The sequence below is a fragment of the Helianthus annuus genome, chromosome 17, assembly GCF_002127325.2.
Source record: "Helianthus annuus cultivar XRQ/B chromosome 17, HanXRQr2.0-SUNRISE, whole genome shotgun sequence".
NCBI classification, from domain to species: Eukaryota; Viridiplantae; Streptophyta; class Magnoliopsida; order Asterales; family Asteraceae; genus Helianthus; species Helianthus annuus.
This window is the reverse complement of record NC_035449.2, coordinates 79,445,220-79,517,308: the sequence shown is the minus strand read 5'-3', so window position 1 is coordinate 79,517,308 and position 72,089 is coordinate 79,445,220. Positions and strand designations below refer to the sequence as shown.

The 72,089-nt window shown below is 37.3% G+C and overlaps 2 long non-coding RNA genes and 9 other non-coding genes across 13 annotated transcripts; 1 reads left to right on the top strand and 10 right to left on the bottom strand.

Moving 5' to 3' along the window:
* Positions 1-23,044: 23,044 nt before the first annotated feature.
* On the bottom strand, positions 23,045-23,168 carry LOC118489627. The gene has a single exon (XR_004887644.1). It is a non-coding gene; the product is annotated as a small nucleolar RNA snoR80 (small nucleolar RNA).
* Positions 23,169-23,266: 98 nt separating this feature from the next.
* LOC118489617 lies at positions 23,267-23,379 on the bottom strand. Its single transcript, XR_004887634.1, has one exon. It is a non-coding gene; the product is annotated as a small nucleolar RNA Z152/R70/R12 (small nucleolar RNA).
* A 47-nt stretch (positions 23,380-23,426) lies between these two features.
* LOC118489610 lies at positions 23,427-23,515 on the bottom strand. Its single transcript, XR_004887627.1, has one exon. It is a non-coding gene; the product is annotated as a small nucleolar RNA R11/Z151 (small nucleolar RNA).
* Positions 23,516-23,575: 60 nt separating this feature from the next.
* LOC118489606 lies at positions 23,576-23,678 on the bottom strand. The gene has a single exon (XR_004887623.1). It is a non-coding gene; the product is annotated as a small nucleolar RNA Z157/R69/R10 (small nucleolar RNA).
* Positions 23,679-38,584: 14,906 nt separating this feature from the next.
* On the bottom strand, positions 38,585-38,670 carry LOC118489614. Its single transcript, XR_004887631.1, has one exon. It is a non-coding gene; the product is annotated as a small nucleolar RNA R11/Z151 (small nucleolar RNA).
* Positions 38,671-39,478: 808 nt separating this feature from the next.
* Positions 39,479-39,602, bottom strand: LOC118489626. Its single transcript, XR_004887643.1, has one exon. It is a non-coding gene; the product is annotated as a small nucleolar RNA snoR80 (small nucleolar RNA).
* Positions 39,603-39,699: 97 nt separating this feature from the next.
* On the bottom strand, positions 39,700-39,812 carry LOC118489616. The gene has a single exon (XR_004887633.1). It is a non-coding gene; the product is annotated as a small nucleolar RNA Z152/R70/R12 (small nucleolar RNA).
* Positions 39,813-39,856: 44 nt separating this feature from the next.
* On the bottom strand, positions 39,857-39,949 carry LOC118489611. Its single transcript, XR_004887628.1, has one exon. It is a non-coding gene; the product is annotated as a small nucleolar RNA R11/Z151 (small nucleolar RNA).
* Positions 39,950-40,036: 87 nt separating this feature from the next.
* Positions 40,037-40,139, bottom strand: LOC118489605. The gene has a single exon (XR_004887622.1). It is a non-coding gene; the product is annotated as a small nucleolar RNA Z157/R69/R10 (small nucleolar RNA).
* A 1,892-nt stretch (positions 40,140-42,031) lies between these two features.
* On the top strand, positions 42,032-44,215 carry LOC110923547. 3 transcript variants are annotated; one of them, XR_004885389.1, is made up of 5 exons: positions 42,032-42,237; positions 43,078-43,397; positions 43,774-43,831; positions 43,899-43,974; positions 44,061-44,215. It is a non-coding gene; the product is annotated as an uncharacterized LOC110923547 (long non-coding RNA). The 3 variants fall into 3 exon arrangements; XR_004885388.1 differs by having other exon boundaries at positions 43,774-43,974; XR_002584151.2 differs by having other exon boundaries at positions 43,774-44,215.
* A 2,071-nt stretch (positions 44,216-46,286) lies between these two features.
* LOC118489036 lies at positions 46,287-48,871 on the bottom strand. The gene is made up of 2 exons (XR_004885848.1): positions 48,753-48,871; positions 46,287-46,504 (listed from the first exon to the last, which is right to left on the bottom strand). It is a non-coding gene; the product is annotated as an uncharacterized LOC118489036 (long non-coding RNA).
* Between the last annotated feature and the right edge of the window lie 23,218 nt (positions 48,872-72,089).

The window sequence follows — 72,089 nt, the reverse complement described above, 5'->3', positions numbered from 1 at the left end:
CGTCCTGAGCAGCTTCCAGCCTATTACGTACTTGTACCTGTCACTTAGACTTTTGAAAATACGTCAGTTTTCACTGTTAAATACACTCAACTGGCTCATTTGAAAAGAGTTTAGGAAAAATTGATTTAGATGCACCATGCACAAATTATTTTGACACTTTGATTAAAATGCACAGAGGCAAAATTAATCTTTTATAACTTGAGACAATTATATTTATAATCTTGTATACAGATTTACATGTTCGTTGTACGTTCAGGGCCCGATGTAGAAACCGAGTCAAGATTAACAGACACGCCACAAGTATAGGCCCACAAGAGTGTGAGATACCGTTATTACTTAAACAACTGTCAGGTGTATGCATCCACCCCGTGCTTAAGACGTGGCCATTTTATAATACAATGATATCAAGGATATCCGGGACATGGTCATTAACCCCTAAAGGCTTTTATTTCAAACAATACAGATCAAACCGGGTTACCTCAATAATTTAATCACAATCCGATTAAATGTTCAATACCCGACCAAGCGGCATCATTATACCGTATCCCAAGCCCGTATAGGGAAAATAAGTTAAGAGTATTTACCTGAGCTAGCTCCTGTCTTAAATAGCAAGAATAATAACTCAGCCGTATTCACTTAAGTAAGCGTAGGTACAATTTACCGGAAGGCTCTAGTCTGGAACGATGGTATAAATAACCGATTAGAATGCTAACGGGTCTTTAATTAAGCCTAAGCTTAGACCGGTTAGTCTTAAAGAATTATACGGTTTAGACGCACTATTAGGCGAAGACCGGATAGAATGTGATTTAAACTTGACAAGTTAAGAGACTCGTTTACTATGGGTATTCCATACACATTCTGGTATTTGGAGACAAAACCATTAAGGTTTGACCCGTTTCGGCTAATTTATGTAAACTTGTTACACAAACCGAACCGTACGCGTAATAAGCGTGACGGGTATTCATGAGAGCCATATACAGGTTTCCTAAGTTAATTATGCCTCAAATATGTTGTAACATTAGTGAGATGTCTTTCATTATGCCCGAAATGAATTTAAACACAAACTATGCCCCGTAGGGGTATTTTGGTAATTTCACATAAGCAGAAAAGCTCAAAACTGAAGTCTGAGTTTATCGACTTTTGCTTACTGTTAAAATATTATAATTTGCCTCAAATATCAGTAGGTATCAACCCTTGTATGTTTAAAATGGTTTTAGTACATACTATGCGTTAAAAACGCTTAATAAGGCGATTAGAAGCCATTCCCGGGTTCGATACTTAAAGCTGATATTTTTATTATTCCAGAAGGCTTAAAATAATTTATTTATCATGTGTGATCAGTAGCAAAAGGTTTGGAGTTGTTTAGATATGTAAAACTCATTTTATGGCCCGTAAGGGCAAAACCAACAAGTGCCTGATTAAGCCTACGACTATGAGTTATGCTCAGCCTAAAATTAATTAAAAATCTTTAAAATTCCCAAAATAATATATTACATCAGTGGGTAGAGATTTGATATCAAAAAGTATGTTTAAGTAGGCTATACGCTAATTACGCCATTTTATTAACATAAAGCATTCATTTTGCGATGATGAGCATAACTCTTAATCTACAATTCAAACTGATGTCAAACTTTGCGTACATGTTTATATATCAGTAATTAAAGTTTCTACTCTTTTACATTTCCAAAAATCACGTTTTAAGGCAATAAGGGTATAATGGTCAACATATGGGCAATTAACGGAAACATGTATGTTAATTGGATAACTAATGCACCAAGGTGTATAATCACAGAGGGTAGTACTAACATGTAACCTAGTCCAATTAAAGCTCTGAGGCATTTCCAAAACATGCCTAAATGGGTCAGAACTGAAAGTCAAATGTAAGTCAAACTATGTGACTTTCCGTTCCGAACCGGGTCTAAACAGGAAATCGTCGGGTTGAACATGTTTAGACATGTTCTTACGCTTAATACCAAGTTATAACAATGATCCAACAGGTTGTATATGATCTATAATGTTAATTATGCATAAATGGCATTTTAGGTTTCCTGTTGACTTTTTAAATATAAGTTTGACCCGACTTTTGACCTAGTTAGAGTGGTGATCAGGGGGAACCCTCTTAAGGGTTTATTACCCACATAAATACCAACTTATAACTACTTTCGATTTGACTAATCACTGGACCAATAGTGATTAATCATTAAGTCAACCGTTAATTACGACGGTTTGACTTCTAGGCTATAACTAAGCGAAAACTTAACTAAGGAAGGATTAGCAAACTTACTGAAGTCCTATGCTTGATTAGGAAGGTCTTGTGTCTGCTCTTAAGCTCCCAAAAGCTCCAGAATTGCACAATAAGTGAATGATCAAATGGTTTCAACTTCATGGCCTTTTATAGTGAATTAATCACCACAAAATGTTGCCACACAAGTCTACCACTGACCATAACTTACTAACAAGTGTCCCTAAGTGTCTAGGGGATGTTTAGGCAACTCTTGGGTGCGTTTAAGGGCCATAAATGTCGTTTAGAAGCTCAAACAGGCTGCTGTCACACTTTTCTGCATCTGGGCCCTTCAGGCGGCCCGCGTGAAAGTCTACCTGGGCTCACGCGGCCCGCTTGGATCTTCTGTTCAGAACCAAATCTTTTCAATTAATGCAGGTTGGCCCTTGGTTCTTCAAGAGGTCAGTTTAACTTTGTTTCTTGCAATATGAACCCTCTAATTTGTCATATAAGGGCTTCAAGATATTTACCCCTTTCGTTAAGTCCTCGGTTAACTTTATTGTTACCCGAAAAGTCCTAACTTTCAAAGTTGACGCTTTTAACCCCTTATGTACGAATTTGATCATAACTTTCTCATACGATAACGAAACTTTATGAAATTTTAATCACTTATTCTAGTGAGCATAATTTACCGTTACAAAGCTTCGGGTTTGCTAGAAGGTCACTCAGAGGTATAACTTAAACATGTTGACACATTTAACCCCTGTAGTTTGTAACTTCTCACTTTCTTTCATAATTAGCTCCGTATGATCCATGAATCATTCGTTTAAGGGTATTAGAATCATGTAGGGTTAATGTACAATGTATTTATTCATTGTTGACATTTAGAACTCGTATATTCACGTACTCTTCATGATTGTCAGCTTTAGTCCTTTCAGAACATTCTTTCACACGTTCATACATATGACACGTGTCAGCACGTTATAGTATGCGAATTTTCGAGGTGTTACATCCTCACCCCCTTAAAATAAATCTCGACCTCGAGATTTGTTAAAGTAAAGGAAGAAATTCTACCTTATATTGGGCTTAATCTTCCCCAGTACCTTTGAATCTCTAAAGCACTACAATTAATCTTTATAATAGGCACATGTATCTTTTTGGAGCTTCTAATCCTGTCGATCCTTAATCAAAACAGGTTGCTCATACCATCATAGTCCTGCATATCATTATGTGATAGCGCTTTTCGATTTATTGGTGACACGTCGCTAAATCATTAGTGTGGATCACATTGCGCGTTCTACCAAGCCCCTTAATTAGGTCTTAGCTCGTAAGCTATTTGATTTTGATACATTCGATTCCCTTCGAATTATACTCGGAGCTTAACTAGCCCGATAACTTAACAATTTAGCACACCCTTTCTGTGTGATATCTCTTGTTGAACCTGATTCCTTAACAGGAATTAATTCTAAATTTTCTGCCGGACACTGGCATCTCACAGATGATTATGAATTTGCGTGATCTTATTGGTCGTTTCTAATACAACTTTCAGATCCTGATGATCGGATTTATTGATCTATTGTCCTATCAATGGATGTTTAACATTTCATCTATACAAGGTCTTCAAAGGGGCAGCCTTGATGCTTATATATCAATAGAAAGTTTATCTTAAGGTGAGAAGGTTATTCCAACCATTTCTTAGAACTATTCTTAAGGGATAGCTAATCCTTATAGCTAGTTGGATAACTCGATGATCCTGAGTAGCTGATGGGAATTCTAAATCATTGCCTGATTAGGGTTGCGGTAAAATGCATAAGCAAAATGAACCGTCTTTCATAATTAACTGTATCGAATTCACCGAATATTGAGTTAGGCTATATGAATCCCTTATCTTAAAATTTACTCAATCAGGTCTTTGGTTATTCCATAATTAGCGTGGAGTCCTTACCATACTCTAACCCTAGGCGAGGTGTTAATCTTAACTCTACTTGCCTCTCGGGAGGTGAACAGGGTAGTCTTTAGGAGAAGATAATCAAGATACAAGGAGGTTACAGAGATTTTTCCGAATCCCAGGCTCTAGTTCATCCATCCTTTCTTGTGTCAAATGAGTGACTCATGTACGAGTCCACAAATTTAATCTAAGACACTTACTTGAAAAGAAAATTTTCCACTTTCTAGATATCCTCTTTGAATACTACTGGTTGACTTTGGTACCATGTGCTTATCTGAATATCCTTGTGGTCCCATGCATTAAACCCCCATACTGATCAGGCATGGAAGCAATCTATGGAACATATTAAGATACACAAATCCTCATATGGCGCTTTCGTCATACCATTTGGTATTCGAAATCAATGGAGACAAAAGGGATGTGAATTTTTTAGGATGTTGTACCTTATCCGGAGAGAGGGTACATTAGGGCATTATGATTGAAGATTTCCGACAGGAATAGAAGGAATGGTTCCTGTTAATTTTCTACCCGTAGGTTTTACCTTATGCTTAATATATAGGGTTTTATGAAACGTTTTTAAAAGCTTGCTATACCTATCGTTTATGAGGGATTTATTGGTATCCAATCCAAAATATAACTCTTAGCATTTAAATTTCTGATATAAAGTTAGGGAAAGTACCTGAGGCCATTATTTATGAACTAGCTTAGGTATTTAGGCGCTTTCATTCTTAGGCCTTTCTTCTTTAGCCGCATTTCCTTTAACATATTTAGGGCACGTGGTCTTGATGTGGCCCTTCTCATTACAGCCGAAGCAGACTGCATTCTCCATGTCCTCGCAGTCCAACGTTTTATGTTCCCCTGATTTGCAGATCCCACAAGCCCTTGGTTGTGATTGGGATTTTGATGCGAACCTGCACTTCCCATAATGGCACTTCCTGCAGGTCTTGCATACTGGTTTCTGGTTGGACTTCTGTTTGTTCTCCTTCATTGAGTTCTGGGAGTTATTTTCCTCCCTTTTCCTTTTTAGCTTACCTTTTGCATTTGAGGTATGAACAAGGTCCTCCTTATTAGTAAGGAAATGTGGTCCTAGATAAAATTTGGAGTGAGTAGCATGGGGTTCCTTGAACTTTTTCACAGCCTCCTTCACAGCCTTCCCAACAGCTGCGTTTATCATTGTTTGAAGAACATCTTCGGAAATTCTAAGGCTCATAATCGTAGCATCATCGGCATGTGTCACATCATTCATAACACGATCGACGGCTGTCTCACCTGAGTTTGCCATTTTCGATATTGGTCCTAACACCAATAAAATAACTTCTTAGCTGCAATCCAACAACTGCTATTCTTTATCCTGATGGCCTTAACATATACTAACCATGGTATTTAGACCATATAGGCTAATATAGTACTAACATTCTCAATGAATGTTATTTAATATATATTCATTATGTTTAGCCTAGGTCACGAAAGACCATCAATGGCATTTAAGGTTTGGGCCTAATTCATCATCTTTTTGACAGGGGATCAAAATGTCACATCTGTCTTTATTATATTGATAAATTTTGGATAGCTTGAAAGCTTGCCATAAGGATATCAGAAAAGAGTGATTCCTAATAGATACAAACATCAATATAGGATTTGTTGGAGCGTTTTCTTAAGTATCAACGATAAATTTCCATCTCGTATTAAATGATCGGAGTCCTAAACAGGCGAAGACAACAGTTCTCAACAATTATGATTCATTATGGAATTATATGTGCCAGTAGTAACTAATTTCTGCATAACTGCTTGATAAGGAAGGTACCTGCTATTTATTTATCATACTGCACCATCTCCTGGGCGTTCATCCTGAAGACTCATGCGTTTGTTCTCTTGGCTTCTTCGGGCTTCTTCTGATTCCTAGGGCAGTTGGTCTTGATATGCCCCTTCTCGTTATAACCATAACAGGTTGCATCTTTTAGCTTCTTGCAATCCAGGGTTTTATGTTCCTGAGACTTGCAAATTCCACACGGTAGAGGTTGAGATTCAAATCTGCATTTCCCGGTGTGGTATTTCCTACAGGTTTCGCACTTGGTTTTCTCAACCGACTGTTGGCTGTCTCTTTTAAACCCGGAACTCTTCTTATCGGAGCGATAAGAATTCTCATACTCCCTTTTTTCTCTTTCCATCTTTAGAGGCCTTGGCAGCCTTGTCTCTAACCACATCGAGTGTGAGAGATAGCGACAGATCTGCCATTGACCTGAATGTAGTAGGTCTCGAAGCCTTAACACTGGCTTTGATTTCTGGGGCTAAACCCCCAATGAAGCGAGCAATCCTCTTGGGTTCTGGCGTTACTAGGTAAGGAACCAGTCTGGACAGGGTATTGAAATTGGTGAGGTAAGCTTGACAATCTAAGTTTGTGATAACCAATGATAAGAAATCTGACTCGATCCTCTCAACCTCGTGTTACGGGCAGTAGTTCTCCATAATGAGAGCAACAAACTGTTCCCATGACATGCTGTAAAGTGGGATCTTCCCAGCGGCTTGAATGAGAGCTTTCCACCATGCTAGTGCCTCTCCTTTGAACGATTGGGATACATACTTCACTACATCCCTTTCAGCACAACCGCTGATGTCAACCACCGTGTCCATTTCGTCCAACCAGACCATACAATCTACTGCTCCTTTCTCCCCAGTGAAGTCCCGAGGTTTGCAGGAAACAAAGTATTTATAGGTACAGGACTTGGTACGTGGTTCATTATTGAACACTTGCTTCTCGGATGGAACACTGTGTCCATTTGATGAATGACGATCGTCATCCTTCTTTGGTCCTTCATTCTTAGAGGGCGGCTTGTCACGGGGCTCTGAATGAGTTTTAGGGACTGATTTAGAGTGGGGTACAGAGGAGGCTCGACTATGTGTCTCACTATACTCCCTAAATCGCTCCTTTACAGCCTTAGATACTGCTGAATCAATCAATGTACGAAGCTCTCCTCTGGTTATATTAATCCTTTCATCATCGCGGTTCTCCAGAGGGTGACTGTTCTCTTCCTTTGACCTAGCCATGTAGCCTTATATGCTACATAAAATCAAACAAGGGCAAGGTTTATACGGAAGCTCTTACAGTTTTATCGTCTTAAACGATTTATTAACCATGGTAATATAAACCATTTTGGTTAATTTGTTAGTTATATTTAATTATCATTTTCATTATAATTTATCCTAGTTATAAAACATCAAGGATATTAAGGTGGCGCAGAGGGCCTAGTCACAGGGACAAGTTTAATTTACAAGCCATGATTTCGGAGAATCGAGGCATTAAGGTTCGAATCAAAGTTCAATACCTTTTCTTGACAGGGAGTCATAAGCTACCACTGTCTTTAGTCTCGGAGGACGTTAGTCATAGCCCGTGGGCACTTCATCCATAAGGGATGATTATGTAGATAAGGGGATTTAGAATAACCCTTTTAAAAATGACTTATGTGATTTTTATCGTGTCACACTTTGTCAAGCATGTTAATATGCTTTCTGATTTTTAACAAAATTTTGAATCTCTTAGATAGGTTTTACCATCTTGGCCATGTCTATAATGACATTCAGGCTAGGTTTTACTCTTTAGATTCTTTTTAATAATTAACGTAGAACAATCCTTAATTGGAATGTTAACGAGGATCTGAATCTAATTATGGAACTACCATCTTGGCTCTGCCTTAAAATGACACATGAGCTAGGTCTTGTCCTTTTTAGATTTTGCCATCTTATTATAATGGTAGATCTTGTATAGAATAGGAATGATATTTTAAACATAATCGTTCCCTTAAAAATTCCAAACAAGTATATGGTTGCCCTAAACGGGACTTCTTAAAAAAAGAATATGACTTGCCCATGCAAGGGCTAATCAGAAAAATAACAAGGAAGTAACGAAACGAATTGGAATTCATCCTATGTTCTTGTCTAGACTCAAGAATGTGCAATTGCGTAACTGAGATTAAACACAAAGGCTAGTGTTTAATTCACTCAGTGTTGGATCTGATACCAACCTGTCACACCCCGAATTTCCACGTGTATCACCGGTGGGCCCGGTGGGGGATTATCGTGACGTAGTTGGCAACAGTATAGTCAACCACACAATATTTAAATGCAAAGCGGAAGCAAAAGATATATATATATATATATTACAATCCGAAATAAAAGTAATATCCAAGTATTACAACGGAAAGTAAGGGATCCACAGGCGGATCTATAACATTGTTCTACAGACGTTAAACGCCTAGAACTTGCAAGATTCCTTATTAACGTCCTGAGCAGCTTCCAGCCTATTACGTACTTATACCTGTCACTTAGACTTTTGAAAATACGTCAGTTTTCACTGGTAAATACACTCAACTGACTCATTTGAAAAGAGTTTAGGAAAAATTGATTTAGATGCACCAGGCACAAATTATTTTGACACTTTGATTAAAATGCACAGAGGCAAAATTAATCTTTTATAACTTGAGACAATTATATTTATAATCTTGTATACAGATTTACATGTTCGTTGTACGTTCAGGGCCCGATGTAGAAACCGAGTCAAGATTAACAGACACGCCACAAGTATAGGCCCACAAGAGTGTGAGATACCGTTATTACTTAAACAACTGTCAGGTGTATGCCTACACCCCGTGCTTAAGACGTGGCCATTTTATAATACAATGATATCAAGGATATCCGGGACATGGTCATTAACCCCTAAAGGCTTTTATTTCAAACAATACAGATCAAACCGGGTTACCTCAATAATTTAATCACAATCCGATTAAATATTCAATACCCGACCAAGCGGTATCATTATACCGTATCCCAAGCCCTTATAGGGAAAATAAGTTAAGAGTATTTACCTGAGCTAGCTCCTGTCTTAAATAGCAAGAATAATAACTCAGCCGTATTCACTTAAGTAAGCGTAGGTACAATTTACCGGAAGGCTCTAGTCTGGAACGATGGTATAAATAACCGATTAGAATGCTAACGGGTCCTTAAGTAAGCCTAAGCTTAGACCGGTTAGTCTTAAAGAATTATACGGTTCAGACGCACTATTAGGCGAAGACCGGATAGAATGTGATTTAAACTTGACAAGTTCAGAGACTCGTTTACTATGGGTATTCCATACACATTCTGGTATTTGGAGACAAAACCATTAAGGTTTGACCCGTTTCGGCTAATTTATGTAAACTTGTTACACAAACCGAACCGTACGCGTAATAAGCGTGACGGGTATTCGTGAGAGCCATATACAGGTTTCCTAAGTTAATTATGCCTCAAATATGTTGTGACATTAGTGAGATGTCTTTCATTATGCCCGAAATGAATTTAAACACAAACTATGCCCCGTAGGGGTATTTTGGTAATTTCACATAAGCCGAAAAGCTCAAAACTGAAGTCTGAGTTTATCGACTTTTGCTTACTGTTAAAATATTATAATTTGCCTCAAATATCAGTAGGTATCAACCCTTGTATGTTTAAAATGGTTTTAGTACATACTATGCGTTAAAAACGCTTAATAAGGCGATTAGAAGCCATTCCCGGGTTCGATACTTAAAGTTGATATTTTTATTATTCCAGAAGGCTTAAAATAATTTATTTATCATGTGTGATCAGTAGCAAAAGGTTTGGAGTTGTTTAGATATGTAAAACTCATTTTATGGCCCGTAAGGGCAAAACCGACAAGTACCGGATTAAGCCTACGACTATGAGTTATGCTCAGCCTAAAATTAATTAAAAATCTTTAAAATTCCCAAAATAATATATTACATCAGTGGGTAGAGATTTGATATCAAAAAGTATGTTTAAGTAGGCTATACGCTAATTACGCCATTTTATTAACATAAAGCATTCATTTTGCGATGATGAGCATAACTCTTAATCTACAATTCAAACTGATGTCAAACTTTGCGTACACGTTTATATATCAGTAATTAAAGTTTCTACTCTTTTACATTTCCAAAAATCACGTTTTAAGGCAATAAGGGTATAATGGTCAACATATGGGCAATTAACGGAAACATGTATGTTAATTGGATAACTAATGCACCAAGGTGTATAATCACAGAGGGTAGTACTAACATGTAACCTAGTCCAATTAAAGCTCTGAGACATTTCCAAAACATGCCTAAACGGGTCAGAACTGAAAGTCAAAGTGTAAGTCAAACTATGTGACTTTCGGTTCCGAACCGGGTCTAAACAGGAAATCGTCGGGTTGAACATGTTTAGACATGTTCTTACGCTTAATACCATGTTATAACAATGATCCAACAGGTTGTATATGATCTATAATGTTAATTATGCATAAATGGCATTTTAGGCTTCCTGTTGACTTTTTAAATATAAGTTTGACCCGACTTTTGACCTAGTTAGAGTGGTGATCAGGGGGAACCCTCTTAAGGGTTTATTACCCACATAAATACCAACTTATAACTACTTTCGATTTGACTAATCACTGGACCAATAGTGATTAATCATTAAGTCAACCGTTAATTACGACGATTTGACTTCTAGGCTATAACTAAGCGAAAACTTAACTAAGGAAGGATTAGCAAACTTACTGAAGTCCTATGCTTGATTAGGAAGGTCTTGTGTCTGCTCTTAAGCTCCCAAAAGCTCCAGAATTGCACAAGAAGTGAATGATCAAATGGTTGCAACTTCATGGCCTTTTATAGTGAATTAATCACCACAAAATGTTGCCACACAAGTCTACCACTGACCATAACTTACTAACAAGTGTCCCTAAGTGTCTAGGGGATGTTTAGGCAACTCTTGGGTGCGTTTAAGGGCCATAAATGTCGTTTAGAATCTCAAACAGGTTGCTGTCACACTTTTCTGCATTTGGGCCCTTCAGGCGGCCCGCGTGAAAGTCTACCTGGGCTCACGCGGCCCGCTTGGATCTTCTGTTCAGAACAAAATCTTTTCAATTAATGCAGGTTGGCCCTTGGTTCTTCGAGAGGTCAGTTTAACTTTGTTTCTTGCAATATGAACCCTCTAATTTGTCATATAAGGGCTTCTAGATATTTACCCCTTTCGTTAAGTCCTCGGTTAACTTTATTGTTACCCGAAAAGTCCTAACTTTCAAAGTTGACGCTTTTAACCCCTTATGTACGAATTTGATCATAACTTTCTCATACGATAACGAAACCTTATGAAATTTTAATCACTTATTCTAGTGAGCATAATTTACTGTTACAAAGCTTCGGGTTTGCTAGAAGGTCACTCAGAGGTATAACTTAAACATGTTGACACATTTAACCCCTGTAGTTTGTAACTTCTCACTTTCTTTCATAATTAGCTCCGTATGATCCATGAATCATTCGTTTAAGGGTATTAGCATCATGTAGGGTTAATGTACAATGTATTTATTCATTGTTGACATTTAGAACTCGTATATTCACGTACTCTTCATGATTGTCAGCTTTAGTCCTTTCAGAACATTCTTTCACACGTTCATACATATGACACGTGTCAACACGTTATAGTACGCGAAAACACCTTCGACACCATCGTTGACACCTTATCTACATCAAAGTATAAAACTTTGTTAACAGCAGACGCTCCCATCTATCTACAAACCTAGAGAGAGTTCTGGAACAATGCCACCCTTGAAAACAAGGAGACACTGTCACAGCCATCAACTCCTCGGTACAGGGTAAAAAGATTCAAATCTCTCCACAATCTATTTCTGAAGTCTTTAAACTCAATGATCTGAAAGGTAAAACTTCTTTTTCTAAAACTGAGTTGAAAAAGGATTTCATGAATAGGGGTTATGCAGAGCAACCAAAAAGGGACACCTTACAAAAAGGGTTCTTCCCTTCTGCTCCAAGGTTTTTATTTCACACTCTGTTGATGTGTGTATCTAATAAAACAACTTCTTTTAATGAAATATCATCAAAAATTCAATGCCTGGGATATGCAATTCTGAACAATGAAAATTTTAATTATTCCCAGGAGATTTTTGATGATTTAGTAAGAAATGTTGATAGCAAAGCTTTTCTGCTCTTTCCAAGGTTTTTAAGCTATTATTTTGAACAAAAATTTGAAAAGAAAGATGCAGAATTGCTCAAACAAGGTGTTCCTTTTAAAATAAACTGTTTAACGCTTGAAACATTCTCTAGAATGTTGGCACCTATAAAAACAAAAGCAGAGGTACCTGAGTAGAATTTAGCAGATGAAACTGCTCCTCAGGTATCAGCTGCTGAGCCCACTGCTCCAGGTGATCAAAGCAGCACACCCACTGTTTTGAAACCCACACCTGCCACCACCAAAAAGACCAAAAAGAAAACATCCAGAAAGCCCCCTAAACCCAAAACAAAGGCACCTCTGGAAGATGAGATCCCAGAGTCAATACCAGTGACAGCACAAAAGTCACCAATAACCACTGCTGCTACTTCCTCACAGCAAATGGAAGAAAGATCTCAACCCTTGCCTCAAACTCCTCCTGCATCCTCACAAAAGGATCAGGTTGTAAACACAGGGACCCCAAAATATGAAGCTCTGGACCCACTCGGATCCATCTTCCACAGTCCTGATCCCAAGGACATGTCTCTTTCAACTCCCTTACCTTCACCCCCCACATTACCACCATCCATATTACCTTTGTTGCATGCAGTTGATGTTACACAGACACAAACCAGTTCCTCTCAATCACCTATCACTGAGAGTATACTCCCACAGGTGACTGGGTCTGATGCTGATATCTCTGCTATCCCAGCAACAACTGAGGAGGTTACACTGCAGGAGTTACAAGTAATTCCTGTCAGTAGTTCAAGCGGAGCAGCAACTACAAATGTTGGATCAACAGATCTGCATTTGGCCAGTTGTTTCATTAGTAAGACTCCCTTGAAGGCAATTTCTTCAATAACACCTATGATAACCACCAGTGAGTATGTATTGCCCTCTGGTACCCTCAAAAGGTTATCTAGTGTTGAAGAAAGAAGTCCCCAGTACCAAGAACAAGGGGTATCAATGAATGACTTTTGGGACTCTGTTCCTAAGTCACACATTGGTACAACCACTGCTGGTGGGGATTCAGATGATCCTGTTAATTCGGGTGATGATTCAAAATATCAGGAATTGACGGGCAGGGTTGAAAACCTGGAAACCTCAGTTGCCGAAATAAAGGATATGGTGCAGCAGCTGTTAAAAGCTCAGAAAGCCCAATCCACTGCTGCTCCATCTCAAGCACCTGCACAACAGGCACCTGCTGCAAATGAGTTATGGAACATGTTCCAACCACTGCTGGAAAGACAAAAGCAGATGGCTGATCAGCAGCATGCTATACATGTTCAAAAGCTGACAAATATGGTGGAATCAAGGTTCAAAGATACTCAGGCAGATATCAGAGCTATCAACGCTCACATTCAAAGTGCCTCTGGAAAAGTTCCTTCCACTGTTCTCTTCATGAATGAACCCTTCTCAGATAATGCCAAAAAGGGGGAGAAGATCAAGTGGAAGAAAAAGGAAATTGATGATAGCATCTTTATTGAGCCAGAAAATAGCCAAACCAAAGCTGCAGTATCAACACACACCACATCACCACACACCACCACAACCACTGCTCCACCATTATCTGTGATCACATCACCAACAACAACTTCACCATCAAAAACAGCCACCCCATCATCACCTCCTGCCAAAAAGCAGAAGACAGCAGATGCTACAACATCTGCTGTAATGGCAACAGTAGTTGTAACACCAGTTGTTCCAACTACTGTTAGTCAATCACTCATCACCGTTCAAACCCCTGCTATCACAACCCCTGCTCAAAAGCAGAAGACATCTGCTGATACATCAGTAGTTGTAATGACAACAGCGGTTGAAACACCAGTTGTTTCAACAGCTGTTAATCAATCATCTACCACTGCTCTCACCATTCCTACGTCACAAGAAAAATCCATTTCATCCACAAAGCTTTACAAAAGAAAAAGAGAAACAACTCAAGCCATTGATGAAAAATATGATCCTGTTGCTGCAAAATATCCACTGGAACTAGATGCTGTAAAAAATGAGATGAAACAATTTTACACCGAGGATGATCCTTCAAAAAGAAGATTTCCTTCTCTCATAGGCTTCATAGTTCCAGAAGACATGGATGAGTATCTCGAAATGAAAGCAAGGCAAGCAAAGATTCGAGCTAAACTCAAATGCAAAGATCAAGGTGATAAAGCCATTTCTGAAAAATTGGAACTCTTACTTACAAAAGTCAAGCTGATGAAAGATTATGCACAAGTTCTGAGCAAAGAAAAGACAGATCAAAGAAAGGAGATGAGAAAAGAACTTATTGCATATATCATGAAAGAAAAATTCTATCCAGCTGAAGAAAACCAATTTGAAGAATGGCCAATAGTTGCTCTGAAGCATGAAGCAAACATGATTGAAACGATTAAAGGTGATCCAAGTAAGAAGAAGGCAGCTCCAAATTGGAACAAATATAAAAAGCTAATTGCTGATCTTACTTCCGAATATAAAAAGAAGAAACAGGAGCTGGTAGATGCTAAAGTGGACACTGCTGATGCCATAGCAAAATGGTCAAAACAGCATACTGATGAAGCTTATGAAAGGCTGAAGAAAAGAAGGATAACTGTCTCAGACACTTCAAAAAGGCCTGACTACAAAAAGCTTGAACAGCAGATTGAAAACCTTCAAAAACTATTCAAATCAGCAGATAATCCTATTCTTGTGTCAAACCAAGAAGAAGGAAAACAACTGTCTGAAGAAGAGCTAAAGAAAAGGGAAGCTGAGTACTTCAATGAAACCATCATGAAAATGGATCTAAAAGAAGAGAGCTCAACAAAGCTTCAGAACCTTTTTAAGAAGGTATTAACTAAACCTGCATCACCAAACACTTCAACAGGCATGACAAACGTTGAGAGGCAAGAGCTAATTGAAAGAGAGACTGCAGAAGACGTAGCTGCAGCAAACAATGTCATTGAAATGGCCTTCAAAAGAATGTCTGAAAGTCTGCAAGTGTTCTCAAGGCCAACATCTCCAAACTCATCAGGAAATAAATCTCTCCCAAGAAACCCATTAGGATTAAAAATACTAAAGTGGATGTATGATCAAAAGACCCACGTATTGACCTTGGTCAGGTCCAATGGCGAAATGAAGTACATATCAAGAAAAGAAGCACTAGGCCTTAGTGTTGAAGATTTGCAGGATCTCCTTGAACTTACATTGTGTAGGGATGATGATGACTTGAGTTCCAAGGAATTTGAAGCAGATATAAAAGACAAGCTAGGGAACTTCTGATGAGGAATAAAGGTCCAGAATAATGAAGGGTTTTGGCATTATCTGTTCCAGGGGGAGATTGTTAGGATTGAGCCCTACCAGAGGAACAGTTAATGAAAGCCAAAACCGGATCAAAACAGTGGACTCAAAATAAGCAGCTGTTTACACTAGGCTTTCCCCTTGACAGTGGTAATCTAACAGCTGATGGATCTTAAGTACTGCTCACTAGAACAACTGATGAACCAAACTGATGAAACTCTAAAGATTGCTGAAGACAAATACTGTTGCTCTATCTACTGCTGTTTCCTAAGTACTGCTGAAGACACAAGCACTGCCCATTCAAAAGACTGATCACCTTTGAAGAAAGCACTGATGCTCAACATCAGTGCTCAGGCTACAATAGTGGAACGTGAAGCAGTAGTTTTCTCTTGTTTTATATTGTACTTATAATCAGTTGTTAAACATCAGTAGTTTGTATAGAATAGTGTTTATAGGTTGTTAGGTTGTTAGATGTCACTATCATGGTGACGTCAGCTGAGATGCCTCAGTGGTTTGGTTTGCCTATAAATGGAGCAGTATCCTGTACTGTTACATTTGATTGACTGAGTGGATTTTTCTTCTCCAGTCCAATCCTTTCATCTTGTGCAACCAACCTTGGAGTATCAGGCTGAGGGGGAGCTTAGTATTGTAAGCATGCTTGTAATCTTTTGATTTTCATTGTAATCATTCGACTTAATGTGAAGCAATTGTTTATCATACTATTCTCTTCTTTGATTGTGTTTACAAAGTTTGTATCCAATTCCGCTGCACTTTACATCATTTCATATACTCTGAATGTAAAAATTATACAAACAAGCACAATCATGACAGCCTTCGATCCTAACAGACACCAGTGCAACAACAAATATGTCTCATGAACAAGGTGATTATCATTCCTTTTCTAATTCTTGCATGTCTAAAAATATTATTGTTGGCAATGGAGATACCATTCCGGTTATAGGTACGGGCACCAAATACCTACCCAAACCCTATCCTCCTTTTATTCTCAAAAATGTTCTTTACTCGCCCAAACTACTTAAAAACCTTATCTCCGTACGTAGATTTACTACCGATAACTCTGTGTCTGTTGAATTTGACCCGTTTGGTTTTCTTGTGAAGGATTACAAGACCAAGACCCACTCCTGCGATGCAACAGCAGCGGTGACCTCTATCCTTTGCTTTTGGGACCCAACTCCTCCTCACCTACCGCTCTTGCTGCAATTTCCTCGCAAATCTGGCATCACCGTCTTGGTCACCCAGGGCGCCCGTCTTTACATTCATTAAAAACTTCTTCTTCCATTTATTTTAATAACTTTGAGAATAATGTATGCCAGTCTTGTGTTTATGGAAAAAGTATTCGTTTACCATTTTATGCGTCTACTTCTTACACTACCCAGCCTTTTGATATTATACATAGTGACGTAGGGACGTCACCTATTGTTAGTTCAGCAGGCCACAAATATTATATACTGTTTCTTGACGATTTAACTAAGTTTTTGTGGACCTTTCCCGTTTCTAATAAATCTCATGTATTCCCTACATTCACCCACTTTGCAAAAAATATTTAAACTCAATATGAACGGGTCATTAAAACCTTCCAATGTGACAATGGAAAAGAATACGTCAACTCCGCTTTTCAAAGTTTTTTCAACACAAACGGCATTCTCCACCGCCTCTCATGCCCCTACACCTCTTCCCAAAACAGAAAGGACGAGCGCAAAATCTGTACCATAAATAACATGATGCGCACCCTTTTAGCGCATGCTTCTCTTCCCACTTATTTTTGGCACCATGCCCTTGAAACAGCCACCTACCTATTAAACATCCTTCCAAATAAAATCACAAAAAATAAAACCCCGACCGAACTTCTCTACCTTTCCACACCCACCTACGACCACCTACGCGTCTTTGGATGCTTATGTTACCCACTCACCCCATCCACCACCATCCACAAACTGGACCATCGGTCACACCCTTGTGTCTTTCTAGGCTATCCTCCCAACCATAGAGGCTATCGATGCCTAGACCTCAACACTCACCAAATCTTCATCTCTCGCCATGTGGCCTTTGATGAAACCACCTTCCCGTTCGCTCAATCTATCTCACCCACTCCTTCATACAACTTCCTTAGAGACCCGTTCCCTCCTCACCTATGGCCTCATGTTGAGCCGTCCCCAAACCCAACCAATGTGTCACCCGTGTTCACATCTTCCTTCCCTGTTCCCTCGCCCCAAGCCCAACCCAACGCTCAGCCCACTACCCCACTCCAGGCCCAAGCCCAACCCAATGATCCGCCCCTACCCCGTCCCACCAGCCCACCACCTCGTCCCAACAATCCATACCGCCTCCTGTCCACCAGTCGAGCCCACCCCAGCCCAATACTACCTTCGGCCCACATCCCTCGGATCCAGCCAGCCCTTGTCCGCCTCCACCTACAACCCGAACCATGCACACTCGTTCCATGAGTGGCATCTACAAACCTAAACAACCCTTCTCACTACACACTTCCACCGCCCCTTCCATCGTGCTCATACCCAAAGCCCCAGCCGATGCCCTATCTATTCCGGAATGGTACTCTCCAATGTCAACTGAATATCATGCATTAATTAGAAACAGGACATGGGATTTGGTCCCAAGACAGCCTCATATGAATGTTATTCGAAGCATGTGGCTGTTCAAACACAAATTCAGGTCCGATGACACTCTTGAGCGATATAAAGCCCGTCTTGTATGTGACGGCCGATTACAACAGGTTGGAGTGGATTGTGGTGAGACTTTCAGCCCGGTTGTGAAACCGGCAACGATTCGGACTGTGCTATCTATTGCCCTATCCAAGGGTTGGGATGTTCATCAATTGGACGTTACTAACGCCTTCTTGCACGGTAACCTTAATGAGACAGTCTATATGTATCAACCGATGGGGTTTCGTGACAAAGACTATCCAGACTACGTTTGCTCACTGAAAAAGTCGCTATATGGATTGAAACAGGCACCACGGGCTTGGTACCAAAGGTTTACTGATTACGTTCTTACATTGGGTTTCCATCACAGCAAATGTGATGCGTCTCTTTTCACTCTTCATCAGGGGCATGACACAGCTTTTCTACTGTTATATGTAGATGACATCCTTCTTGTCACATCTTCTTCGGCTCTCCGATTTCAGCTTATGACAAAATTAGCTAGAGAATTTGCCATGAAAGATCTCGGTTCTCTAAGTTACTTCCTTGGCATTTCGGTCACTCGCACGAAGACAAGTATGTTTCTTTCACAACATTCCTCTGCTACTGATATCATTACTCGTGCGGGTATGCAGTCATGCAACCCTGTCGCAACTCCAGTTGATACAAATACCAAGCTCGGTGCTTCGGGTGATCTATTTCATGACCCCACTCTATACCGAAGCCTAGCTGGGGCGCTACAATATCTCACGTTTACTCGACCGGACATCACATATGCCGTTCAGCAGGTGTGCATGCACATGCACTCCCCTAAGCAATCTCACTGGAATGCATTGAAGCGAATAATTCGGTATATTAAAGGCACGTCTACATTTGGCATCACCTTGGGCCACTATTCTACTCCTTCTCTAACCGCGTATACAGATGCTGACTGGGCGGGTTGCCCTGATACGAGACGGTCTACTAGCGGCTACTGCATATACTACGGTGATAATCTGATTTCCTGGTCTTCTAAGCGCCAAAGTACAGTCTCCAGATCTAGTGCGGAAGCCGAATATCGTGTTGTTGCAAATGTTGTTGCTGAAATCTGCTGGCTTCGAAACCTCCTTCTCAAACTATATGAGCCGTTATCTCGTGCCACTCTCGTCTATTGTGATAACGTCAGCGCTATTTACTTATCGGGCAATCCAGTTCAACATCAACGCACCAAACATATTGAGCTGGATATCCATTTCATGCGTGAACAAGTGCAACGCGGTCAGGTTCGGATTCTTCATGTTCCCTCTCGTTACCAGATTGCAGACATCTTTACTAAGGGGCTGTTGCGTATACTCTTCGAAGATTTTAGATCCAGTCTCAGCATTCAGTCTCCTCCCGCTTCGACTGCGGGGGTATAATAGCAAGTGAATATTTCATATATTTGTATTGATTTGTATTGATCTCTATCCTAAATTAGAGATTCTAAATGTAATTATAAATACACAAGAATGAATGAGAGAGGGCATCGAACCTATTACTTCTATCATTTTTTAATACTGAACTTTCTTTCTTGTTTTAGAATTCCATCCTTACGTTGCATCGAAAACATTTTTCACCTCTTAAACATCACTCCTGTTGAAGTCATTGACTATTAAAATCAATGATTTTACCTTTTTTTGGAACGGTAAGATTCTATGATTGATAGAACAGGGCCAACATATGTTGTAAAAACCCGAATGACAGTACAAAAAACACGGAAATTAAAACAATACAAAACAACCCCAATTACATCGGATTATCTCACTATGTCTCTTATATTGAAATCTACTCATCTCTCCCATACAATATCTTGAAGTTTTGATCTACTCTTTAGCTAGATAAAGGTATCCGACATTATTGCCTCTACTATGTTGTTCTCGGTGCGGATGTAGCCGTCGAATTCCTTTTCATTTCTTGACTTCCATATATTCCATATAGTCGTTTTGAATACCACATTTAGAACTTTCTTCCATTCCTCGGATCCTGTTAAACCTTTCACAAACTCTAAAGTCTCATTGCGCGTTCTATACCCATCGGCCCTCCCCTACTTTGAATTTCGCAATGTTGAGTTGGTGTAACATGCCGGTCCACTGAGCCCATTCATTGTTTGTATTCAGTGGCCGAGCCCACCCGATGTTCTATTGGTACTCATTCTCTGTTCACACCACACATTCCGCTATCATCACTTGTTTGTTTGTTGTGATTTTGAACAACCGCCGCCTACTTGCCTAGTCTCCCATCATCACCAGCTGCAGCAGAAACTAAATGCTAGGGATAGGCATTTAACATGGGTCATTTTTTTGAAGGGTGACTTTCTATGTACTGACCAGTAATAGGTCACTGAGAGCTTGTCGATGACAAGCTCCCATCAGCCCCGCTTACCGAATGCGATGTTCTATCGGGCCCCGGCCAGCGCGCTAGCTGACCTTCGCCCAGAAACCATACTGCTCCCACATGAGAGACTCGCTGGGGTAACAGCTGGATGAAAACCGGGTTGCCCTCAGGACCGCACCATGCCTCGGTAGGTAACGATCCATCATTGGGACGTCCCGCACCATAAGCCACAAGTTGGAGTCGAACCGGCGACCACCCAAAGGGAAGAAGCCGGCCTAACCAATTGAGCTATGGTGGGGGATACCATTGGTCATCTTAGTTTTTTTATTTAATAGCTTTGTGAATTAATATAGCTTTAAGTTATTAATTACAAACTACAAAGCATTAACACATATAAACATTCTTTATTAACAACTGTAAATGTTTTTTTTTTCAAATTTATTTTCCACGCCAAAAAAGAAATCATTTTCAAATATATAACATGTTCTTCCAATTTTATTAAATACGCATGGATCATTACATAAAAGATAAGTGGTAACCCAGCCATCTGATATTTACAAGGATCCTGAACATTAGCGTTGTGAAGTAGAATTAATTTGTTTGCGTTCACTAAGAATTCTCCATTTGAATTTTGCTTCGCAGCAAAACACACGCTTGCAAAATTACTAGTTTTATTGATTATTAGATTATACCAAATATGTTCAAAAGCTACCTCAGTTAAACCTAGAACTCTGTAAAAACTTACCAACCGACAAGTCATATGTGAATTTCATACAAACTTTGCAAGTATTTATCAGATTGTTTTAGCGAGATGGGATCAAATACAAACCTTAATTTGTGTAAAAACTATAAGAACCAACCACTATTAGACATGTGCCCTTTATTAAAAAAACTAGACAAGGGTATTTTAGACTTTATCACTCTATTTTTTTAATTTAATTAATTCCAAATTTTAATTATCCCCTATATGCACTATTTCAAATCAAAATTTGAAAATTTCCAACAACATGCACTTTGTAAATCAGCACAATCTTCACAAACCGCAACAATAGGCACTTTGTTAATCAGCACAATCACCGCCAACAACAGGCAATTTGTTAATCAGCACTTTATAACAAATTATTACAACTATATGATTGGTTTAAACTAAGATAAAAGTCAATAAAGATAAGTACCAAGAATTCAAATAAAGAAATAAACAGATAAACTAAAATAAAAACTTGAAATTAATTTTCCATTACGCAATTAGCATGTGTATTTACATAAATTTAGTTTCTTGTTGTGCTTGTTTTTTAAGTGTAGCAAAAAAACAAATTTAATTCCCTATTGTGCTTGTTTTTCAAGTGCTGCTAAAACATGTGCTACTTATTTTTTTCAGTATGTTTTTAATGTGTTGTTTACACATGTGCTGGTATGTTTCTAAAGTTCTGTTAGCACATGTGCTGATATGTCTTTAAAGTGTTGTTAGCGTGCTGGTATGTTTTTAAAGTGTTGTTAATACACGTGTTGGTTAGTTTTTAAAGTGTTGATTCAAATCACCTTCAAGCAAGATAAAATCTTATGGGAAGAATATTTAACAAATTTTATGAAATATCTCGATAGGCAATTATGTTGTAATTAACACATAATCAGCACATTATCAGCACAATTATAAAACAACTTTTGGTAACTTTTTTAAAAGTTACTTTTATAAATAAAAAAGTATAGCAATATGGTACTTATATTAAAGATAAAAAAATACTTGATTTTATGGTATATTTAAAAAAAAAATGATGTATATAAAAGTTATTATTTTAGTTTAAAAAACCTTGGTGGAATTTGTATTTAATTGAAGATGTCAAATGACTAACAATTTTACATAATTACCCCTAACTTGTTAGTACTAATTTTTAATTATAAAGGTTTTAATTATAATTAACCATAAGCCTTGATTTAAACTATCAATGGTTCAGATCTGTTCTTACATTTAACACTATTTGTACAAGATCTCAACCCTTGTTTTAGCAACATACATAAACACACAACAATCCCAACATAGAATGGTAAGTAAAAGAGAGGTCCAATACAACCCAAAAGACGTAGTACATCCTTACACTTTCCTAAACAAATCTGTTCCTAATTCACAGTGGCTTAACACTTTAATATCTTCAACAATGACGTCAACCAGTTAATAATGATGTATATAAAAGTTATTATTTTAGTTTAAAAATCCTTGGTGGAATTTGTATTTAATTGAAAATGTTAAATGACTAACAATTTTACATAATTACCCAACTTGTTAGTACTAATTTTTAATTATAAGGATTTTAATTATAATCAACCATAAGCCTTTATTTAAACTTAACCTTAATTACTAACTTTTACATAAGTTAAAACTTACTTCGGTAATGTATTTTAATCTAGGTTCGCTTAGATTACTAGTGTTGTCATCCCATTGGCATAGCGGCATTAATATATCTTAGGAGCAATCAAACTTCATTTGTCTAAAAAATAGTACAATTCAAATTTTAAGTAACATATTATCATTTAAGGTAATAGCTAGTTACAATTGATTCCATATTTAATGTAAATTTAAAATGTATGAGGTGTTTCCAGGATGCAATGGTACTGAGAAGCCATTGATCAGGATGGCCACAAATATTAATATGGCGTCCGAGCCATTACACCGTGAGGAACCAACTTATCCTCCAGAATTGGTAAAATGGACGCGTATCTAATAAAAACTTTATATATGTAAAAGAAATTAGAAAAAAAAACATGTAAATTTGTATAAAAGTTGGAATGAAAATAAATAAAAAAGCTCAGTGGAAGGAGAAGTCGTTTAAATTGGGGATCACGGCAACACAACTTCCATTGTATTGTCCACTTCCCTAAACACATCCTCATGTGTTTTGCCTCATCACTGCTATTATTATTATTATTATTTACATCCCATTTTATTAAAAAAAATTACTAAGAGCTTCAGTGTGTGTAACAATCAGATCATTGATTACAAGTAATCTCACTGAAATCCACTAAGATAATTGTATTTCTCATCATTAGCCCTCAACCTAATTTTAAAAACAATAAACTCTGAGTTGAAAAACTTATGAATAAGATGAAAGGTATAGTGCTCAGACAGCCAAGGGTTTGTCGTCAAAATAAAATGGGAAGAAGAGCCCAATATCAGAAACTCTAGTCCACAATATTGCTTCATCACTGCACTAATTAATAATTTCGAAACCATTTGAATACAGAAGAGGAAAATGAAGAAGTGATTACCAATTGGATGAAGATATGAAATCAGAGAAGATAGAAGAGTGTTGAATGACGATGCTATGGCGGTGTGGTGGATATATAGGGTTGGATGTACAAAAGGAGAATGCGATTAGGGTTAGGGTTTTAGTTGACCGGTTGGGTTTATGGGCTTGTGTAATCCAATATCGTATGGGTTTTATGGGCCTAGGCCTAAAGGTTCATTAAAGGGAATTTTTTTAAGAGTAAACTTTCGTTTTAATGGTTTTACCCAAACCTTTAAAAATAGTCAGTTTACTCCCTGATGTTTCTATTGATTCTCTAATATACTTCCCGGCCTTAACTCTGTTCATTTTTGTCGTTAAAAGTAAGGGCACTTTTGTATTTTCAGTTCAAAGTGAGGGTAATTCAGTAAATTTACATATTAATATTCTATTATTTATTTATTATATTACCTACAAAAATCCAATCCATTTCTTATTTATTTATTTATTATATCACCCTTTCTAACCCTAGCCACAACCACCACCACCACCACCAGCCCCCACCATCTCCATCCCAGCCGACCACCACCATCAACATCCCAGTCGGCCACCACCTGAAATCGGAGTCGGCCACCACCATCTTTATTTCTCTCTCTCTCTCTCTCTACCCACCCCACTATCATCATCACCTGCTTTGACTATGTAGTAAACAAAACAATCCTTCAACAGCAAACCAAAAACATCGCACATCAATTTCGCCACCACCTCCACAAACCGCCGTCACCATTAGACACCACCACCTCCACAAATCGCCGTCACCATTTCTTCTTATTTCTCTCTTTCTCTTATTCCTTTTGGAAACAACCCCTGCCATCCAATACCAGTGGGTATTGAAGGAGGTCCTAGTAAGCTTGACCCAGTTCCTTGCAGGTTCTATACACTGAACAAGGCAAGAACCTTACCAAACCATTCCCTTAACCCCCGACCAGGTAGCCAACATATCTCTATATAGACCGTATAGATATGAATGGTGTAAATCTTTTATTTTATATAGACAGTAAAATAACGCCAAGACACCACATACAAATGATAAGGAAGTTTCACCTTCAACATAAGAAACTAGTTATTAAAGTCATTAATACAAAACCAAATAAAAAGTGCAAAAAGATTAAAAATCAAAAGTATTACATTAAATGCTTGTCTTCACCAAGTGATATAAGAGACTTAGGCAAACATGGCCTTTGATTGTCAAGAACTCTTACTATCAATCTTGGATCCCGAGACTACTACACACACTCTAAGATGGATGATGGATGATGGTGGTGGATGTGGGTTGTAGTGGTGGTGGAGTGTGGGTGAAGTGGGAGAGAGGTGGTTTGCCAGGGGATGCATTTGAACTGAACCAAGCACCCCTATTTATAGCCTGCACAGAAGCCCAGACACGGCCCCGTGTTCATTGGGCACGACCCCGTGTCCATCCTCTTTCCCTTTCTTCATTAATTACAATTTATCTGCATTAGCTCCACACGCCCCCGTGTTGGCTGGGCACGGCCCCGTGTGCAGAAGCGTATCTGTACTATCAAGATTTGCAAGATTCTGCGAATCTTAGCGTTGGCCACGGCCCGTGTTGAGCTTGGCACGCCCCCGTGTTGGGAATAGAAGCTTCCATAGCTTTGTCTTTTCCGCAGGCTCCTGGCCACGCTCCCGTGTCCGCAGGGCACGGGGCCGTGGTCAGCCTTTTGTTTCTTTGTTTTTGCTTGGGAATATGTTGTCGAGGGGTCGGGCATGCCACGTTTATTTATTTTTTTCTTGCATTTATGTTAGATTTTGCTGCATATTTGTTCCTTTTGTTCAATTACGCTCATTTAGTCCTGAAAATACAAAAGGAAGACAAAAGCACATTTTTTCCAACATTAGTACTAAAAAATGGTTAGTTTTATGCCTCTTTTGATGTAATTTATATGTTGCATTTTACACACATCATATATACACCCAAGACGAAGCCTAATTAGTTAATAAGGGTAATATGGTTCATCAACAATTACCAACCAATTATTAATAGGTTATTAATATATTTTGATCTATATAATATAAATGATTATAATGCTTACAAGATTAAATATTATAACAATTATATATTTAATCTCACATTCTCCCACTTAGCCAAGTAATCATTTATCATGAGCATTAGAGGAGCCTAGTTAAGAGTTAACACTCATTTTGGCCTTAAACCAAGAACTATAGCAGAGAAATACAGCCGTTGAATCATCATTCGACTCAGGACCCCCATTAGTCATATTATAGCCTCAATTTAAAACTTAATAGTTATGATCAAAATACGCATAAGCCCTTTAGCGTCTGATTTGTATTTATATTTGTCTATATTTCATTACACCGGCAGAACATATGTTAGAGACATACAAAATCAAACTGAGGAAATTTCATTAATTAAAACATAAGCTAGTACAATATGCCATTAAATAAGGTCTTTAGTAAGTCTCATATTCGATACATGTTCTTCGAAAACTTTAGGTGGGAGACCTTTAGTCATCGGATCCGCAAGCATATCTTTAGTACTAATATACTCATTACAAAGATTATTTTCCTCAACTAGTTCATGTACGAACAAATATTTTGTATCGAGATATAAACCAGATCTAGTCGAACTGTTACTGTTCGAGAAACTAACGGCAGCTGAGTTATCACAGTAAAGCTTCAATGGTCTAGAAATAGAATTAACGATTTTGAGTCCAGTGATCAGATTTCTAAGCAACATTCCATGACAGGTTGCGTTGTAAACAGCAATATATTCTGCCATCATTGTGGAAGTTGTGGTTAACTGTTGTTTATGACTCTTCCATGAGATAGGTCCACCTGCTAACATAAAGATATAGCCCAAAGTGGATTTCTTGTCATCTTTGCATTTGGCAAAGTCAGAATCAGAATAACCTACCACTTCTAAATGATCACTTCTTCTATAAGTCAGTTTATAGTCTCGTCCCTTGCAGATATCTAAGGACCTTCTTAGCTGCTTTTCAGCAATCTAGGCCAGGATTAGTCTGATAACGGCCTAGCATTCCAGCAATATAAGCAATATCTGAGCTAGTACAGACTTGAGCATACATCAGGCTCCCGACTACTGACGCGTAAGGTATCTGGCTCATTTGCTCCTTTTCAACCTCTGTTGTCAGACACTGGAATGAACCGAAAACATCTCCCTTAACTACTGAAGCGACTGAGGGTTTGCACTGTTGCATGTTGTAACGTGTAAGGACACGATCTACGTAAGTCTTTTGAGACAATCCTAAGATCCCTTTGTGTCTATCTCGGTGAATTTCGATTCCAATGACGTAAGAAGCATCTCCGAGATCCATCATGTCGAAGTTATGCGAGAGTAACTGATGTGTGTAAAATGAAACATATAAATTACATCAAAGGAGACATAAAACTAACCTTTTTTTAGTACTAATATTGGAAAAAGTGTGTTTTTGTCTTCCTTTTGAATTTACAGGATCAAATGAGCTTAAACGAACAAAAGGAACAAATATACAGCCAAAACCAATATAAATACAAAGAAAAGGAAGAAACGTGGCATGCCCGACCCCTCGAAAGCATATCCCAAAGCAAAAACAAGAAGAAAGCTGAGCATGGGGCTATGCCCAGCTGAGCATGGGGCTGTGCCCAGCTCAACACGGGGCGTGCCCAGCTCAACACGGGCGTGCCCAGCGAATACGGGGCGTGCCCAGCTCAACACGGGGCGTGCCCAGCGAACACGGGGGCGTGGCCAGATGTCTGTAAAAAAGACAAAGCTATGGAAGCTTCTATTCCCAACACGGGGGCGTGCCCAGCTCGACACGGGGTCGTGGTCAATGCTAAGATTCGCAGAATCTTGCAAATCTTGATAGTACAGATACGCTTCTGCACACGGGGCCGTGCCCAGCGAACATGGGGGCGTGTGGAGCTAATACAGACAAATTGTAATTAATGAAGAAAGAGAAAAAGGGTGGACACAGGGCCGTGTCCAGCGTGCAGGCTATAAATAGCGGTGCTTGGTTCACTTCAAAGGCATCCCTTGGCAAACCACCTCTCTCACACTTCACCCACCCACCACTACCATCACAACCCACATCCACCACCATCATCCATCATCCATCATCCATCATAGAGTGTGTGTAGTAGTCTCGGGATCCAAGATTGATAGTAAGAGTTCTTGACAATCAAAGGCCATGTTTCCCTAAGTCTCTTACATCACTTGGTGAAGACAAACATTTAGTGAAATACTTTTTATTTTTAATCTTTTTGCACTTTTTATTTGGTTATGTGTTAGTGACTTTAATAACTAGTTTCTTATGTTGAAGGTGAAACTTCCTTATCATTTGTCCGTGGTGTCTTGGCGTTATTTTACTGTCTCTATAAAATCAAATATTTACACCATTCATATCTCCACGGTCTATATGGAGATATGTTGGTTACCTGGTCGGGGGTTAAGGGAATGGTTTGGTAAGCGTTTTGCCTTGTTCAGTGTATAGATCCTGCGAGGACCTGGGTCAAGCTTAGTAGGACCTCCTTCAATACCCACTGGTATTGGATAGCGGGGTTTCGAATTTCTTGATCCCCTCATATGTAGACTACTATTAAAACATTAACCTGGCTACTTAGGATTGTATCCCTGCTGACTCAAACTACTTAGCCGAGGGTAACATCACCTTCAAAAGAGGGGCCGACCACATTACGCATTAATAACTTAATTAATTATCTTTCAATAATCCAACCCTTTAGGATTGTATCCTTGCTGACTCAAACTACTGGGTTGAGGGTAACGTCACATTCAAAAGAGGGGCCTACTACTATAACTAAGATAATCTCTTAAAAAGTGCAAAAATGCGGAAACAATCAAAGGTTACATTAAAGACGAGTCGGATCCAAGTGATTCATCTTGTCTATCTGTTTTTATTTCTATATTTTTTATTTTCAGCATTTTTAGTTTTTATTTTCATGTTTAAACATTTTTCTAAAATTTTGATTTGATTAGACGTTGAGGATAAACCGGTACTAAAAGCTCTTGTATCCTTGGACGACCTCGGTATCTTACCAACGCTATACTATGCTCACGATGGGTGCACTTGCTCATATGTGTGTTTAGTGTTAGTAAAATATCGTGTTTTATAAATTTAAAACTTGACTAAAGTGTAAAAAGGGCTAAAAATATACATAAAAATTATATAACGCTACACACGCATCAAGTTTTTGGCGCCGTTGCCGGGGACACAAGGATTTTAAGAAAGCTTAAAATCGACGGCCTAATCAGTTTTTCAAAACCCTTTTAAAACGCGCGCACATTTTCTGCATTTTAGTTCGTTTTTGCATTTATAGTAGCCTGAACACGGGGTCGTGTTCACTGAACATGGGGCCGTGCTGCACATTTTTTTCAAAACACCCAGATACAGAGTCTGAACACGGGGTCGTGCTCACTGAACACGCCCCCGTGCTGCACAAAACCAGTCACTTTTATTAAAACACCCAGATACAGAACCTGAACACGGGCCGTGCTCACTGAACACGGAGCCGTGTCCAGCCTCTATTTCCGTTTTTATTTTTGTTTTCTGGTCTCGAGACTCTGTTGTGGTCTGCTGAGTGATTCTTATGGATCAATACTCAGGAGGATACAACTACACCTATGAGGAGGATGATTATAGGGAAGACTATTGCACCATTTGTGGTAACCCTCACTCGGTACAATATTGTGACTTATTTCAACCATCCACTTCATACACCTACTATGAGGAGCCCAGGTACGAGCCATCAACTTCATACACATCCTATGAAGACCCAAGGTATGAGCCTTCTCCCTCATACTCATATTTTGATGAACCAAGGTATGAGCTTTCATACTCATACTTTGAGGAACCAAGATATGAGCCTCCACCTTCATATGCTTACTATGAGGAACCTTGGCGTGAACAACCCACCTCATATGAGTATTATGAAGAAAAAAGTTACGACCCTTATCCCTCATATACTTACAATGAGGAACAATGGTGTGAACCATCTACTTCATATAAGTATTATGAGGAACCAAGGATCGAACTTCCGAATTCAAGTTTTGAGGATCCCGATCCTTACTCTATCACCCACATAGCTGATAAGATAATAGAACACATTAAAACTATTGAACGTTGCATAAAAGAATCCCGCGCAAGGGAAGAGGAGTCCCGCGCAAGGAAAGAATTAACTTGTAATAAAGAAGAGATAGTTGAAAATGTGAAAATGGAAGAACAAGTAAGTGAAAAGCCGACACATGAGTTAAACAACGAAAAAGGTGAGTCCGTTAACCTTAAAATTCAAGAAGAGTCTAATTTTAAAGAAATTAATCTCTTGTCACTTTCTTTTGAAAATCATTGTTTAGTACCCACTCAAGCCAGGTTTTTAAAAGAGTTAAACACTAACACTAAAATTGACGAAACGGTAAGCATTAAGTTAACAAATGATCAAACTACGCTAATAGAAGAAGACCCATTTGAAATTAACATTACACCGGTTCCATGTTTTTTTCAAAATTCCTTTATTAGTAATATCACAATTGATAAAGATCTTTGTGTTAATATAATGCCAAACTACATTTTTGAAAAATTAAGTATTGGTGATTTCTCTCCACTTCAAATACCCATTTTTCTATCCAATCGGAAAACAATAAAATCAATGGGATAGTTGATGATGTGTTAGTACAAGCAAATCAAATGGTAATCCTAACCGACTTCGTCATCCTTGATGACGCTCCACTAGTGTTGGGACGACCTTTTGTAAAAACCCACGAAGCTTTGATTAATCGGAAGAAAAATAACTCACCCATTCAGTTAGGGGCCTTCAAAAGATGTGTCGATCTTGAACGATCAATGAAATATCCAATCGGCAATGACGACCCCCTAATTGAAGATGAACCAGAACCACCCGATAAGGTGGGTCTAGCCAAGGACCCTTATAAACGTAGCGCACCACGGAGGCATTCCGCGGAACTATCCTTAGTTTAGTTTAGATTAACTTTTATGCTTTCTAGTTTAGTTTTAATTTTCAGGAATAAAACACACTCGGGATGGTGAAGGATACTAAGGGAAACTTGAACCCACACCCCATGCACAAAAACAGAAACACCTGACAATTTTTCTTCATTACAGCAAGTTCAGCACGGGGCCGTCCTCAGCCAACACGCCCCCCATGCCTGAGGTTCTGCAGAAAACGCCCAGTTCAGGTAACTGGACATGCGGCCGTGTTCGCTGAACACACCCCCATGCCCAGCCTTCTGTTTATTTTTTTGTACTGGCAGTCTGACCACGGGGCCGTGCTCAGCCCACCACACCCCATGTTCAGCTACCCAGTAACATAAAATCTTGTTTTTAACCCACTTTTACACATTTTAATCAACCGAAAAACTTATCTTTGGGACACGTTGAGGACAATGTGTAATTTAAGTGTGGGGGATGCTAAAACCTTGAATTTTGCAAGTCCTAATAACAAGCCTTACACAAAACTCTATTGGAACCGCAAATCACCCCAAATTTTTTCAAAAATTTTCAATTTTTTTACTTGTCTTGGTTTAATTCGGGAATAACAAGTTCTAAAAAGGTTATATTTTTACAAATTTACAACCGATAGCGTCGTGATAAAATGACCCAAATAAGAAGATTATGAAAAGGCATGACAAATCTAATTGAAATTTGATTATATATACTTGATCACATTATAAACCCATTCCCACAACAAGTGAGTTTTGAGCCTTTATTGAGCATACAAGCATATATCTTTAAACTAAATGCTCATTTTTCGTTTCTTGTGTGAATAGCCGTTTGGTTTCTTACGACTCTAGAACTTGCCATGACGATACATTCTCGGTTCTTACCAACTTAAACCCAAGTAAGTAAATGATGGAGGCATTAGGACTAACCTTTTTTCTTTCAACACCATTATTTTTCTTTTTTTACCACCTACCCAAAATCCCCATAGTTAACCCCTTTGAGAGTAAACCTTTTCATTTCTAAACCCACAAAACAAACACCCTTTACCCACCAAAACCCTTTTTTCATTTTAAACCCCTTATTTTAGTAAAATTGCTTCATTTAAATAAAAAGTCACAAAATAAGTCTTACGAAAACCGACGCTTTTTACGCCTTTCACCCTTTTCTACTAACCACTAACCCAACCACCTACCTTTAACCCAAGCCTAACCCTTCCCCAAAGTCCTCTTGATATTTACAAAGGTATATAGTTAAAAAGGAAGAGGATTAATCACTTGGCAAGCATATGGCAGAAGTAAGTTCCATGCCGGTCTCGAGTGTTTCACAAAAATACATCTTCGGCCAAGTGTTGAGTGATCTCCCGTGAGGTATGTGAACTTGTATATAAATGGAATTTTAAAAAGGCATGTTATGCCCAAATAAGTAATTTCTCTTACGAAACGTTCTAAATAAATCATAACGAATAGGATTGTAAATAATGTAAAAATAAAACCCAATAAAGATCTTGGATTCCCGACACTCAAGACAAGCCCAAAACTTCTCTTCTACCCATTCTATTGGGGTGTGTAAGCCACAAATTAAAGAGTTTTGCTTGAGGACAAGCAAAGATTCAAGCATGGGGGTATTTAATGTGTGTAAAATGCAACATATATATTACATCAAAGGAGGCATAAAACTAACCCCTTTTAGTACTAATGTTGGAAAAAGTGTGTTTTTGTCTTCCTTTTGAATTTACAGGATCAAGTGAGCTTAAACGAACAAAAGGAACAAATATACAGCCAAAACCAACATAAATACAAAGAAAAGGAAGAAACGTGGCATGCCCGATCCCTTGACAACATCTCCCAAAGCAAAAACAAGAAGAAAGCTGAGCATGGGGTTGTGCCCAGCTGAGCATGGGGTTGTGCCCAGCGAACACAGGGGCGTGGCTAGATGTCTATAGAAAAGACAAAGCTATGCAAGCTTCTATTCCCAACACGGGGGCGTGCCCAGCTCGATACAGGGCCGTGGTGAACGCTAAGATTCGCAGAATCTTGCAAATATTGATAGTACAGATACGCTTCTGCACACGGGGCCGTGCCCAGCGAACACGGGGGCGTGTGGAGCTAATACAGACAAATTGTAATTAATGAAGAAAGAGAAAAAGGGTAGACATGGGGCCCTGTCCAGGCTTCTGTGCAGGCTATAAATAGGGGTGCTTGGTTCATTTCAAAGGCATCCCTTGGCAAACCACCTCTCTCACACTTCACCCACCCACCACCACCATCACAACCCACATCCACCACCATCATCCATCATCCATCATCCATCATAGAGTGTGTGTAGTAGTCTCGGGATCCAAGATTGATAGTAAGATTTCTTGACAATCAAAGGCCATGTTTGCCTAAGTCTCTTACATCACTTGGTGAAGACAAGCATTTAGTGTAATACTTTTTATTTTTAATCTTTTCACACTTTTTATTTGGTTATGTATTAATGACTTTAATAACTAGTTTCTTATGTTGAAGGTGAAACTTCCTTATCATTTGTCTGTGGTGTCTTGGCGTTATTTTACTGTCTATTTAAAATAAAAGATTTACACCATTCATATCTCCACGGTCTATATGGAGATATGTTGGCTACCTGGTCGGGGGTTAAGGAAATGGTTTGATAAGCGTCTTGCCTTGTTCAGTGTATAGATCCTTCGAGGACCTAGGTCAAGCTTAGTAGGACCTCCTTCAATACCCACTGGTATTGGATGGCGGGGGTTCGAATTTCTTGATCCCCTCATATGTAAATTACTATTAAAACATTAACCCGTCTACTTAGGATTGTATCCCTGCTGACTCAAACTGCTTAGCCGAGGGTAACGTCACCTCCAAAAGAGGGGCCTACCACATTACGCATTAATAACTTAATTAATTATCTTTCAATTTAGGATTGTATCCTTGCTGACTCAAACTACTGGATTGAGGGTAACATCACCTTCAAAAGAGGGGCCTACTACTATAACTAAGATAATCTCTTGAAAAGTGCAAAAGTGCGGAAATAATCAAAGGTTACATTAAAGACGAGTCGGATCCAAGTGATTCATCTTGTCTATCTGTTTTTATTTTTATATTTTTTATTTCAGCATTTTTAGTTTTTATTTTCATGTTTAAACCTTTTTCTAAAATTTTGATTTGATTAGACGTTGAGGATAAACCGGTACTAAAAGCTCTTGTGTCCTTGGACGACCTCGGTATCTTACCAACGCTATACTACGCTCACGATGGGTGCACTTGCCCATATGTGTGTTTAATGTTAGTAAAATACCGTGTTTTATAAATTTAAAACTTGACTAAAGTGTAAAAAGGGCTAAAAATATACATAAAAATTATATAACGCTACACACGCATCAGTAACCGATTCGACTCATGCAACATGTCTAAACTATTACTTGCCAATAGAATATCATCTACGCAAAGGACAAGTATAGCAAAGTTATTCCCACTCATCTTGAGGTAGGTTCATTGATCCACTTGATTCTTCATAAAACCTTGCCTCTTCATGACTTCATCAAACTTGAGGTACCATTCACGTGATGCTTGTTTTAACTCGTAAATGGATTTCTTCAACTTACAGACTAGATGCTCCTGACCTTTAGGTTGTTTCATGTAAACATCTTCGTCTAAGTCTCCGTTAAGGAAAGCAGTTTTGACGTCCATCTGATGCAGCTCCAAATCAAAATGAGCTACTAGGGCCATAACGATCCTTAATGAATCTTTATGAGAGACAGGTGAAAACATCTCTTTGTAGCCCTTTACAACCAATCTCGCTTTGTAGCGTTAAATGTTCCCATTCGGATCCAGTTTTGTTTTGAACACCCATTTACATCCTACAGGTTTGACTCCGTCGGGTAATTCTACCAAATCCCAAACGTCATTTTTCTTCATGGATTCAAGCTCATCGATCATTGCTTTATTCCATTCAGAAGACTGATCATTGCTAATGGCTTCATTATAAGAGATAGGATCATTGAGCTTTCCAACATCCATTTCAGTCAGGTAGGTAACATAATCATCCCAATTAGTAGGCCGTCTTTGCCTAGATGACCTCCTGAGTTGATTATCGGGTTCAGCGTTGTCTTGGTTTTGAGCGTTTGATGTGCCTTCTTTATGAGGTATAATGGGTTCTGATTGTGGAGATGGAATTTGTGCAGTAACTTCAGGTGTAGTTGTTGCATTGGGTACAAGAGGAGTAAACGGAGTAATGGTAAGTGACGAGTCTCTCCCTCCGCGTCTTGTACTTCTTGCAATTCTTCGTAAGGGTTGGTACTGCTCCCACTGACCTTGAAATCCACCAGGAACGCAGCACGCTTGGTTTCAACAATACGGGTGACATGGGAATGACAATAGAAACGATAACCCTTCGAATGATCAGGATACCCGATAAAGAAACAGGTAACAGTTTTAGGGTCAAGTTTCCTTAGGAAAGGATTATAGAGTTTTGCTTCAGTAATGCGGCCCCATAATTTCGTATATTTAAGACTCGGTTTCCATCTTGTCCAAAGTTCATAAGGAGTTTTATGGACAGACTTAGAAGGAACTCTATTGAGTATATGAACAGCTGCTTTTAACGCTTCAGTCCAGAGGAATAATGGTAAATTAGTGTTGGCTAACATACTACGCACCATATTCATAAGGGTACGATTTCTTCATTCAGCGGCACCGTTCTGCTGAGGTGTACCAGGCATGGTGTATTGGTTCACAATCCCACTGCCCTTACAAAACTCATAAAATGGACCAGGAGCTTGACCCACATCAGTATGTCTTCCATAATATTCACCGCCTCTATCTGATCTCATAACTTTAATCTGACGATCTAATTGCTTTTCAACTTCAGCTTTATAATCTTTAAAGGTTGTAAGAGTGATGCGTGTGAAGTGTTATATATTTTAGGTGTATATTTTAAGCCTTTTTTACACTTTTTAGCCAAGTTTTAAATTTATAAACACGATATTTAATAACACTAAACACACATATGGGTAAGTGCACCCATCGTGGACGTAGTATAGTGTTGGTAAGATACCGAGGTCGTCCAAGGACACAAGAGCTTTTAGTACCGGTTTATCCTCAACGTCTAATCAAATAAAAATGTTAGAAAAAGGTTTTTAAACTAGAAAAATAAAACTAACTAAAATGCTGAAAATAAAATAAAAGTAAAAACAGATAGACAAGATGAATCACTTGGATCCGACTCGTGTGTAGTGTAACCTTTGATTATTTTCACACTTTTGCACTTGTTAAGAGAATATCTTAGTTATTGTAGTAGGCCCCTCTTTTGAAGGCGACGTTACCCTCAACCCAGTAGTTTGAGTCAGCAAGGATACAATCCTAAAGGGTCGGATTATTGAAAGATAATTAATTAAGTTATTAATGCATAATGTGGTAGACCCCTCTTTTGAAGGCGACGTTACCCTCGGCTAAGTAGTCTAAGTCAATAAGGATACAGTCCTAAGAAGCCGGGTTAAAGTTTTAATAGTAGTTTAACTTATGAGGGGGTCAAAGAGTTTGGACCCCCGCCATCCAATACCGTTTGGTATTGAAGGAGGTCCTACTAAATTTGACCCAGGTCCTTTGCAAAATCTATACAATGAACAATGGAAAGACTCTTACCAAACCATTCCCTTAACCCCCGACCAGGTAGCCAACATACCTCCATATAGACCGTGGAGATATGAATGGTGAAAATCTTTTATTTTATATAGACAGTAAAATAATGCCAAGACACCACGGACAAACGATAAGGAAGAATCACCTTCAACATAAGAAACTAGTAATTAAAGTCATTAATACAAAACCAATTAAAAAGTGCAAAAGATTAAAAATAAAAAGTATTACACTAAACACTTGTCTTCACCAAGTGATATAAGAGACTTAGGCAAACATGACCTTTGATTGTCAAGAACTCTTACAATCAATCTTGGATCCCGAGATGACTCACACACTCTATGATGGACAATGGATGATGGTGGTAGATGATGGTGTTGTGATGGTGGTGGGTGGTGGGTGAAGTGTGAGAGAGGTGGTGTGCCAAGGGATGAGTTGCAAGAGCTCCAAGCACTCCTATTTATAGGCTGAACAGAAGCTCGGGCACGGCCCCGTGTCCACAGGGCACGGCCCCGTGTCCATCCTCCTCTCTTTCTTCATTAAATGCAGTTTGTCTGCATTAGTTGACCACGCCCTCCGTGTCCGCTGAGCACGACCCCGTGTGCAGAAGCATATCTGTACTATCAAGATTTGTCTGGATTCCGCGAATCTTATAGTTGACCACGGCCCCGTGGTGGGCGATGGAAGCTTCTACCACTTTGTCTTTTCTGCTGACACTTGGGCACGCCCCCGTGCTCACTGAGCACGGGGCGTGTTCAGGCTTCTGTCTTCTTGTTTTGCTTGGGAAGATGCTGTCGAGAGGTCGGGCATGCCACGTTTGTTCCTTTTCTTGTATTTATGTTAGATTTAGCTGTCTTTTTGCTTCTTTTGTCTATTTGAGCTCATTTAATCCTGAAAATACAAAAGGAAGACAAAAGCACACTTCTTCCAACATTGGTACTAAAAAAGGGTTAGTTTTATGCCACAATTGATGCAATTTATATGTTGCATTTTGCTGAAATAAACACTCCGTTTTTTGCTGAAAAACCGGTCCAAAAAACCGGTAATAACCGATCCAAAAACCTACAGAAACACTGCTGCGTGCAGTGTTGAAAAACGATGCAGAACGCTACCTTTTTGGTGTTTATAACAGTTTTTCCACTATGGTTACATCTGTTGTTATTGTTCTTTTTAAGTTTGCATCTAGTTTCCCAAAATGATACATTTCAAGGGACGATGAGGGTGGCGAGTGGCAGCCAATGCAGTTGTTTGTTGTCGGCAGCAGTGGATGAGAGGCAAAAGGGGCTGTCAGCATTTCCATCTTAGATTCTTTGTATGTGAAAAGTCTTAAGTATGCAACTTAAAACTTACAAAGATAACTTGATCACACGCTTTTCTTGATGGATCATAATCAGTAAGCCAATATATGTTGAATGTTTATGATGTTTGTAACTGAATAAGCTTAAAAAGAACAAATAAAGCAAGTTATTGTCAATTCTCCAATCTTCAGTATGATAACAATATATCCCCTGGTATAGTAAAACTATGCTTATTCAATATTACACAAGGTTGCCATTTAACTACCAGGATAACTGTTTCTTCAAATGCAAGAAATTATACATATTTTATCAACCCTTCTTCAGCCTCCTTTTCCGCCTCATCAAACCTCCCCTGGCTCATATAAATCTGACTCAAAACAAAATGCGGTTCCCTACAAACAAATTCTTCACAATACTCCTTTCCAACACCTCTTCACAACCATCTAACCCTCTATAATGAGACAATATTAAGTGGTTAAGATTGTAAATGAAAGAAAGAGAAAGAAATAATTAAAAAAAGAATATAGAGATAAATATAAAGAATATGATGTGGAGGATTTTTTAAAATGAAAGGTAAATTTTAAAAAAGCAGTGATTTTTAGTTAGGGTGGAGGGTATAGTTTCGGTAAACCCATTCGGTGAATGGAGTTCACCGATCGGTTACCACCCCCACTTGTTTGAGTCACCGAAAATTTGAATGTTTTCGGTGTATATTCACCGATGCGGGAAGAGGAGGGAAGGAGGAGGGAGGTTTAATAGTGGGTCCCAATCCCTTTCAACCAGTCACAATTTTTTTTTATTTTTTAAACTACTAAAACACCCTAGAGTGATTAACCATACCCTCCACCCTTAGAATATAGGGTTAAAGTTGATGGAAATAACTTAAAAACATACTCATCCTCATGTGTTTTACCTCATCATTGCTATTATTATAAACATCACATTTAACAAAATCTAAGATCTTCAGTGTTTGTAACAATCAGATCATTGATCAAAAATCTCACTGAAATCCGCTAAGATAATTGTATTTCTCATCATTAGCCCTCAACCTAATTTTAAAAACAATAAACTCTGAGAATTAAAAAAATCAGTGGAAGAAATTATGAAAGTAGAGTGGGAAGAGCCCAATATCAGAAACTCTAGTCCACAATATTACTTCATCACTGCACTAACTAACAATTAAGTTGTGACGATGGTTGTAAAACAAGGTCTAAGACTAATTACTACCTTAGTAGCTGCAAAGACAAATGTCATTAACCGAGCCAAATTTGACTTTATCTTTATTTGACTTATATTTATATTTGCAAAAACTAATTTCTATCCCTGCCTTGTCAAAGCCAAGTACTCTTAGCTCCCTGGTCAAACAACTAGAGAGAGCCTAAGGACTTTGCAACCATAAATATTTTTTTGAACAACAAATTTGGATGATATACAAACCACTGGAGAATCATCATACCACCGGTAGAACTGCCAATATCACTACCGCATTATCTTTGTTTACCAAAGCTTCTTGAAAAAAAAACTTGACTCAGGTTTCTCACTTGAAAAATGGTAAACAATAATAATAACTAATAAACATACTCCTTCTCTACTACATTCAACACCCCTAAATTGTTTGATAACCATATAATCATTTGCTTTGTAGCAGTTTTACTATAACTCGAAATCATCTAAGCAGCAAATTGAGTCAAACCAACAGTTCCAGTCTAGCAGATCGCTAACCCATTATATTATATTTTCTTACAAGTCAAACTCAGGTTCATATCAGGTAGAAAATAGTCTCAATAGAACACAAAGCATTTCTTAAAAATAAAAATCTAGGTTTAAAATAGTTAAATGCTAACAAAGAATAAAATGTATGAGGTGTTTCCAGGATGCAATGGTACTGAGAACCCATTGATCAGGATGGCCACAAATATTAATATGGCGTCCGAGCCATTACACCGTGAGGAACCAACTTATCCTCCAGAATTGATAAAATGGACGCGTATCTAATAAAAACTTTATATATGTAAAAGAAATTAGAAAAAAAACATGTAAATTTGTATAAAAGTTGGAATGAAAATAAATAAAAAAGCTCAGTGGAAGGAGAAGTCGTTTAAATTGGGGATCACGGCAACACAACTTCCATTGTATTGTCCACTTCCCTAAACACATCCTCATGTGTTTTGCCTCATCACTGCTATTATTATTATTATTTACATCCCATTTTATTAAAAAAAATTACTAAGAGCTTCAATGTGTGTAACAATCAGATCATTGATTACAAGTAAGTAATCTCACTGAAATCCGCTAAGATAATTGTATTTCTCATCATTAGCCCTCAACCTAATTTACAAACAATCAAAATTTGAGTGAATATATTTTAGTAAATTAAGAAAACTTGGAGAAAAAAAAATGATTGATAACCGTTAGTGCTCAGACAGCCAAGGGTTTGTCGTCAAAATAAAATGGGAAGAAGAGCCCAATATCAGAAACTCTAGTCCACAATATTGCTTCATCACTGCACTAATTAATAATTTCGAAACGATTTGAATACAGAAATTAAAAAATGAAGTTACCAATGATGGTAAGGGGTCCAGCCATTAGGGAAGAACGACGAGTGATGGAAGAAGAGAAGATCACTATGCGTATTTATGGCGTTAAGTGTGCGATTGGCGAACCTGAGTAGGGTTTTAGGTGAACGGTTTGGGATATATGAGCTTGTGTAACCCAGTATTGTCTGGGCTTTTAAGGATACACATTTAGCCCTTTGTTTAATCTAATTTTAAAATTCTAAGGGAGCGGTTTTTTCGGATAGTAGAGGTGGACAAATCGAATTTTTTTTCCTTTCTAACACTATAAACACGTTAAAACCATTAGTTAATTTGTTAATCTGACCGATTATCGTTTTAACCCTATTATTAGAGATAATAAAGGTAATTAATCATTTAAAATCACTAGACCAAAGTGTGCTTCCAAACCGATTGAATATCGATATGTTTCGGAATTACTAGGCTTTGATTAGTCGTTGTTTGGTAGTTTTAGACACTCGATAGTTTCAGGTCTTTCTATTTATTCGCGTCTAGGTGATTCTATGTTTTCTGTTATCAATTTAAAACTAGCTTCACAATTAAAAGTTATTAAAGTGTGTTACTTTTTTATGTCTCTAGATGTGTGACTCAGTATCAATAGGTTGAGTCGTGTAACCATAGCAAGTTTTCTAAAATTGTGCACTTTCGATCGTTTCCATGTTTAATAAAATTCTATATTTTATTTACGAGTTCCTTAATCTTATGATTGGGGGGGGGATAGTGCACGGTCCTCTCAACCGCCGGAGTGATCTCACTCCGGGAGCCGCTACCCGACCAAGCTAGCTCCGCGGTGACTTTCCCATGCCGAGTTCTTACCCTGGGCGACATATGCCACTCCCAAGACTCGAACCCGGTACCTCTGGGAAGAGGTGGGTGTCGGTGGCCAACTGGGCTACCCCAGTTGGTTGTAATCTTATGATTGAGTAAGATGACATTCACAAAATTTCCAAAAAAAATCAAAGTTATACATGCCTTGATAGCCTTTATGTAACATAAATAATAAATTAAAAGGGCTAAAAATGTCAAAAAGCTGAAAATACAAGTTCAGGGGCCAAAACTGTCACAAAACAAACTTTTGGGCGTCACAGTGCCTTATGGACCATAAGACACTTCCTCTTACGGTCCGTAAGGGCTGCCCAAATGTGACACCCGACTATTTTAAGCCTGTACGGTACTAGTGTGACACGTGTTATGAATATAAGAAAGCACTAAATTATTAAATATGACGTTAATATAAGGTATTTTAAGTGTTGGTAAATCCAAACTTAACTGAAAACTTTGTTGGCAATAATAAAATAAACGCTTATCGCGTAACGAACAAAATGCGAAACGAACATCGTTGACCGCCTGGATAATGTTAAAATCCTAAAAATATTCCGTTATGATTAAAATCCTATTTTAATCATATTCGTGAAGAAAAATTAATTAAAACGCTTAAAATCCTTATTTTGCGAATTTAAGCGCGTACTGCGCAATATCACGCGTATACTGCAATATACAGACAACGCAGCCAATCCAGGCAAACAAAATATTGTTCAGCAATATTATGGCGAGTTAGTTTTTGTAGAATGATAAAAATAATTTTAAACGCCTTAAAACGCAATTAAAACGCGAAAATAAAATACCCGGTAGTCAGTTAAATACCTGTCTTTGCATGAATATGTGTATGTATAGAATTAAGAGAGAGAAATTGTGTGTGTGGGAGCAAGGTGGCAGCACAATAGGTACCCACCAATTCTTTGGTTTGGCAGGTGTTGGATGTATGTTAAACCAAATGATTATAACTTTCCTTCACTCAACATAAAACAACTTTCCAAGAACCAACTTTTCAATTTCTTTCCTTCCTTTTGATAATCTTGGCCGGACACACACATATACCCACTTCCTTTCAAAATTCAGACATTTTCCTTGAAGATCAAAGCCATTTCAAGTTAGTTTCAAGGTGTTTTAAAGATTCAAGGGTGATTTCAAGGTGATTCCAAGAAGGTGCAAGCTCCATATCATTAAACTTTGTCAAAATCCCACCAAAATCTTGAAGGTATAAACTTATTTTTTTAAAATCATGTTCTTGATCTTTGGTGATGATGATGATAGCGGAAGGTTTATATGTTGTTTAAAAACTCATTTTTTTGGTGGGTATAGAAACCTTTTGTTCAAGTATGCATGGCCAAAGGTATGTGTGTGTATATGTTGGAGTTGTGTTTTGATTTTTGTTAAAATGATGATTCTTGTATGATGTGATTTATGAAAAGTTATTGCATGTATGATCAAAAGGTTTTTATAAAAGATGTCATATAAAAGTCTTATGATTTGAAGTGAATATAAGAAAAGTGAAATCTTGGAAGTTTATGTGTGTGTATATGTGAGCCGTATGTATATCTATATAACTATATAAAGCAAGTGATGGACAAAATGTAATTTTACATCGCATCTAACTCTTGTAGCAATAAGTACAACTAATGAAAACTTGTTTTGTGAGGGTAAAATTGTAAAGATCATAACATTTTAAGACACTAGAAGGATATAATAGTAAATTGATCCTACACCCCATACTCACACACTCAAAATCCTTTCCATCCCTACCCTCAGAAAACCTAATCGACATAAACTTCCCACTATAACTATCTCTGCACATTCAATTAGGAAGTCCAAAGATCTCCCTCTTTATTTTTCTCTTCTCAAAACCACCCATTGCCAGCTCACTTGCCTTTGAATCTAAATCAGAGACCTATAATTGCCCCATGACTGTTCTTCGGGAGTTGTTGGCTGAATCACGTTATCTGTTTTCAGTCAAATGGTTGTTGAGTTTTTGGATATGGTTATCAAGTGGTAATTTGTATTCTACGGTTAATCGATTGGTTTTGAATTGCATATGCAGATTGCTTCGTTTTCATGGAATTTGGTTACCTAATCAGTATTGTTGGCAGTGTTGTTGGGTGAATCTGGATGGTTGAATATACCTAGATCAGGAAATAAGTACGTGATTGAACCACCTTCTTTAAGGTAATTATCTATTTTGTATATGTGTTTTACTCTCCGAACCACCTATAATAGTTTGAATATCATTGAACACATGAAGTTTTTGTGTTGGGATTCCACTTGAGGCAGGGTATTATTTGTTTTGGGTTTTGTCGAACATATCAAGACTCCGAGGAAAGGTGATGTCATTAAGAAGCAGATCAAGGATATTTTTGACAGGTTATACATATAAATAGAACATATTATTTTGTTATTGATTTACTAAATCAGTTTAACATCTAAGTTGTTATTCACCGGTGAAGGGGAGATTTTGGGGGTGGAAATTGTTTAATCTAGGACTTTTGTCTTTAAACAAATAAAAATAAGAACAATACAGACCTGGAAAATATTCCTACTTTAGTTCAAAATTCACATGAAGATACAAGGAGAACTAGATTTCAGGGCAGAAGGCAATCACGTAAAAACGCATGCTTTTTTCTTAAAGTTTGGATTCTAGAAGCCACTGGCATTTCAACTGTTACTAGTTCAGGGTTTGGCCAGAAGGAAGGGTAACTCACTTTTATTCTGATGCATTATTTTTTCCTAATGGTGGCAGAGAGCTTTAAGGAAACTAAATCATTGGGGACGGTTTGGAGCATATACTTCATAACTAAGTACTATTTGTAGCAACATTTTCTTCTAGAGGCCTGAATATAAAATATTATAAATTTGCCGATGCAGATTATTTGAAACTGGAAGCACCAGATTCTTTGAACTGGGCTTTTTGGTCATGGAACTGATGAGCCTAATTATAAAGGTAAACATGTAATTATATATGTAATTTGTTTCAACAATCATCGACTCTTATACATCCTCCTACTTATCAAACACCATTCAACCCAGCTGCGGCCATCACGGAGTCCTTTTTCGGACAATTTTAGACTTATTGTTTCTTGGTTTGTGCTTGTTTAACTTGGTTAAATTAATGTATTATTATTACTATTATACAACTTGATATATTAAATTTTTTTAGTGGGATGGTTTAAAAGTTTTGGTCATCTGATCTTAATTGGATAGTTACAAACTTATAAATGCTAATTATATTTTTTTGGACGGTAGGTTCTTATATTATGCTTGTCGAGTATTATAAATATATGTACTTATTATGTATGTATATCATATTTAAGTACCCTGCTACAAAACGTTGGTGCTTTTATATAAATATGCAACTTCTATAAGTTTATTTTTATTTTTAAAAGGTTTGTATTATGTTCTCGCCCCGTATTATCAATTTCCGCGGCAATGCGCGGGTTTCCCACTAATATATGTATATGTACATGTGGGTTATTTTGTTAGTTAGTTCATAAATTAAAGAATGTTGATGCATTTGATGTTGTGATGATTGATGAATGATTGAACAAATATTATGATTTGGATGTGTTAAGAAATCATAGTAAATGTAGGATGAGTGTGTTTAATCTTGGATGATGATGATAAAATGAATGTGCATTAGATGTTTGTACATAAGCATGCATGATGATTTAATGATCATAAGATGTTGAAAATGTTATGGTATGATAAAAATACATTTAAATCAGAATATAAGCTTGCAAAATGATGTTATATGATGTGTTTTGATAGTGTAAAAGTTATGGCATTGAGTTATTAGCTTTGCATGTTGTACGTATAACTTAAAAAGTAGTAAAATGGGTGAAATTGCATGATTTATGTGTCTTACATGAGACCTCCACTATCATGAGTATAACCACCATTTTGATCAGTAAATAACATGTGTTGTATTAAAATATCAAGTCGTGATGATTTGGTATGGTTACGGTAAAGTTCGGTACAAGACTATGCGTTAAAAACGGTAAAAATCGGCTTTTAAAGTGATTTTTGCAAACTATTTTAAATCAGATTATAAACTGATATTTATATAATAAATATAAGTATTTTAACTTATATTAAGTATCTTTGGTGTTTGATTAGTCATACGTGACGTCCGACGCCCGAAAACATTACCAAAAACATTAAAATACGCATATTTCAACGTACGCGAAAACGGGATGTTCAAGGGTGAACTTTATGTGTTAATACTATGTTTATGCATTTGTGCGATGAAAACGGTGAACTAGGTCAAAACGGTGAATACATGATGATATGAATTAATACATGATGATATGAAGTAATACTATGTCTGACCCGTAAATCGGACCATCTCCATGGTGGGAATCAACCCTAGAGTTGGCTCTTCGACAATGAGAGGTGTCGAGAGTCTGACGGGCCTCCGATTCCACCAATATTGCATAAAAACCAAAAAGGAGTTCGTAAAGAAGTTGTAAAACGTGAAAATCCATTAGATCTTGATCTAATCTCGATTGAATGATGCTCCACAACATTTTACCTAGGTAAAACGAGTGGAAACCATCTTCGAGGTGTTTGGAAATCAAAGATTTTGAGGAAAAAGTTAAAGTGTGCGTGTGATTTTGATGAAATAAGATGGAGTAGAAGTGAAATAGAGATGGAGATTGAAGAAGGCTGAAGGAAAACGCTTACAAAAGTCTTGAATCGCAGCTGAAAGCTTGAGAGCGGATGAGAGCACCAAAAGTGTTGAAATGGAGACACAAGGCTGCTATTTATAGTGGAGGGTGAGGACTAGGGCGGTGTGCGGATGAGCGGTATCCGTATGGCTCCATCCGGACGGATGAGCTCCATCCGGACGGATGGGCTCCATCCGGGCGGATGACCCATTCGGATGGCTGAGTTTGTGCTTGCTAGTTTCCCACTTTGATTCGTTTGCGAGTGATATTAAGTGTTGCGTTGTGTTTTGGTGTGATAAGTCGAGTTGTTCAAGTTTGCGTTGCGAGTGTAATCCATAAACATATAAAGCACACACAAGTAAAGCATATAAGAACACACAGCATAACATTACTGCTACTATTTACAGCGTTTGCGTTTTAGCGTGTTAGTTGCGATAAGCGAATGCGAAGTCGTGAGTGGTTACCGAACAAATAAACACACTCGGCAATTAAAATAGTATAAATCTCTGTAATTCGTGTTGCGTTAGCGTTGAGCGTTTGCAATTATAAAGCGTTTAAACGTGCAGCGGTGCGGTGTGATAAAAATGTATTTAGTATAACATAACCCTTTATTTATATCGAATCTCGGAGTAAAAGATGGTTACAAATCGAAGCAAAAGCAACCGGATAACAATCCGAAAAGTCGGGTTGTTACACTACGGTAGTGCCCTGTTTCACCTTCTTGACTCTTCAAGTATCTTTATTTTAATTCCACTTCCGCACTCTGCCATGCTTTCCTTTTCTTTACGTCTTTTACGCCTCTTGTACCTGCCATGACAAACACACTGTAGTCATCCAATCCCTTAAAATAGCACACTTAAGAATATAATTTTCATTATATTTATAGCAATTAAGGGTTGTCCTACGGTTCACCCGTTAACAATTAATATGTATATATGTTTTCAATATCTAAAATTGATGATCTCATGATGAAATAAGCTTGATTATGTTATGATGACATCATAATGTCATTATTAGCCAATTATCCAACCATGTCGTTCTCGTATTCTCGTCATTTATATATCTCGTTTTCCAAGTCACTTGACGGAGGAACGTCGTTGACTTCGGTCTAGAACCGAACTGAACCGACACTAGCTACAACCACACAAAAGTGCATCAACAGTTACGCGAAACGACGCTAACGAAGACGATGATTAAAAGTTTATGTATTTTTTTAGGTTTAAGAAATTTTAATTTTAACGTTATTTAATTTTATTTTAACTTTATGTAAAATTTATTTGAAATTTATGTAATATTTTTAATTAATGTTATTTATCTAATTAATATTAATTTTTTAATTTAATAGAATTCTTTTATTTTTTTAAATATTAAAATAAATACAAAAAATTATGCCACATATCATACCATACCACCCTTTTACGCCCGTCTCACGTCGCCCTTTTTGCGTCATGCCACTTTTTTGCCAATTACTGACGTGATTACCACATGGCGTGAAGCGCCCTCTTTTCAAGCCCGCCCACTCTATATGGTCTTATAAAAAAATCCATAAACAATTAAATTTTGTTATCATGATAGGTGTCTCTTGAGACATTATTCCACATAACATCTTACAAGCTCAAAATACACTCTATTATAGGCCCAAGTGGACTTCATAATCAGTTGTAGCCTACACGACAACTATCTTACAATTTACATGCCCAAAGTCTTCATTTGATATGATACCAAGATCCATCCTTTTCTGGTATCCAAAAATATCAACTAAAACAGCTATTAAAATAGAAAGATCTGAATATGTTGACCAAAATAATGTCTTTTAAACAAATTAATTGTATTTTCATTTTCATGACACCAGTCCCTCTTTTGTCTCTTAACATAACATGTAAGTTGGATTTACACGAGTCCCTCTTTTGTCTCGTAACATAACATGCAAGTTGGATTTACACAAAACACATTGAAAAAATATTAACTTAAACACAAAGGAAGTCTTTACTAAACAAAATAATCATTACAATACAGTTGATTTATACTCAAATTGAAATATCATGAGACAAACAATTAGTTTAGACAAGATACGTTTGTTTCTTGATAAAACTTATATAATAGACATGTAAGATTAAACAAACTTTGTATATAGATTCTTTGTACTCAAATTGAAATATCATGACGTTCGGGTTCAAAACCGTTTTGGAGTGTTAAAACCGTTTTTTTAAAACACAAATTTGTTTAGGTTGGAACCGGTTTTCAACATAAAAATCAGATCGGATCAAAACCAGTTTGGAGTGTTAAAACCGTTTTCTTAGCCAACCCAAATCGGTTCGGGTTGGAACTGGTTCTCAACACAAAAATCACAAACCTATGTCAAACGGTCATGTTGGGATGGGTTGGGCCAAAACCGGTTTTTTCAGCGGGTCGGGGACCGGTTCATCGGTTCCAAACCGGTTTTTTTTACACCTCTATACAGGGGTTGTACATTCTAGTGGCCCGTAACGAATTTTCTTCAAGCATTTTTACTTGTGTGATAACTATTTTCACATGTGCTAACTAGCCCTTTAATTTCAGGATATTGTTTCACTTGTGTGGTGATAGTTGGTTTCTTAGAAGGTAATGGTGCATGACTTAAAGTTGAGCATAATTTTGATTGTGGTTTGTCGTCTTCGTCATCCTCGTCATCATCATAATCCAACAGCTCAAGCTCTTTTTAGACAAAAATAACAAGATGTTAAAAAAATGTCAAATTTTACTGGGTATGAGTAAAATTTCAAAATGACGAACACCTAGTCCATTGGATAAAATATGTGGTGCACATATTCTTGTGGTACGAGTCATTCATATAGATGTAGAGCCTCCTTAATTAATGTTAAAATAACCAAATTTATTTCTAATAAATATAAGACATTCAAATACTTAACACTAGGATTAAAGGTGCCAAAATTGGGTGTGTTCATGAGTTGGATAACGGATGCCGGTCAAAAAAAAAGTTGGATAACGGATCAAAATGACCAAAGAGAGAGAACAACTTGAAATACTCATTAATTAATAAATTTGAAATTATTACCACTTGTTGACATAATCACCTTTGTCCTTCTCCAAGGCTCCCTCGTCTACACGTATTCTAGTAAAAATAGGGCCACCTTCTTTTGGCTTGTTGGGCTCATAGGGATGCAAATTAGTCGCCTTGTGACAACGAATTTATAAATCTAAAAACAAATTATATATATTACAAATGCAAGTTGGATAAACACTAGCTGTTTTTGTCTAGTGTCTTTTTTTTTATATTACAATTGCAAGTTGGATAAACAGTAGCTGTTTTTGTCTTTTTTTTCTTTTTTATATGGGGAATTCACCTGTAATAATCTCAATTAAAGCAAGTTGGATAAACAGTAGCTGTTTTTGTCTTTTTTCCTTTTTTATATGGGGAATTCACCTGTAATAATCTCAATTAAAGGTTATTGTCATTGACAGTTCCATCTTTGAATATTCCTCCCATCAGTCTTACCTTTCACCTATTTTTTCTACACCAATTCCTCGTTAAATAAAGCTTAACAGAGTTAAGCTTTTTTTTTTTTTTTTTTTCAAATTACAAACAGATTTTTTAGGGCTTTTAAACAGAACGACGATTCAAGTCCATTGATGTAAAATTTATCTCGAAATGGTGCTCCAAATGACTTGATTTTTGTTAATTGGAAATTTAAACACATGAATTGAAGCGCTGTTTTTATCGTTTGGAGCACCGTTTCGAGGTAAGTTTTACATCAATGGACTCGTATCGTCGTTCTGATTAAAAGCCGTAAAAAACCTGTATGTAAATTGGAAAAAAAAAACATAACTCCGTTAAGTTTTTTTAACGGGGGACCGATGTAAGAAAAATAGGTGAAAGGTGGGACTGGTGGGGGAAATATTTAAAGGTGGGACTGTCAATGGCCAATGACCTCTAATTGGGATTATTATAGGCCAATTATCTTTTTTTTATTTCGTATACTTTTACCCTCAAAGTTTCAGTGTTAACCCTTACAACGCTTTAACTTTTGAAAAAAAAAACTTTGTAATCGAGTTACGTGTTTATTTTATTGTACATTTTGATATAAATTCAAATTGGTTTATGTTTAGATGTAATTTTTCACAGAAATGAGTTGGTTCAAATATAATATGTTCTTATACTTATTATTATGTATGTTTTCAATTGATCTACGTTTTGACGTAAATTCATTTTTTTTCCATAAATGAATTGGGTCAAATATAATAACTTTTTGTACTTATTTTTATGTGGGTTTTCAATTGGTCTATATTTTGATGTAAATTAACGAGTTGGGTCTAATATAATACGTTTTCATTAGACAGTATAAATTGGAATCACTTTATGTTTGTGTCGCAATAAATTCAAGTTGGTTTACTTCGACGTAAATTACTATTAGCAAGTTGTATGAATAATGCTTTCATTCTATTGGCTTTTTTGTTTCCTTCATGATTTTTTTTCTGGACTTTATTATTTTTATTTTTCTTTATGTTTAGTGTTTTAGTTTTAGTTTTAGGTTCTTTTTTCATTAAAGTTATATTTAAGATAGTGTTTACGTTTACATTTACAATTATATAAAATCAGCTTGTTTCACTGTCCAATCTAAATTTTATATCATATTATGGTTTCAGTCTATGTAAAACATGTATCGATATTCTTTTGCGTAAATTTCTTTCGATTGCTACACTGAATTAAAATAGATATTGATCAAAACCACACAACATGACGCGGGTAATCTTTATAGTTTCAATACATACAAAAAGCATCGTGATCATATTTAATTGTAAGATGTGAATGGAAAGTAAACGGTCAAATTTGACCAACTAATACCAAACATTTCAACTAAACATTTCAATTTTTTTTTTTGAAGTAACAGTTATGGAAAGTATAACAAGGCTTGTTAAAACAGGAAAATCCAAATATGCGAATAGTTACAAAGACCCTATCTCCCACATTATTTTTATTTTTTCCATCTTTAATCTTATTTAATCATTTAGATACTTATTAAAACATGTAATCTATTATTTATTTTAATTTTTCTACTTTTATTGAATTATTTAATTAGCTTAGACATTTATTTATTATTAGTGGTTCATAAGAATACTTATAATATATGTAGGATAAGGATCATGTGAGAAGTAGTAGGCTATTTGAGAAACTTGAAAAGCATTCTGGACCACACATTTTCCTTAAGCAAAAAAATGCAAAAAAAATGTAAAAAAAATGCAATTTTTTTTTTTTTTGAAAAATCGCAGGTTTTTCTTTAAGAATTTAATTTTTTATTTTTTTTAATTTTTTTTTTTTGGGATTTATACACATGTGTATATTGTTAATCTTTTTAACCATACATATATGTATATTGTCAATTATACATATATGTATATACATGTTTAAAATTGAAAAATAAGTGTTATTTAGGGTTTAGCATTAATATTTAGGGTTTAGCATTAGGGTTTAGGGTTTAGCTTTACGGTTTAGGGTTTAGCTTTAGGGTTTAGCATTAGGGTTTAGTAATAGTATTTAGGGTTTAGCATTAGGGTTTAGCTTTTGGGTTTAGCATTATAGTTTAGTTTTAACTTTTGGGTTTAGCTTTATCTTTACGGTTTAGCATTAAGGGTTTAGCTTTAGGGTTTAGTTTTAGCTTTAGGGTTTAGCATTAGGGTTTAGCTTTAGGGTTTAGAATTAGGGTTTAGCTTTAGGGTTTATCATTAGGGTTTAGAATTAGGGTTTAGCTTTAGGGTTTAGAGTTTAGCATTAAGGTTTAGCTTTAGTGTTTATGGTATAAGGTTTAGGATTTATAACACATATTTTTTCAATTTTAAATATGTATATACATATATGTATAATTGTCAATATACATATATGTATAGTTAAAAGATTAACGATATACACATGTGTATAAAGCCTAATTTAAAAAAAAATAATAATAAAAAAATTTAATCCTTAAAGAAAAAGCTGCGATTTTTCCAAAAAAAAAAAAAAAAACATTTTTTCACCTTTTTTGCATTTTTTGCTTAGGGAAAATGTGTGGTCCAGATTGCTTCTCAAGTTTCTCAAATAGGGTGGACTTCTCTTAGATCCCTACCCTATATATATATATATATATATATATATATATATATATATATATATATATATATATATACTAGTAGGGTACCCGCACGATGCTGTAGGGGCAATATTTTACAACGCCATACTCGTTTCTCTTAGTTTATCAAATATTTTTTATGTGAAGAATTTATTGTTATAATTTATTCATAGAAAATTTTCTCATCATATGAAATAAACAAAAATCGAATGCAAGTCAACCTAGTAGGAGACCCACACAATACAGCGGTGGCGACAATTTACAACACGATACCTGTTTCTATTACTTTATTGTTCGTAACACTAGTGTGGTTTATCTATTTCTTACATATATGAATTAAATAATAACTAACATATGAATAAGAAAATGCAGTCATAAATATAATTAAAAAATAAAAATTGAAGCACATGACTAAGAAAATATAAGTCATAAAAATAGTAACTTAAAAATAAAAATCCGTCCGTCAACTACTTGCATTGTAAATATGTCCTATTGGTTGTAAGGGCTACACATCTTAATTAACTTTTTTTTGAACGGCTAATAGTTGCACTTCACATGAATTGAACCCTTTTTCTCCTTTTATCCAAACGCTTAGAAGGTTTTCTTTTACCACTGGCCAAAGTCTCAATGGCCCAGATCTCAATTAAGTCATCTCAAATAGGAGATCGGCACTTGCGACCATACAATGCCTCAAAAGGAGCCATTTGAATACTGGAGTGGTAGTTGTTGTTGTACGACAACTCAATCAAAGGTAAATGTACATCCCAATTACCGCGAAAGTCGATAACACAAGAGCGAAGCATGTCCTCTAGGGTTTGGATAGTACGTTCAGTCTGTCCATCCGTTTGAGGATGAAAAGCCGTACTAAGATTCAAGTGAGTACTCATAGCGGTTTGGAATGTTTGCCAAAGACGTGACGTGAAACGACCATCGCGGTCAGAGATAATGTCAATGGGGATACCATAACGACATATGATTTCATCAGTGTAGACTCGAGCTAGTTTCAACCTTGAAATCCTCATGAATGGGGAGAAAGTGAGCGGATTTGGTCAAACAGTCGATGATCACCCAAATGTTATCATGACAAGAAGGCGTGCGAGGGAGTTTGGTCATGAAGTCCATAGCAATGCTATCCCATTTCCAAACAGGGATTTCTAGTTGTTCGAGTAAACCAGAAGGACGCTGTTGCCTCAACTTTGACTTTCGAGCAAGTGAGACATTTAGAAACGAAGGTGGCTATGTCTTTCTTCATACCAGGCCACCAATAGGATGTACGAAGATCGTGGTACATCTTATCAGCACCAGGATGAATAGAGTATCAGGACTTGTGTGCCTCCTTCATTATAAGTTCACAAAGGTTGTCGCGATTTTGCACCCAAATGCGATCAAGATAGTATTGGAGTCCATCTGATTTTGTCACAAGTTGATCTTCAGAAGCACCACGTACCTCTATGAACAAACTTCCCTCATTGGATGACGAATACTGAGCTTCACGAATGTAAGTATGAAGATCGCTAATGATTTGAGAATAATGAATGCTATTAACATGAGATTTGCGACTGAGCGCATTGGCCACGACATTTGCTTTGCCAGGATGGTAGCAAATCTCGCAATCGTAGTCGTTAAGCAATTCCACCCAACGACGTTGACGCATGTTTAGCTCTTTTTGGTTAAATATGTGTTGTAGGCTCTTATGGTCGGTGAAAACCACACATTTTGTACCATATAGGTAGTATCGCCAAATCTTGAACGCAAAAACAACTGCACCAAGCTCGAGATCGTGGGTAGTGTAGTTCTTCTCATGTATTTTCAGCTGTCTATAAGCATACACGATGACCTCGTCTCGTTGCATGAGAACACAACCAAGACCACGGTTTGATGCATCGCAATGTACCACGAAATCATCGTTTCCATCAGGAAGAGCAAGTACAGGAGCACTGCAAAGCAAGTCCTTAAGAGTTTGAAAGGATTCCTCTTGCTTAGGACTCCAAGCAAAAGGTTTCTCTTTCTAAGTCAACATGGTGAGGGGAACGGCGATTTTAAAGAAATTCGAGATGAATCGTCGGTAGTAACCTGCCAATCCTAGGAAAGATCGAATTTCAGATGGGTATTTAGGCGCGATCCAATTTTTCACTGCTTTGATTTTGGACGGGTCAACGTGAATTCGTTTTTCACTCACGACATGTACAAGGAATTGAACTTCTTTCATCCAAAATTCACACTTAGAAAATTTAGCGTATAGACGTTCACCACGTAAGAGTTCGAGAATGAGGCATAAATAGCGTTCATGATCGGCTTGAGTTTTCGAGTAAATGAGAATGTCGTCGATGAAGAAAATTACAAAACGATCCAAGTAGGGTTTACAAACACGATTCATTAAATCCATAAAGACAACAAATGCGTTGGTCAAACAAAAAGGCATAACCACGAACTCATTATGACCATAGCGAGTGCGAAAAGCGGTTTTGGGGATGTCCTCTTCGAGAACACGAAGTTGATGATAGCCAGATTGAAGGTCGATCTTAGAAAAACATGTTGCGCCTTGGAGTTGATCAAAGAGATTATCGATGCAAGGGAGAGGATACCGGCTTTTGACAGTGAGTTTGTTAAGCTCATGATAATCGATGCACATGCGAAACGAACCATCCTTCTTTTTGACAACAAACACAGGAGCGCCCCAAGGTGAAGTACTTAGGCGTATGAAGCCTTTATTGAGGAGCTCTTGAAGTTGACTTGACAACTCTTGCATCTCAGTGGGTGCAAGAGGATAAGGTGCTTTAGCAACAGGAGTCGAACCAGGGATGAGATCAATGCGAAAATCAACCGATCGAGATGGAGGAGGACCAGGAAGATCTCCATGAAAGACTTTAGGAAAATCACGCACAATTGGAACATCACTTATGTCACACCCTCAAAATCCACAAGCGGAGTATTACCGCGAGGCGTGTGACTGACCAGGAACATACCACCAATCATAATAAACATTAAGTAAAGTAAAGTGAAACCATAGCAAACAAAATGTTTAGTGTTCCCAAAACCAAAGTCCAAAACCAAATACAAAAGTTAGCGGAAGCATAAAGTATCAAAACCTATAAAGCAGTTTAGAAGCATAAAGTTTAAATGTTAGGAACCCAACAGTTGGTTCCCTGCCACAACGCCCACTCCTCGTACAAGTCCCAGCCATGTACCTAACGACCTGCAAAGCATGTGGTAACGTGTCAACAAAAAGGTTGGCGAGTTCACAGTTGGTTGTTCATTTTAATATTGTTCCAAAAACCATAAGTTGTTTCGAAAACCATAAGTTGTCAAGTTCCTTGTTCTCATAACCATATGCTGTGGGGGCTACCCCAATGTTTTAAACCACTAGACCCGTACCATATCGACTACTGACTTAAGTTATGTTGAGTGCCCTGAGTCAATGTCTATCATCATTGACTAAGTGCCCAAGTCCATTAGTCCACGCCCGTCCTCTGCGACACGCTGTGAGGCTTGTCAGACCTAATAGCGCTATTTAACTAATGACCCGTTCGCCAATGGCCCAACGATTAAGTCGATACAAAAATGAGGGACTTAAGATAGAGTTGTTGTCTAGTAAGTTTATGGTTGTCGCTCTTCCCAAGGAGAGCGGAGGTACGTATTCTACCCAAGGAGAATACGCAGATCGTATCCCACCTAAAGGGGATAGTTGTTATTTAACCCATTCCCAAACCACCGGGAATCCCATGCTTTGATGAAAGTGTGAACTCACCTTTGGTCTCTTAAAATGGTTAAAAGTCAAGGTAGGTCAATCATGTCCTAGTATGATTACCATTCAGTTCATTAGTGTGTTCAAATAAGGCATGCAACTCCTACACGCATCTACCACATAACATGCACTCACTTTGACAGTTCACGCACATAAACATATTCCACCTATAACTACTCATGAACAAGCACACACTAATTCACATAACACTTTCGTTGACAAATAAAAAGTTGGATCATTATCAGATAGCACAACTGACCTCTAGACACACACATCACAACTTATATTGTTTTAGCTTTAACATCCAAAACTGCGCTGTTTTCGGATATTTTTATAAAATAGTCAACTTGTTCCAAAAATTCTAATTAATTTATAGAATGTTCTAAACGGCCCACATCACATTGTGTAAAAATCTCGGGACTCAATTCATTACGGATTATTTTATAAAATCATTTATCGGGCTGCAATCAGATTCATCACTTTCTGACTGCAGTCCACGGAAAAATTTATTTAAAATTCATCGTAAGTCTGATTGACGAAATTCCAGTTGGGGATTTACGATGACACCTGTGGCCATCTACTGTATGAATTTCATGACCTAACTCTATCCAGATTACAGGTTATGACGAAAAACATAACATACATTTCTGCAGAAAAAACGCAGCTTTTGCTGCTGTACAAAACAGGCCTTTAAAAATAGCAAACGACCTCAGAAAAATATGATTCCAGCGCCATTTGAAGTTTTTTCGAGAACGTATGATTTAGACTTCAGAAAATCAATTTTTTGATTTATAACCGTCCGTTTACAGCCAACTGAAGTTGGCTATTTTCATTAATCAGCATTCTGTTTTTCAGTTAAACGACACCAAAACGTGTGTAAACGATCCCGGAACTTCCTAATAACCACTAAAATCAGGTTAACCATCAATTATCACCTAACCATATCAATAATCACAAAAACCTAGATATAAAACATCATGATTTTCACAAAAACGCAGCCAATGATCATGTATGCATGCGTATCATCAATTAATTTGCACAATCGCATAATTACCCGAAACTAATCATGCAACAACAAAAACCCTAGCATAATAAATCAATATCACAGCCATGACTCATAATAAAGGTAAAAACGTAGCCATGAATTTGCAGAATTAGAAACCAAAACACATCACAACACTAACCGGAAGGAGATGAGAGAGCTAGAACGAGATGGAGATGAGAGAAGGGGGGGGGGCTACCTTCCTGCCGTCACACACACAAGGGGGAGGGTAGGGTTTCAATATTTTTTTTGAACTCATGCATATACATATAAACAAATAGAAGGGTGTTTGGATCTTGTGGGCCGAAAAGGGAAGGAGTGGGTTGGCCTCATGTTTCACGCAAGGGGTATGGGTGGCGGGTTGGGCTGGTTATAGCGCAAGGGGGAGGGGTCGGTTGGGTTGGGTTTACTAAGTGGTGGTCTTTCGAGTTACACGAAATAACTAATTAAAATGTTTCATTTCACAAAGTATCATACTACAATGTTTCTTTTCGCAAAAAGACGCATAACACAATACTTCGGTTTCGGATTTCGGTTTCACGTACACATTACCAAGTTTGTAATCATTCAAGAAAATAATCAAACAACACATTCAATTCATATATGTACGTGTAATTACAAAGTAAAGATTTATACGAGTTGTCACAACTTAGGCTCTTTCCCTTGCCCTTTTCTTCAACAACATGGGCTAAAAAGGCAAACTACTATTTACGTAAGTACTTGTTCGCTTGTGTGCAGGACATAAGCTTCAGTCCTCTTGAAGGTCGGTCTCCATAAACGTGTAAAGTATCACCAGAAGGAAGAGGCAAACGAACGTATTTTTCATGACAAGAGATTTCAGCATGGTTCTTATGAAGCCAATCCATGCCTACAATGATATCGAAGATTCCCAATTGCATGGGTATGAGATCGATAGGGAAAACGTGTTCGTTGAGGGTGAGAAAACAATTGCGAAGAACAGAATCGACTGTAATAGTCTTAGGTAGTTTCGGGCGTGTACAACTTAACATAAATTTAAATTCAATGGACACAAAGCTTTTGTCTGCTCCAGTATCAAATAGTATAGAAGCATAAAGATTGTTAACGAGAAACGTACCATTAACGACTTCATTATCGTTTTGAGCTTGATTAGTGTTGATGTTGAAGGCTCGTCCTCGTGGAGCTTGCTGCTGTTGTTGCTCTTGATTCAGCTGAGGACATTGAGGACGAAGATGTATTGTGTCACCACACTTGTAGCAGGCTCGTGCGTTGTTCATCGGTTTAGGGTTTTGGGGAGCTTGCTGGATTTGGTTGACTTGTGGTGTAGGGTTATTGCGACAATAAGGGGTTGTGTGACCAAACTGATTGCATGTAGTGCAATGGCGACAAGCTGAGTTAGCTGGGTGATGATAATGGCAGGTATTACACTTGGGATGAGCCCCAATGTATGGTTTCTTGGTGTTTTCAGGTGTAACAGGATTTGGGGTTGCAACGGGAACAATCGCGTTGTAGCTTAGGTTTTGAAACTTTCGTTTCTTACCCTTGCTACCACTTGATTGTGCGGTGATTTAGTTGGCTGGTTTAGAGGTGACGGGGGTTGCGACTTGTTTATCACGAATACGATTGTTGTTTAGGCTAGCTGCGAGGCGATATACTTCCTCGATGTTGTCAAGCTTTGTTGCTTCGATGGTGTCAGGCATGGCAGAGGGTAAGCCATTGTGAATTCAGGATCTGCACTGATTCCTTGACAGTTGAATGCGTACCGTAACGTGAAATTTGCGGAATCCAATCACGTATGTGGATAGAACACGAAGATGTAATTATCAATGATTTCTATTAACTGATATAACTTTGTATACAACGTGAAATCAACTGGCAGAGCTTCGCCTCAAGAATACCCAAAAGTTACAAATGCCAAGACCCTAGACATCTATTTATAGGCAGCCCTCATCCGGATGACATATACTAGCGGATGGACTCCATCCAGACGGATGGACGACACTGAATAACCTCAGAATCCAGATGAACATTTTGCCATCCGTCCTAATGGACCTGTTGTCCATCCGTACTGATGAACTTCAACATGCACCAACTTTGTCTTTATCTTATTTCAGCACTGGTCTTGTGACATCTGATTCAGCTACGATACGTGATTGACGCAGTCGATAGACATATGCACTCACAGACTCCACCTTGGATATTGCTGTAGTCAATCTAGTAGCTTTCTATCTTCTCTCTCTGAGTCTTCACGAAGTGTTGACATTATCATCACCACAGAATCTCCATTGATTCTAACAGACTCCCGGCGGATCTGTTTTCAGCTTCAGCTGCCCCCCTTTCGTTTAGCTCAGACTCCACCTTGCTTTAAGCTTCCATGCTTTCAGCTACTAAGATCGTCACCTGGCTCTACAAGCTCCTCTAAGATAGTCACCTACCTTCCTTTTGCTTTGAGCTCGTCTTCAGACTCCCCCTTAAGCTCCGCTGTCGGGATCGTAGTCTGGCAAAATCTGCATATCTCAAACAAGTTGTAAGAATTTTGACAATTTAAGTTCAAAATCAAAAACCTTGCTCTACACATGAACTGGAGCATTTCATATATGTGACAGTTAAAGATTTTTAGGTTTTCCCAGACATAATGACCTGGCCCAAAATAAATTTGGATCGAGAACCTGGCTTAAATTTAACAATATGAAATTTCCCAGAAATAACTTGGCTCTCTCCCCCTATAAAATAACTCTATATTTGACATTTTAAGCATCCAAAATCTCATGATTTATTTGTCCAAGTCCAAATTATTGACCTTGAAGATTTCACAAACTGTTTTTGATTTTTCAATAAAAACCTCAAGTTTTAAATTAATGAACTTGTTTATTTTTCAGAAACATATTCAGCATACTTAGACTTTGAAACTCAGCTTTCAGACATTGGTTGTCTAAAATAAAGTAGAAAAAAATCTTTTTGTATTTTTCAAAGTTTATGCTAAAACACTCTGAAAATCTTTTTGTACTTTTTCTTTAACATAAAGCAATGAAGAAATATTTACAGACAATATTTTTGTTTGAGTTCACGTCAGAGGATCATATCAGTTTATGACAAATCACTAGCACCGTTGAGCTTTAAACACTTTAAGTTCTAAACGATTCACTTAGATTGTCAGTATATTGTTCCACTTAAATTCTCACACACAGTTCAACTGATTCGAGATACGAGATTAATGTTTTAAGAACTCAACTTATTCGCGTGTCCCACCTCAGAATATACTCCCGTATCAAAATTCCCTAGATTCAGTCTTACAGGTGAATATACTATATTGATATTTGTTCTCTGGGTTAGTGCGAGACCTTGAGAGCTCAGGTATGAACTATCGTTCAGTCAAAGAGATTAAGACTCGACTTTAGGTGTGTCCCACTTAGGGATCCTCTTTACAACTGCACTTGATTTATATCTTTCGATATTTTTCAATTTTTATGCAGAGGGAAAGCTTTTATTAAAGTGCATAAAGTATTATACGAGGACTAGGCCATTGCTTCCGCAATATCAGAAGACCAGGTATAATACCCCAGATATCAAACAGTATAAAGATCTAGTAACTTAGAATTAGGCAATCTCTCAAAAAAGAATTCGGGGGTTACCCGTATATCCGAGAGATGTTCCCCACGAGATAAGTAAGTTTATTGGTATTTAAGTTTATATCTCAAAATCAATTTACTAAGCGTGTAAAAACCTACTGGCATATCATCAGTGAGACAGTTTATCACATTTTAACTTTCCATTTCTTTAGCGTACTATGATTGTCTACTGATGTACTATCATTTTCTCTTTTTACACAAAACTCTTTTTTATTTTCTATTGTTTTTTATTTTTTCAAAATTTTCCAATGTTTTTATATTTTCTAAAATAAATTTTTGCTCCCCCTAAAATCCAAAACATTTAAAGAAAATTTGACAACCCGATGCAGATAGCTTTATCTCGCTATCCATTTTCTGCTTTACATGTTCTGTTTTGCATAAAATACCCCCATGATTTACAACACATTGATTTTTAACAATGTTAAAACCATTTTCAATTGTGAAATAGTCATGTTTGTTTAGTCGTGAGGGTTTCGGCATATTCACTCAACAATTTTTTTTTTCAAAATTTTAATTTTTGACAAATTTAAAAACACAAACATTTTTTTTTCAATTTTTAACAAAATAAAAGCAAATTTTTGGTTTTTTTAGATTTTCTGATTTTTAGGGTTTTGAAATATGGTTTATTTATATATAGAAACAAACTCCCTGATCTCAGTTGCAGGGATCCTCCTCCTCCTTCTCCTCTGGTGCCAGGTTGCTCCCTCCTTCATCTTGACAATCAATCGTCATCTGGAACACCTGCACATACACGTAACTCAATTACTTGAACAAAGCAACCCAAGCCTGCTTTGACTCATGTAGCTGAATGTGTATCTTTCTAGGTAAAACTGGATAGTTTCTTTCATTCTTTTCAAAAACATTCTCTTTAATATTCTCATCATTAGAAACCTTTTGTTGCTTAACCACCCAGATTTGACCTTTTGAAACATTCCTTTTATAAAATCTTGAATCAATTTGAATGTTTGTTTTTTATTCAACAACTCTTGGTTTCCAAAACTGGTTCGGTTTTGTCATATCAACAGTTGTTTTCCAGCTTTGTGTTGTCCTAAATCTGGGTGTCACTGCTTTCCAAAATTGTTTTGATTCAAACTTGGATCTTTTCGGAATCGAAGTTTGTTTGGTTGATTTCTGTGTTTCAACCTCAACTTTCTTTTTCTTTTCAGCAGCAACAGGCTTCGGATTTGAACACTTGCGACCAAGATGTCAAGTTTGATTACATTTAAAACATGTTCTTTTTGAAACATCTTTGGCCTGTTGTTGCTTTTTCTGAGCATAGAACTCTTTATTAGACTGTCGTCTAAATTGGAGTCCTTTCTCTTCCTCTAAACTTGTCCCATGGACAAAGTTTGTCTTTTTCTGATAATATGGCTTTTCAAACCGTTTCTTTTTGTTTTGTTTCTTTTTATAACCCAACCTAGCCTTCATGTTCTTCTTTCTGTAACTAGGTTTGTTATAAAAAGTTTTCTTGCTCTTTCTAGCAAATTTGTCAATTTCAGACTTCTCAATTTCTACCAATTTGAAAACCTTGTCAATCTTTTCCGAAATCACATTCTGAATCGGGACTTCAATATCTGAGAATAATCTGTCCGATCCAATCATGGTGTAAGCCAATCCTACCGGATCATCATTCGCATTTTTCTCAGATTTTGAATTTTTAAGATAACTCTCATGAAAACTTCCCTCATTTTCATCCCGTGAGTCGGACTTATCTGTTTTGATATAATCATCTTGCAAAACATTTTCAATGACTTTACCTACCACCTCTGAATCACTAGTATCATCAGATTTAGAATAGGTTACATCTATATTATCTGGCAATTGATCAACCATGTTGAAAGCTTTTTCCACCTTCTCGTCATCATAGAACATGAATTTTTCCTCAAACGGTGGTGGAACCTGATGATATTCTGAGCCAACTCCCTTCTTGTTTTTCTCAGAATCTTTATCATCCGGTTTTATGTTGAAAATACATTCAAGAACATATGATGAAGCGTGATAATTATGCAACTTGTTATTATCTTGTTCTAAATCAGCTATTTTACGTTTAAGCTCAGCAACTTCTTCAATATAAGAATTTAAAACTTGTTGTTTTATTTTATATTGTCGCTTAAGTGTTTTTGATGTTTCAGAACAATGTTTCAATCTAGATTGAACAAGTTTCATTTGACTTTTCACTACTTCATATGACTCTTTTGTAATGTGATATGCAAGTTTTATTGAATCATGCTCTGTTTTCATTTCTTGAAAAGCATTTTCTTTTTGTATCAACTCTTCAATCATTGCTGAACACTTTTTTTTTTCAAAATCTCATTTTCTTTTTCTAAAACTTCACATTTTTGTGTCAGCTTTTCATCATTATCTTTTAAAACCTTTTCGTTTTCAAACATTTCTTTGCATTTATCTTTGAAAACTTTTTCAATTTTAGTAAATTCCATATCTCTTGTTCTGAACTTTTCATCTTTTTCAGTACAAGCACTGCATGTTTCCATGCATTTCTTGCACTATTCAACTGTTGTATTTAAAACTTCAGAAGATTCAGTTTGAAAAATTACCTCAGTAATTGGCACCTCGGCTTTTTCTGCCGTCTGCTTCTGATCAGCTTCCTTTTCCTGCTGTTCCTCAGCAACAGCTTCACCAACATCAGCTTCATTAACCATCTTCTCATCAACTTTCACATGTTTCTCTTTATCACCTTCTTCTTTCTTCTTCAAATTCTCTTCATCCTACTATTCTCCAGTAACAACTTCTTCTGCTGGTTTCTGACCTTCTTCACCAGCTTCTTCTTCCACTTCTTCATTTTCTTGCAACCTTCTTCAATTCATCGACCAAATTTTCAACATTCTTCTTCATTCTTTCTTCATCTCTCTGTCTCAGGCTTGCTGTCATGACATCTCTGATTATCTTATCCAGCTTTTTAACAAAATCTTTATCTTTTCTGACATTTGAATAGTATTCGCCGGACAAAGGAATTACTGCAAGAACGTCATTATACACCACTTGGCTTGGATGGACAACCGGTTCACCTTTGCTATTGATATAACACTCTCATTTCTTGTCCCATCTTCGATAACTCCTAGCTTCCTCATACTCTTGCTGCATTTCTTTGATTCTGTAGTCTACAATACATCTTTCCTTGTACGTTTTCTCTTTCAGAATCTCTTCTTTCGTTCTCTCTTTCACCACAGCCATCAATGCATTTCCATCATCATCTATATAATCACCCCAAACCCTCCGTCATCATGAATGATCTGTGTTTGGCATGATCATGAGTTGTCACTAAAGCTTGTGATTTCTCTTTCGATGAACTTCCAGCAATTCGCTTTAGACTTTTTCCGGACGTATGCTCACTGGTTTTCTGATAAATTGCCTTTTTGTTATAGTCATCATGGAATGGATTACCATGATCAGCTACTTCTCGGTTAACATACTCCCTTTTGAAGTGACCCTTTTGCTTACATCGAAAACATGTCACTTTTGACTTATCGAATCCGAGCTTTGTGCTTAACAACCCTCCCAGTTCCTGCCTGCCTGTTATCTCCATGAAACACTGAGCTCTTCTAATACCGCTTGCTAAACACCATCTGATATCAATCAGTTCCATCTCTTCTGGATCTATCTGGTCATAATCTTCTTTTGTCAACTCAGGATTTCCAATTCTCCCTGCTACCAAACTCTCATAAGATTTCAGAATCAATGCTAAGAAACTCATTTGCTGTTTAGTAGCATTGATGCTCATTGTTGGAGAATTTTTCAATTTTAGAGCAATGTTGCAGAGAATCTCATCGGGTTCTTCTGAGTTTGAAGCTATTGAAGACGAATGATACACTAAATTGTAACTTGATGAGCTTTTCTGTGAATCTTTCGACTTTTCGACACTGAAAGTTGTACCAATCTTTGGTGGCTGAATAGTCGACACTGAAGGTACACTTCCCCTGTAATAAAGACCCACATTTTGCTGATACGAAGTAATCGTATCAAACAATACATCATTTTTCAGAATAAAGATGAATGTCTGCCAATGATCAGCACGTGGTAAAGCTTCAATGATTTTGTCAATTATTTCTTCACGGGTTTTTACTATCCCAAACCTGTCAAGTTCGATTTTAAGGTGACAAAATCTCTCAATCATTTGTCTCACAGATTCACCTTTTATACCATCAAACAAATCAAATTCTTTTTTAAGCAATGATATTTTATTCTTTTTGATTTGTTTTCCACCCTCAGCTTTCACCCGTAACACTTCCCATATAGATATTGATGACTCGTCGTGATTAAGCAATGCAAAAATGTCATCTCTGATTGATTGTTGTATTAACACTATCATTCTTTGTTCATGAGAAAAATTCCTTTTATCTTCATTTGATAAGATTTTAAGTGGAATTTCTTCGTTTTTATCATCAACTGACCTACTATACACGAATTCCATACAAAACCAACTCTCATGAGCATAAGCTTTTGCCATGTTAATAAATCTTTCCTTCCACCAAGTATAATCTTCAATACTATCAAGTTTTGGTTGTTTTGAGTTAGTTCCGTAAACATTATCATGATTTATGTTCTCGGTTAGAGCTTTAGAAATGCTTTTTGGTGCAACATTTGATGTCTCAGATGACTCGGAAGTGAACGCGTTGTAAAGCTCACTATAGAATTCTTCAGCCATGCTTACTTGCAAATATAAAATTAAACACTTGATCAAATTTGACAAACAAACAATATAACAATCTGTTCGTCCGGATGGCCGTTGTCCGAATGAACTGGTCCGGATGAGGTATGGTCCGGATGGACATTGGTTCGGATGAACTATGGTCCGGATGAACTATTTCCGGATGAACAATCTGGTCCGGATAAACAATTTCTGGATGAGCTTTGTCCGGATGTACAATTTCCGAATCAACACAAAAACTTGAACACTTACACTTCTAAAAAATCTATCCGTCCGGATGGACAATCACATCAGCAAACTTAGTTCCAAAGTTCATGATTTTGACATATTTGAGTATGATTTTGTTTAAAATTTGATCTGAAACTTTGTAGGGTTTGTTAAAACTGATTTTCGCACAACATACTGAAAATTTAGCCAATTTTAACCGTGAAATCTTTGTGAATCTGAGATTTTAAGTTCAAAAGAAAGTGTAGAAGATGAATAAAGAAAAAATATAAGAAGAAGATGACGAACTCGGCTCTGAATCTGATGAATAAGCTTGAATCTTCGTGTCTCTAATCCGTGCAATCAAACACCCGCTCTGATACCACTTGGAAATCAGGATTTAGATTGATTCTTTGATAGTTGAATGCGTACCGACACGTGAAATGTGCGGAAGCCAATCACGTGTGTGGATAGAACACAAAGATGTAATTATCAATCATTTCTATTAACTTATATAACAGTGTATACAATGTGAGATCAGATGCGCAGAGCTTCGCCTCAAGAATACCCAAAAGTTACAAATGCCAAGACCCTAGACATCTATTTATAGGCAGCCCTTATCCGGATGTTATATACTAGCGGATGGACTCCATCCGGACGGATGGACTACACTGACTAACCTCAGAATCCCGATGAACATTTTGCCATCCGTCCTAATGGACCTGTTGTCCATCCGTAAGGGATGAACTTCAACATGCAACTTTGTCTTTATCTTATTTCAGCACTGGTCTTGTGACATCGGATTCAGCTACGATACGCGATTGACGCAAGCGATAGACATATGCACTCACAACCATGGATATATTTCTTGATCATACGATCAGTAGTAGACACCAGGTGTGGTACGATAAAGCTTAGTTGTTTAAAACGGGTGGTGTAGGCAAGATTGTCATCTCCAATATGCTTAAGATCCCAAAACTCTTCTTCAAGCTTTTACTACTCGTGAGCAGGACAAAATTCGTCCATCATTAGTTGCTTGACTTCGGCCCAAGGTAACACATAAGCTTCCTCATTAGAGCGGATGTTCCTTTCGTTGGTCCACCATTCCAAGGCTCTGGCTTGGAAGACCCTAGTAGCGCTACGAGTTTTGAGATTCTCAGGACACTCGTTGTTGATGAAAGTGACCTCAATGCTATCGAACCATTCAAGCATTGTTGTCACCCCATCATTGTCAGTGAAGGGCTTAGGGTTGCATGCTGAAAAGTTATTGAAGTTGAAAGAGACTGGTTTGGGTTGCTCGATCTTGGAGTCGAGTGAGGAATTTGGGGTAGAAGTGGTGTTGATCTTACTGACGATCTCGAGAATAACACGTGCCATCTGCTTAGCCATAAATGCCATCATCTTCTTTTGTGAGCTGGACTTGGACCTCTTATTGAGTTTGAGTGACGGCTAGACGACTTCTAGAGATTTAAAACATAGGAATGGATGAGACTTGATCATAACGTTTTGTTTAAAGTAATTTGTTTTCATGAATGCATCACATAGCACATAAATGTTCACATAATATCATAACAAGATTTCACAAGGTATCACATACAGTAATGAAAGCATTGTAAATTTAATTTGTTCACGAGAGATTATTATTATTTTGGATTGCGAGGATAGTGTGATTCGTGTCTCCAAGCTTGAAACGAAGTAACGTACAAATGTAAAAACCCATTAAAATTGAGATAACATAAAAGAGATTTAACGTAAAAATTGGATTGTCACAGAATGTAACTAAGACTATTCAAAAGTAAATCGAAGTCCTTTCGAGTTAGGGAAACGTGATTTGGCCTAATAGACAAATACGCTCATCGAGAAGCGATTAACGGTATTTGTCCTTCCAGTTACTACACGTCCCTAGTTGATTGGGAAAATCGAAACTTTAGCGAGATTGAAAATCAAAGAGTGGGACTAGTTATCAAGATGTGGGTTTCACCCCTAGCTTGATAACATCGTACCCTAGTGTGGTTGGTACTTATCGAATGATAAGGGTCCACTAGAATATGAAGTGGAAATTTCCTTCAAGATATGGATACCACTCCTAACTTGAGGGTATATTTCATGCAAAATATCAAGTATAGCTGAATGAAAGTCTTCACCAAATGTGGGAATCACCCCTATTTTGGTGAGTCGTTTCGATAGTGATATAAGAGTGTCTTCACCAAGCCTCCAAGTGTGTATTGTGTTAGCCTTAGGAAAGGCATGTATATTAAAGACAAAAGAGAATAGATAAGAAGCAAGCAAGATAGAAGGCAAATAGTTTTAAAGAACACATAAGGATAATGTTCCTAAACTATAGATTAGGTAAAATCATTCCTACTTTTCCTAATTCCATATAGTTATGGCCCTGATACCAATTTGTCACACCCCAACCGATGGTGGAAACATCGGAGTGAGACGAAAACAAATCGTTCAAAGCATCATAACATTAATTGTGACAATATAATTAAATCAAAATTTCATAAATGACTAAAGTAAATACATTGTTCCAAACAAAGACAAATTGTAGCAAAACATGATAATTATTTATTATTAAAGCGTGTTTCTAAGTCCATCTTAACTTGATTTCTTCACCACTTCGTCTAATCAACCTACAACATGTATTAAAATATGATCAAAAAAATGTTGGCGAGTATACAAGTTTAAATACATAACATAATAATAAAATGTTTAAACGTGTTGGGATTGAACCCTACTAAAGGAACATATGATTAAAGCCAAAACTGGATCAGAACAGTGGATCCAGAATAAGCAGATGTTTGTGTTTCATTCTCTCCCTTTGAAAGTGGTTCTAACAACTGATGGCCTGTATCCACTGTCCATATACAAGTATTGTTCTACAAACAACTGATCAAGTATAAAGACTGATGAAGACTAAAGCCCTGATGATCAATCTACTGTTATGGGTCAAACACTGCTGAAGAAACAAAGTACTGCTGGAGTCACAACAGTGAAAGGAGAAAGCAATAGTTTAGTCTTTCCTTTTGTAATGTAATGTAATAAGTAGTTAGCTAAACAGTGCTTGTATTAGATCAGTAGTTTCAGGTTGTTAGGAGGTTAGATCTCATTTTCATGGTGACGTCAGCTAAGATGCTTCAGTGGTTTGCTCGTGCCTATAAATTGAACAGTACCCTGTACTGTTCTATTAGCTCTTTCACCACTTGTCTTCTTGTACGAACAATCACTGTGAGCTCAGGCTGGGGGGAGTTTGTGATACATGCATGCATTGTAATTGAATCTTGAAATAAATTCAATCATTCGGTTCTATGTTAAAATGTGTGTTGAAAGCATTTCTCCTTTTTGATTGTGTATAAAAGTTTGTATCCATTTAGTTTCCGCTACAATTACTTGTTCATTTTCATTAATTCTCAAACAAAAACACAGTCAATTGAAACTCAGATCCTAACAATTGGTATCAGAGCTCGGACAGTCAAATTTTATCTAACTATCATTTTGACGTAAATAGTTCAGCTCGGAATCGTTGATACTGATAGTTGTTCGTTTTGTTGAAATATAGAGTAAGGTTTAATCACGAGCAAAGTTGATTAATCAGTACCTGTAAAACAACTAGGATGACGTCACAATCGCAAGATGCTAACAATAACATCGGTTCACTTTTCAAACCGCCCATGTTGAAACGAAATGAATACAACATCTGGGAGAGAAGGATGGTTCACATCCTTGCTCAACAGAATACCGGATGTTGGAGATAGGTTGTCTTTGGACCACATGTTCCAAAGGTGCCGAGTACTGAGGATACAAAGAATTTCGAACCTAAGAAACCTGAAAACTATACTGAAACTGGTTTTCAAAAATTCGAACTGGATGCCAAAGCATTTAGCATCATTGCATCTGCACTACCCAAAGAAATTTATGCTGGGCTGTTACACTGTAACAGTGCCAAGGAATTATAGGATGCACTTAAGGAACAATTTGGGGGGACTGAAGAAGTAATTGAAAATAACAAGGAAATTCTGAATCAGTAGTATGAAACCTTTTGTCACATTAAGGGTGATTCATTAACCCAACAGTTTGAGCGATTCAGTTGTCTCATTAGTGAGCTAAGACTTGTTAAAGTTGAATTTGCTAAATCTACACAAACTAGCAGGTTTCTTAGATCACTGCCTGAAAAATAGGATACAATTGCATTTGTGACCAGAAATTCTGTTGAATTCAAGGATCTGACACTTACCCAACTTCATGGTAGACTCCTGACCTATGAAAGGGAGTTAAACCAGAAAAAGAAGTTGCAAGAGTCTGGCAAAGTTGCAGATGACTACTCATTTGGCAACACAACTCTTCTGGGTCAAGAAGAGTTTGGCAGTAGTAAGGATCAGAGTTATGATCATTTTATTGACATAACTGCTGGTGGTAATTTCAACTCTGATCCTCACTCATCCAACTTTCTTTCACAGCAAATGGAGAAAGCCAGAACTTTGATAATCTGTGCTTTGAACTCAATGACTTACAGCACTTTGATCCAACTGATCTTGTAGAAATGGACATTTTGCATCAATTGGCTTTGCTTAGTGTAAGAACAAGCAAATTCTATAAAAGGATAGGGAGAAAATTCCCAGGGTTACATGGGAATTTAAAAGTGGGGTTGGATAAGTCAAAGATCAAGTGCTATAAGTGCAATAGGCTAGGTCATTTTGCTAGGGAATGTAGGAGTCAAACAACTGGTCCAATTATTACCCATCCCAGCTCAAACCCTAGACCACAAAACCAAAGTACTGTGCACTATGCCCAATATACCCCGGCAGCCCATGCTAACACTGCTCACTATGCTGCAACCCATGTTCCTGTGCATTATGTTCAAACCACTGTTCCACAAATTTAGTATGTTCAAGCCCCTGTTCCTCAGGTTCAAGTGCAACCAGTTGCACCTCAACAAGTTGCTCCAATAGTGGTTCAACCAGATCAACAAAGCTTTTTCACCCAAGGCTTTGTTGACTGGAGCAGTATGCCTGATGAACTTGGTGATGAAAATTTTGCACTCTATGCTAATAATGATGCTTCTAATGATGAACTTTGTTTTATGGCATTAGAGTCAACACCGGAAGGGCTGGAAGCTGAAGAAGGACAGTCAAGTGATGAAACAGTGGACAAAGTTGCTGAAGCAGTGGTTACTGCAGTTGCTGGTGAAATACTGCTAGGAGAAAATTCAGAACCCCTGATAGAACCACTGTCCGACCCCTGGTCTGAAGAAAAAAAGAAGAACCATGGTGAAAAGGAAGAGAAGGTGACTGATGAGAAAGAGCATGCTTATGACTGTGCCATGATGGCTGCAACTAAGGTATCATCTCAGGTTCTTGAAAATCTATGTTCAGACATATGCATCATAGCATTTGCTAACATTAAAGAGGTGAATGAAAACCTTAGGGATAGAGTGTTGAATGATGATGTCAAATTTGAGAAGTCTTTAAAAGAACTTAAAAACAAATTGGCTGAAAAGGATAAAGAAATCTGCAGTCTAAAAGAGGAGCATAGCATTACCAAAAACCAACTTCAAACAATGATAGAAAAATATCATGTTTGCAAAAAGGAGTTGGAATCCACCCAAATCACTTATGAAAAATGGGTGGAATCCTGCAAAGGTTTTGAGATAATGCTTGAGAAACAACTTGAAAGCAATGTGAAATTTGGCATTGGATTTAGAAAAAATGATGAAGTTGAAAACAATGCTGCAAATCAAGTTGGTTCTGTTGAAATCATACCAACTAACAAGAATGGCCAAGAAGTTAAGATAACTGACAAACTTGGTAACAAAATCACTCTGGAAAGAACTGTGGGGTCTTCAACTTTTGAAGAAATTGATAAATACCAATTTAAACCCACATGGTCTGATGAATGTGACATTCTTGAAAATTTTAAACCCATGGACTTCACAACCACTGATGGTGTAAAAGCTCCTAAAGCAAAGGTCATTACTCTCAAAGACATCCCAACAGTGGTTCAAAACTCTGTTGCTAAGGAGTCTGAGAAGAAGAAAAGAAGAGAAAAAGTTAAAAACATGTTTTATGATTTCTGTGAAAAGAAGAATCATCTAACAAAAGACTGTTTTCATCTAAAAGCATATGATATCAACAAAACAAGTGTTATTGTACCTGCTGAGAGCTGCACCATCTATGGTAAATCAAACCACAAAACTCAGGAATGTGTGTATCTCAAATCCTTTGATGTAAAAAAGAATGAGTACACTGCAAAAACATCCTTGAGTTCATCAAATCCATCTGTCAAATTCACCAAGAATCAACCACTGTTTGTGCCAGTCCAAACAGCTGTTACCAAACAGCTGAACCAAACCTCTGTTAAAAGAGAAATTCAGGTGACTGATGCACCCCCTGCTAACCAATACCGAAGAGGTAAAGGTCAACCACCATACCAAAGGATCCCACACGTTTATGAGGTTTACAAAAAGCCTTCTAAACCAAGAGTGAACAGACATCCTTTTGGGTACCAGCAGATCATTGGGCAAGACGCCCAACAGTGGTTAGAGAAAAACATTCCCAAAAATGTTTAAACCCCTGAGCTAACCACTGTCCATCCACCTGAACTTAACACAGACACTATTGAGACCCCATCCAAAGCGTTATTGGCTTTGGAGACCCTAATGAACTAACCTTTTTACTACATGTGCAGGGAGCTTCTGCATGCTTAGAAGTCTTTGGTATGTAGATAGTGGAGGCTCCAGGCACATAACAGGATGTAGAGCCCTACTCAAAGATTTCAAAATCCATGGAGGGGGTGATATATCCTTTGGTAATAATAGTAAAGGGAAGGTTCTGGGGTCTGGTACAGTTCAATCTGGTAAAGTTAAGTTTGAAAATGTCAATCTAATAGACAATCTAAAATTCAACCTCCTGAGTGTCTCACAAATGAGTGATAAGGGCTATGGCTCATTCTTCACAAAGGATTGTTGTGGGATTGTTGGACCAGAAATGGTTAAAAAAAATTGAAGAAATAATAAAAAATGGAAAA